This window comes from Quercus lobata, chromosome 9 (assembly GCF_001633185.2).
Source record: "Quercus lobata isolate SW786 chromosome 9, ValleyOak3.0 Primary Assembly, whole genome shotgun sequence".
NCBI lineage: Eukaryota > Viridiplantae > Streptophyta > Magnoliopsida > Fagales > Fagaceae > Quercus > Quercus lobata.
Window position 1 is genome coordinate 14,733,069 of NC_044912.1, and position 69,913 is coordinate 14,802,981.

Genomic DNA, 69,913 nt, shown 5'->3' on the forward strand with positions numbered 1-69,913 from the left:
AATTTTGAGTTAGGCTGAACTACTATTCCACTTGATTGCCATTCAAGCCCACCTAATACTGTCATGCTCAATTTCTCTTTTTATTTCAACTTCTCTTTTCCTTTCATAGAATCATGATTTTTTTTTTAAAAAAAATTTTAGAAAAAAAATCATGGAGTTTAGTACAAGTGAAGGCTCAAATTCTTTACTTATCTTAGTTTAGATTCTTTTGTATTATATTATGACCGACTTGCATGCAAAAAAAAAAGTAATTAAAATGTTATATGTGATAACCTTATTTACGGTTCAAGTGAATATAACTATAGGAAAATTTGAATTATAAATGTCTTAGCTATAAATACCATGATGTGCTAATTAGTTGAGCTACATGGCTCCTATAGCAACTCTAGAATTAGTCTAAATTTTAGTTTATTATTATACTTTTTAATTAATTTATTGTACGACATTGATTTTAATAGTAAAAATGTAGTCGTTAAGAGCTTTCCATTAAAAATATAGGTCTCTAAGATTGAACCTCTCTCACTCCCAATTCTAAAATAAATTATAGGGAAATTTACGTTTAAATAGTATAATAAATTAAAACTTGTAGTTTAAAAAAAAATTTTATCCAATGAAGTTTCGAAAAGAAACAAATTTAACACTATTGTATTAAAAGTAACAAATTAAATTCTAATTTTAAAAACAACAAATTAAATTATCAATTTATATTAAATCTCAAACATAATTTTGTTCCACTTAAATTGATTGAAATTTAATTTGTTATATTTTGAAACCTCTGGATTTAATTACTTTTTTTTAAAACCTTATGATTTTATTTGTCACTTTTAAAATTGTATGATTTAGTTACACTCCTAATATAGAGGATTTAGACTTTTTTTTTTTTCTTGACGAACTTTAAGGCCAAAACACAAGACAATTTTGTATGACACACAACAACGCTATGTATACTAATGTAAACTACATTAGTAGTTACACAAGAAATTTCATGTAAATAGTAAAATAAAAGCACTCAATTTGCTTAGGTTGATATATGCCTTACTAGGGATGGCAATAGGGCAAGACGGGGTCGAAAGATGTGCTCTTTACCTCCCCCATATGATTTTGTCTTACCACATCCCTATCCCACCTTGCATGATGGGACATATTGCGTACCTTATCCCTGCGCTGCCCTTGCTCCATCCTCAATCTTCTTACCAAAACTCTACGTTTTAATTTGTCACACCCTACCCCACACCTATTACATTTTTATTTTTATAAAAAGTGTTTCATTAATATAAATATACCATTAAATTTATTACATCAAACCAAACCGAATAATATTATCCAAAGAGTTTGACAAGATAATATCATAATAAAATAAAAGGTCTTAATGTTCATGTTCTTAAATACTTAGTAAAAACTAAGTTTACAACACTAATAGTGAGGGTGAGGCAGGACTAAAAAACCTAACCCATCCTTACCTCGGCCTAAGGTGCAAGGAAAAAATTGTCATCCCTATGCCTTATATGAAGTTCTATGTCCTTATTGACATGGAAGTCTAGACTCTAGAGTAGAGCCAAGTTTTGATTCAGGGTGGGAGACAAAATTTATATATGCACATGCACTCAAACACACATGCACATGATGTACTTCTATAAAAGTCATTTATGAGCAGTGTATTGATGTAAAAAAACTTACAAAGATATAGTATTTATCATATTTTATTTATTTATTAATGATTATTTTTTCCCTATAAGTTAACCTTTTGAAGATTAAAAAAATAAAATAAAACTTCACTTATAATTAAAAGGATTTTAATAGTTAGATAAACACTAAGTACAAGTAATTCTGTATAATTATGTAACTATCCCCAAAATTTTATTGCTTATACACAATTTTTATGAAGAAGAATACATTATTTCATAAAGAATTTAAGTTCCTATAAGTTTCTTCCCCCCACTTTTCAATGGTTTCAATAATGTTTTTCCCCTAACTTCTTTGGTGCCCTTTTTTTTTCTCTATCTTTGTTTTCCTTTAATAGATCTTGAAGTTTAAAAGAAATTGATAAAATAAGAAAGTTTTTTTTTTCCCCAAATGAATTTGATATATAAACGAGATGATAATGTATTGATTATAAATTTATAATTATGATATAAAGAAGTATATCATCAAAAACACATAAAATAAATTCAACAAAAAGAAAAGAAAGAACAAAACTAATCAAATTACATTTAAGTGGAGTTAGGGAGAGGGGGCAAAGTTGAAACTCTCAAACATAACATTTATGTATAAGAGCATCAAAAGAGTGTATGGGGGTAATAACCTGACTTGTAGAAAGATTTGGCTAAAAGAAAATTGAGGATTAAGAGCCTTAAGATTGCAAAGGACAATATTAAATTGCTCAATAAATTTCTGACTAATTCTTATGGTCCATTTGAATTGAGGGGGAGTGAGGGAGAATAGAGTAGAGTAGAGTAAATTTGGGTCAAAATTTATTTATTTATTTTAGTTAATTTTACTTTACTCCCTTCCACTCCCCCTCTTTCTCCTTCAATCCATATGGGCCCTCAAGACAGAGAGGTGTAGCATTTCTTTTCCCTGTATAGTAAGTGTGTACTAAAAAGAAGAAGAAGCAGAAGAAGAAGAAGAAAACTCTATGCTTTATGAGTAGTCATTTGTCAACAATACAAAAGGAGAAGCATCAGCTAAATTAATAGACTAAAGGTAGGGAATAAAGCTAAATGTAGAATCAGCAGTGACTTTGATGAGACCAGTTTATGACTTTGAGAACGTGTATAAAACTGTTCTACAAATAAGCCTTATTCAGCTATTATTACAATGAACGATGGAACAAACAGAATCAAGTCTGGGTTTTCATTTTATGTGATTTGTGGAGCATATGCTGATGTTTTAATGCATTAGAAAGGCATCAAGAAAGAGCAACTCTGATGCTTTGTTATCGTAATTGTGTGATTCAATATAGTAAGCAATAAATATATAGAAAGTACTTTTACAAGCTACTGGTTTAGGACAAACCCAATGTAAAACTGTACCAGGAATTTCTAAGAGAAATCGGAAAGCATTGTATTCTTTGAGAATAGAATTGACATCCTCATTGTGGAACAAGTTTGTTCCTGAAAAAGAACTCCATTAATTAATAGCATAATATCACTTTGCATATGTTGTCACCAACTTTTTGACAATTATTAAATGAGCCAGCTCCACTCGATTGATCTTGCAATTTTATTATAACCAAATCTAAGAATCAAAGCATATACTAGTAATGATTTTTTATCTTCAATTTTACTAATTAATCTTGTGCCAAAAACCAAATCAAAGTGTTTTAACTTTTAACCATGACCACTTTATCATATGATGCTTTGTTTTATACCGCAACAAGTATTTATTTGAGAGAGAGAGAGAGAGAGATTTGTCCCCTCTTCAATCTGGAAAAAACTTGCATGAAAAGAAAATTAATGGCACGTTTGGAATGAGTGGGAGGGATGGGGAGCAGAACATTCTTGGCAAACTCTATTTTACTCCCATTCCTTCCCCCTTAATCCAAACGGATCATAAATAATATAGATGAGAGCTAAAAAAGAAGAACAATTGTAAAAGCATTCACATCAGGCAAAAAATTCCGTCTATTTTAAGAACCTATTTTTTCTATTTTACATACTCACTTTTTAAAACATTACATATCAGATTATTTATTTTATACTACATTATATTAAAAATATCAATTTTATTTTTTATTTTTTTTAGTTGTTTTTCTTTCTTCACACACAATAACCATTATCTATTCTCTTCTTTTAATCTCAAGATAAGTAAATAAAGAATAAAAATTTATATGCAAAGCGAATAAGTTAGTGTAAATTTACATCGTTACTATCTTACTGCAGCAATTTTGCAAATTTACAAATTTTAAACTTGATTAATGTGAGTAATTTTGAGGATTGCATGTTTAAAATTGATAATTTTTTCTATTTTGCATTAATTGATGCAAATGCTTGAGCACCAAGATTGAAAAAAAAAAATTTTGAAGATAATAATAGTATATTTATTAAAATAAATAAATTATAAATATATATATATACACACACACACAGAACATCTTTCCATTCTATCTTCTCATGGGAAAACTTGTGGGGGATGGTGCAGGACAGGTGAGGATATCCTGGCCATTTCATTCCTATAAAAGGTTTGGGTAGCATTTTGGATTAGTGTTAAACCCTCCTGATTAAAAGCAAATCACTCAGTTCTACTTTCTTAAAATGACCCTATTCCCACGAATCAAAAAGGCAGTGTCAGTTAAAATGACCGCGAAACCGAAACTTCCAGTTAGCTTCACAAAAATAGCGAAGCTTCGAGTACAGAAAGCACCAATCCACTGTCCCCACTTCACCACACCCCTAAACCAACTAAACCAATAAACACCCACCACATCAATAAAATCACACAAACCCAACTCATTTCCCCTCTTGTCTCCAACGTGGCAAGCCACGATTGGCTGGTTTCTGAAAGTTGTAGCAGTAGTTTCCTATTCTCAACACACCAAATGTTACACACACTTCCCTTTCTAAACAATTGCAGTTAGAAACCTGAAATTCCTCGCCCACTCTCTCTCTCTCTCTGACACAAACACGCACACTCCATTAAACCCTTCACCAACTCCATTTACCATAATCTTCCTCTCGAACACACATTCTCTTCTAAGAATTCTAGAGAGAGAGAGAGAAAATGCGTGGTGAAGATCTTGAAAACAGAGGAGGAGGAACAGGGGAAGTGAAAAGCAGAGCAAACAATGGGAGCTACTCGCACTCTTCTTCTTCCTATATGATTGATGATTCTGAGACCCGTTGGACTTCTTGGTTGGTTCCCGTGTTCGTGGTGGCCAACGTAGCTATGTTCCTTGTTTCCATGTACTTCAACAACTGTCCCAAGCACAATCCTGGGAACTGTGTAGCGAGGTTTCTTGGTCGGTTCTCCTTTGAGCCTCTCAAGCTCAATCCTTTGTTTGGTCCTTCTTCTTCAACGTGAGCAACTCGTTTCTAATTCTAAAGACACCCCATATCTTGGGTTTTATTATTATTATTATTATTATTATTTTCTGTTTTTTGGGTAACTGTTATAATTGGTGTGTGTATGCGTGTGTGATTGTTTGAATTTCTTTTGTCACCCACCTCTCAATTTCTGGTTCTTGTTTCCTTTCTTCTTCTTTTTAAATTTAGAATTTGCTATTTTGGTTCGAATTTGGGACTGTGATCAAATAGGGGCGCTTTGATTGTATTATTGTTTTGAGGTTACAGTTCTATGACATGGTGTCTCCTGCTTATTCCTTTAACTGATGATAGATTTCACAGATGAATGAAATTAGTATTGTTGGTGTAGGTTAATTTTTACTATTTTATTTTTGACTGATAAAATGATTTGAGGTGAAATATGGGTGGATCTTGAGAACTGGGTCTGTTCTTTGAGGCAGCTTTTAAGTTTTAATAGATGTTTGCTCCTTCAGATTTTTTTTAGCTGAAAAGTGTTATTGAGTGGCATGATTTCGATTACTTGGACTTTGGAGTGCTTTTTTTAATGGTTTTTGACTGGTTCGACTTTTGGGGCTGAAAGTGTGGAACTTTGTTGGATTGGTTAAACATGATTTACTTTTGGTAATTAGATTGCGATCCAAATTCTCATCTTTTGCAAATCATTGCTGTATTTGCTGTTTTTCAATAAATTTCCAGAATTTGGATTGGCTTGTGATGAATAAGTGATTTATAGCCCTTTACCTGCGTGGAATTGTAGTTCTGGGAGTTTGGTGACTACTGCAATGCCTCTCCTTCACTCTGTTGTGGAATCAAATTTAACTATGCCATTTCTTAGTTCCTGCCTCACAAAATTTTCTTGGAAATTTGTTAAATTAATTCTGGATTGTGGAGTGTGATTAGCTGTTGCATTGGTAAAATTTGTTAGATCTTGTTAAATGGTTCTTTTATTAACATATTCGATTCAGTAGTATGCTTTGGTTGTTATTGATCTGGCATGTCATGGGATCTGGGTGTGTGATTTAAGATGGAATTGGGTTCACTTGGATTTAATTTGAAGTTCTTATCAAGGACAACACTATCTAAAAGTCCAGCTTGGTTGTCCATGGCAAAGATTTTATAAATAGTAAAACGAGTCCTTTTGTGGGCTTGCAGGAAGTTTTGGTTTATATTGAATAGAATTTCTGATCAAAATAATTTTTTTGGTAAGAAACCTTTTTGATGATTGATCACTGGGTTTTTCTGTATTTTCAAGTGGCAAATCATATTCTTGTGGGTGATGAGATGGATAGTTTCCTTCTTGAAAGGAGATCCACGAATGAATTTTGGTTTATACAGTAGATAGAATGTCTGATCAAAGTACAAGCATTTCAATTATTTGGGTGTCTTTTTCTGTCATTTGTGAAGTAAATGATTCAATTAAAAGCATTTGTGGTAATTCTTGAAGATTGGAGAGGTTGGGAGCGCTTGAGTGGACTAAAGTTGTTCAGAAGCATCAAGGATGGAGACTTGTCACTTGCATTTGGTTGCATGCTGGTGTTATTCATCTGGTTGCAAACATGCTGAGCCTGGTCTTCATTGGCATACGCCTTGAGCAGCAATTTGGGTTTGGTATGTTGCTCATTCTTTTAAATTTTTTAATATAAATAATGTAATGCTGACTAATGAATATAAATCAGATTTGGTAAACATTGTGTAATTGTTTATAGCTTTTCACCAAATCCTTGAAAAACCATGCGTGAGAACCCATGCTAAAGTTGCCCATCTTTTCCTGTTATAATCTTCATAAATAACTTGTAGTAAAGTTTAAAAAAAAAAAAAAATAAAAGCATTTGAACTTGACTCATATATATATTAATGATAAAGAGCTAATCCAACCTTTTAAGTATTTATTGTCTTCTAATTTGATTATGATGTTGTGAGCTGATATATTTCTTGGAATTTGGCAGTTCGGATTGGAGTCATTTACTTGTTGTCAGGATTTGGTGGGAGTGTACTTTCCTCTTTATTTATTAGAAACAACATCTCCGTTGGTGCCTCTGGCGCTCTTTTTGGGCTTCTTGGAGCAATGCTTTCAGAACTTATCACAAACTGGACTATTTATACTAACAAGGTTAGTCATGCTATCTGATTGCTACTGCGTCTTACAGAGCTTGTTACAAAACATTTTATGTTAGTCATGATTATAATTTCAATTTTGTTTCCATACCATTGTGTGTTTGCTATCTGTTACTGCATGTACTTTTAGACTTCACTTCAAAAAACGTAATGGTTGCAAATCTTTGTTCATGTTATTATGTTGATTCTTTTTCTTTCTAATTCTCTCTCCTCAATTTCTTCCATAGGGTGCAGCTATGATCACACTCCTGGTCATCATTGTCATCAACCTTGGACTTGGAATTTTGCCACATGTTAATAATTATGCCCACATCGGTGGATTTTTGACGGGTTTCCTCCTTGGCTTTGTTTTGCTTCCCCGTCCTCAATTTGGGTGGTTAGACCAGCGGAATCTCCCTGCAGGCATTCCTGTCAAAACCAAATACAAGGCTTACCAATACGTGTTATGGTTTATTTCCATTGTTCTGCTGATTGTTGGGTAAGTTACTCTTCCAATAATTAAAACTAAAATTTTTTTTGTCAATTGATTAGATTTTATTACATATTGTTGAGATTTAGTTCATGTGTTTTAGGAATTATCAAACACTAAATTGTTTTTTCTGTGCTTAAAATGATGCAGGTTTATAGTTGCATTGGTGATGCTTTTCCGAGGAGAGAATGGGAATGATCATTGCCCCTGGTGTCACTATGTGACCTGTGTACCCACTTCCAGATGGAACTGTGATAAAAATTAAGCCTCCTAGAAGGGTCTTCTACTCTAGTGTCTTTTTCCCTCGTATGTAAATGCACATAGTTGTTTTTGAAATTGATCTTTGCTCTATTGTGTTGTATATGCTTTTACTCTTTTAAGATTGGTGCCATAGTTTCTAAAATTTTCATATGTATGCGTAAATTGTAGTCATTCTTCCATTGTATCTGCTTGTTTGGTGCATTATTGTGTCAAGAATCAATACGATCTAATGTTGATCAACTTTAAGGTAAGGTAATAAAGGGGAAAAAAAAAAAAGTGGCGTCACCCGGGTTCGAACCGGAGACCTTCAGTGTGTTAGACTGACGTGATAACCAACTACACCACGACACCTTGGTGTTTGCAAAAACGGAATTTTTTAATTGGGAGTAACACGTGCAAGATTTGTGTAGAATTGTGGATACACATGCACGCTTTGCATGCATAAAACTCACACAAACTTGATGAAGGACACACGATCCTCATTTTACACCAACCCAACATTTTAATTTCCAACCATAAATTTTTTTCTTCTATATTATACTTGAATCCTTAGCAACTAGTGTTATAATAGTAGAAGAAGGAAATGGGAACCAATCAAATGGTTAGCGAAAATGTACCAAAGATTATTGGGCTGTTGATGTTACTATCAATTGCCTCATTAGTATCTGCTGCTGATGAGTGCTCAGCTGTGACAACACTAGTCTCAACTTGCTCTACATTTATCACGTATGGTTCACCAGATCCTTTTCCAGGATCACCATGTTGTGATGCCATGATGAGCTTGGACCTTATTTCTAACTCTATCGACAGTCGAAGATATGTTTGTAGATGCCTGATGAATGTCATTACCACCTATAATCCCAATGGCACAGCTATTGCTACCTTGCCGGGCTTTTGTGGAGTCTCTTTCGGCTTCACCGTTGATCCAAATACCGATTGCAACTTGTAATTATCTCTCTCTCTCTCTCTCTCTCTCTCTCTCTCTCATAGAACACACATGCACTCCTGAATTATTGTCCAGTGTTAATAATTACCTCATGTATTAAATATATGGACATTTTATTTCAAAACATGAGGATATATTCACAGCCCGTCTATCATCAATAATTCCTTTATATATATATAGTATGAGATATATAGATTTTCTTTCCCACAATATATAGGCCTTAAATACTAGTATGCAACAATTGTTGCATAATGATGTAGGAGCAAAAAGAAAGCAACATGTAGCAAAACATTTTCCTATATATATATAAAAAAGAGAAGATATATCTAATGCAAAATATATTTTCTTGTCCAACATTGATGGTTTATTAAGAGTCTTATCCAACTCTTTAGGCCCATATTTCTAGACCAAATGACCAATGAGTAGGCTAACCTTAGAGCATTTAAAGTTTTCCGTCTTTTTTTCCATAACAACCTACGTTTTCTATTTTGCATAGTTATTTTTATAGAATACCCACATCAGTTTATCTATTATACGCTCTCTTTTATTTAAATAATAATTTTTATATCTTTTTTATTATTGTTTTATTAAAATATCGCTCAAACTCACACATTCCTTCTCTCATTCTCTCATCCCAAACTAGTAAAACCCTTCTCTCAAACTCTCCGCCTCACTCTCATTGCAATCTTTTCAACCTCTCTCTCTCTCTCTCTCTCTCTCTCTCTCTCTCTCTCAAATTTTCCCTTTTCTTAGATTTCTTTCACGGCAATGGCTATGGAGGCTAGTCCATATTTGTCAGCGACAGCAAACACGAGACTGTGATGATTTGGGTTTGGGTTGATAGTTTTCCGTTGATGGTTTATTTTGGGTTTTTCGTTTGATATGTTGGGGTTGATTTTCCATTAATTTTAGGTTTGATTTCCATTGATTTTTGTTGATTTTGGGTTTGATTTTCCGTTGATTTTGGTTTTGATTTTCTATTGAAATTGTGGTTGGATTTTTATGTGTTTTAAAATGGTGGTGGTGGGTTGCGATGGTTGGGTGGTGGTGGGTTGTGGTGGTTGAGTGGTGGTGGCTGGATGGTTGATCAGCTGTGCAAATGGAGAGAGAGAGAGAGAGAGAGAGAGAGAGAGAATAAAATAAAAAATATAATGATTTACACAGCTACAATAACCGTGTAAATATATAAGGTTATTGTAGCAAGTTTGGATATTTACACAATAATACATTGTCATGCATGTGAGTTATAAGCTATATTGTGTAAAATTTTGCACTTTTCCCCTAATGTGAGTATTCTTAGAAGTTTCTGTAATAGGCTAATCCATATTTGGCCCCATTCTAACCGTAAAGCACCACAATGAAAATGATTTTTGAATATGGGCCAGCTTTAGGAGTGGAAAGTTTTGACATAAGAGTGCCTGGTCCAGATAAAGTACAAACTTTCCTAGCCCATTTATGTTATTCTCATCTCAGGGTTTCTAACACTTACTAATCTCACATGAATCTTGCAGCATAGTTTGACTTGGGGTGATAAGAATGAAGATCGATCAAAGATATGGAAGGAAGACCAAATAAGAAGCCTGTCTTCAGCTAGAGGGGGTTTCAGGTGATCTTCAATGATGCAAATAAGTGATGCTTTTAGCATTAAGTACCTATGTCAATCTTGTATAAATGGGGAACTTTATCTTGTTATATATATGCATTGCTTGCTTACTAAACACAGATCCATCAGGATCTTAAAAAGTTAAAATGTGTAGATGCATGCATGCACCCAAGATACATACCTTTGTGCTGCAAGTGTCTCACTGGATGCCCATAAATTTGATCGACTAAGTTGCGAAATCACTAATTCACACAGCAATTGCATTTGCAAATTCATTATCACAAATTGGGACTTCGAAAAAATCCTAAACAAGCTTGTTTTAGATTTTGTGAAACGAAATCCATTATAAATTGTAATGAAGTATGCACATCTAATCTATCTTTATAATATATAAAAGTTGAATCGTAACTGTAGGGACTCAATTCGTGACGACCCCAAGATGATATTGGACTCGTACGTAAAGAGGGCCCAAACAATATCATTTGTAGAGCATGGGTTTGAAGGGCTAGGCCTTGGTCACTGGTCGGTGGATAACCATGGTGTTCATACAAAAGTAAGCCATGTTCGCTTCGAGGAGTCTTTCTCCTCGATACGGTCTGGGAGGCTTTGGTTTTTGGCCTTTTTTCCCAGCCCTCTTTTTGGCGCATCAACCTTCACATTATATAGCCCTTCTTGGTTGATCCTAGCCCTCCACTTGTTGATCAGGCAGGTGTCTACTTAAGTACCTGTCCCATCGGCTACCTCCCCTTGCTTTTTGTTAGTTGCGATAACCGAAGTCACCCTATTCAGGCGTCTTTTCTCATTAATATAGTTAGGATGTTTGCGGGCGCATTTAATGCGGAGGGGACGTATTTACCTTGAACCAGCTCCACACCGTACCTCCACGTGGGTCCCATTCTACTCGCCTCTTCTTCAGGGGGCTTTTTGGGGGCAGCCTTCAACGAGATGTTGCTCTTCCCTTTGAAGTCTTGGAATGCCGAGGACAGGGTCATCCTCGGCTGTGCCCCTAGGCTATTCGGCCTTTCCTTATTCGTCCTCGGTAAAAACCCTCCTCGGCACGGGCCCTGGGCCCTAGTAGAGCGTGGGCCGGATCATAAGTTATCTGGCCCCATAGTAACATCTAATGTTACCACCCTCCTATTGAGCCACATCATCGACATCGACCATATCACAATTTTTTTTATTGATTTATTTCTCTAATTTTTTTATAATATAAATAATAAATATATTAAACTATCCAATATATTATTAGAAAAAAAAATTGAGATGAATGTGTAAATTCAATTGGTTAATATATTTAATATGATCAAAGAATTAGAAGAACAAATCAAAATAAATGGTGATGTGGCCAATGATTTGGTCTAGTTTGGTCCAATTTGGTTCGATTCGGTCCATTTCAGTCAAATTGGTTCTTTCGGTGTACATCAGTCCATTCGGTCACTTCTATCCGCTTCGATCTAATTCGGTCCAATACAGTCCATTTTGGTCCAGTTTTGTCCAATTCGGTCCACTTTGGTTGATTCTACACATTTCAATTCACTTACTTAAAAATGGAAAAATACAAGTTTGGGTCGAGAGCACCTATTCTAAAATTGAATTTATTAGCGGGTTCTAATTAACTCAACTGATAAAATCTCTAATGGTTGAATAAGAGATTTTGAGTTCAATCCCCGCCGATACTAAAAATCGATTAATGATTAGGTCTGATGATAAAGAGCTACCATCAGAAGCGAATGTCATATGTTAAAACTCTCTAAAAAAATGAATTTATTAAAAATATAGATGACAAAAGGCAATATTATTATTCTTAATTTTTATTTAATTTAATGATTTTTGGTATTATCTTTCTTTATGTTCTTCTCACCCCCTAACCAATATTAGTATTTTAATTTTGAGTGAATTACACAATTTTATTGTTTTGATATGAAATAATTTGAATTGAAAGACTAATTTTTAAGTCAGATAAAAATTAGGAGATTGCTATAGCTACTGTTTTCTTAAGCTTTTAAATAATTAACCTGAGTACATGAAGCCTTTTTATGTTGACATTTGAAGCTCATCTTGCAATGTATAAGTTATTTAACATACCATGGTAGAAATTTCTTTATATAAATAAATTTATTGTCCTCTCCATTCTTTGACAAGAATGATCATATATATTTTCATACAAGCACACAAAATATTTAATATGACAAAATAGAGCCATTCTCTAACAAGAATGATCATATATATTTTCATACAAACACACGAAATATTTAATATGACAAAACAAGGCCGCATGAAGCAAGTTCTTTATGTTGATGATTCTATTGTGTGGTTGGAAGAAGCATCAAATTTTTTACTAAAAGAAAAAGAGAGACAAAAATTGTAATTATTCCACACATAATTTTTATTTTTGGTTATGTAGCGTGAACGATTGTTTTATTTTTTATAAAGATATTGAGTTGTCCCTTTACTTTTTACAAAGATCCACCATACTTCTAACATAACTGTCGAGATTCACTGCACTGAATCAAATTTGTTTAAGATTTAAACCTTGTTTTGATCCATTGACCGATACAACCAATTGCCTCCTGATGTTCTAATTCAAACAATCAATCATAAAAGATTTTGAGTAATTAAGGGTTTGTTTGGTACATGCACTTAAACAACAGTTTTCAGTTTTTAAATAGTATTACACGTATTTTCATACACTTTTTCACCCACACTTATTTCTAAAAAATACAAGCAATATTACTATAATAATATTACCAAACCGACCCTAACTATACTAACATGCTTCTGTAGCCGTTCAAGTCCATTGGTGCATGCCCCAGTCACTCACACTGCACAACATATTGGTCTTATTTTATTTCTGCGAACCAAACCAATTCAAATACTGCTTTGCAAGAAATGATGGAAAACAGTTCACAAGTCCAGTAATTCCATTCATTATGATTGTTAAGTGAAATGATTTGGGACATATTACTAGCTATCATGCTAAATCACATTTCAGTTTGCCAAAAAGATTTTGCTTTCACGTGATGCAACCACTAATAAAAAGGTTTTTGTGTGTGCCCTCTTTTATAATTACTAGGGGCCAAAATTGGAGTCAGAAAGGTCCAAAAAGAGAATATAATGCACAATCAAACAACTTTTTTTTTTCCGGTTATGTGCTTCTCCCACATTACTCTTTCAACATCACTTTCATAATAAGTCAATAAACCAGTGTCATATCATACCCTCAATATTTACTGTATGGCTTGTGATGGGTATCCAAGGTTGCATTTGTTTCCTTGTGGGTACTAGAAATATTGCTAGTTTGCTCTATTTAATGCAAGGAACAAATGAGATTTCTTGTCACTATTATTTAGTTGATTAGGACAAACTAGTTATGGGACAAATGCCCATGTGTAGGCCACCGAAAGTTAATGAGTGAGGAATCTGTGAAATCCAACTCAAATGGGCGAGTACAATGTAACATTGGATTAAAATTTTAAACTTTCTTTGTATATAAAAGCAAAAATCAGTGACTCCAATCCAAGGCACGAAGACTGGTATTGTGTACTAAACTCTACTATCTTTTGGTTATAAAATGAGATATATTTATACTATCGAATGAAAAGACCTGGTATCCAGCCTAACCAGTAAGAAAAAGATTGGCATGCGTCAAAATTTTATTCCAACGCACACTTAACTAAGAAATCATGTAATGAAGCCTGAAGGGGATTCTTATTTGTACAAATAGTAGTTCAAACTTGGAAAGGGCATAAAGAAATCAACGATACTTATCAAAGCAACCGTGGCCAAATGCCAAGATCAACATGGCATCAAGTTCTGTATTCATGAAGCAAGAAGGCATGCATCTGAAGAAACTCATAAGTCATAAGAGATTTATGATTTCATTTTTGTGCAACACACAAATTGCAAACTAAACCGAAGTGGAACTTTTACCTATCAATAATACACGTGAACAATCACATTGCACATTTGTCCTATGGAACAATTGGCTTTGACAACACTTGTTTCAGATTTGGGTTTGAACTGATAACCAATACCTTGGGGAGTCTTAAAGTAAGGTTTAACATATCATGTGTGGGATACTATCTTAAGCTTAAAACATAAGCCAATGAATTTGGCAATAATGTCTTCTCAACCATTCCTTTTTGTGACCACTGTCTGATGTGGAACTCAACCATATTCACAGATGAATAGTCCCATACCAGTGCATGTGAATTTCCAAAAAAATTGGTTTTGGCAGCTCTATGGTACATTTCCCCAAATAATCTACATGGAGTGCGTGGGGTTGGAGGAAGGATTGCACTAGTGAAACACGTCACATTGTGCAAGGGGGTCTATAAAAAGGACACTGATAGCAATATACTCAATTATGCTTTTTCTATTTGGACTTAAAAGGAAAAGAAAACTGCCAAGTGAACTTTAGCTTGGAGCTAAAAGTAATGATGATATCACAACCATTTGTAGGAAGGTGGTAGACAGATCCATGAGCAATGAACCAATCAACATTAGATTTTAGTTAGAACCATCATGAGATATATATATATATATATATATATATATATAAGCACAACTATGATTATGTTTGAACATACAGTTTAAAACAGTAAGTTTCTGGCAACTTTTGATTGTGCATGGACAGGTACAAAAATCATGATCACATAATTACAACTCTAGCATTGCTGCCATACATAGAAAAAAAAATTACAACAAGTGGAATCACCTTAAATTAGCACTCCCAACTCTATTCAATTGGCCAGAGGCTGAATAAGCTTTGTACCTGTACTCAGCTTGGTCAGCAAACCTCTTATCTGAATCGATCCCTGCATCCCACAACCCCTGAACAGATCTCCTTGTTGAACCGAATTTCTCAAACTCTAGCCTTTGCCTTGGGGCACTCTGTGACCTAACCTTAGCCCGAAAGGACTCCGTGTTAGCCATGTAGTTTGGGTGACCTGAGTACCCACCAAAATAGCCCCACGCATACTCACTTCTTGTGGGTGTGAATGGACCTCTTCTGGCACTACTTCCAGGCCTGGATGACAAAGAATGCACTTGTGGGCTGTTGTCAGCAGTCCTTAAAGCTGTTTCATCTCTTCCTAGTTTGAAGGAGCCAAGAGATAAAACTCCCCCAGAAGATGGTGTAGCCTGACTAGGAATTGGATTTGGAGCTTTTGTTGAGTGTTTTGATGGAGAGTTGTATGTCATAAAGCTCTCCTTATTATAATCAGAAGCAAAAACATTCGGTGATGTCTGAAAGGTTCTCTTACTTTCTTGGGAGTTCAAATGCGGTTTCCAAGTGTCTACTTCGAGAATCTTGTCGCACTTCTCATCATCAGCATGTCCATTTCTGAATGAAATGTCACGGCGGTTGTTCCATAAACTTTCTTCCATCCAATGGTCTAACCACTTTGAACTACCATGTCCTTTGTCTAGGTTGATGATGTCCCTGAAGTTTGAATTTGAACCACATCTCTGTGTGTGTGTGTGCGAACACAGAGTGCAGTGAAAATGATTAGTGCAATGAAGATTTATGAGGCATTTGGATTATCATTCAAAAGCCAAATGAAGTTGGAGATTAAAATTCAAAACATTAAAAAAATGGTAAATTGTTAAAAAGTTTAGAAGAGAAGTAATTCCTTGAGAAATTCAACATATTTTCTTCACCTTCCTTCACCACTTCCGAGATACAATCATATGAAGTCCAAAAAAGGGTCATGGCTGGAATATTGGAACATAAGCATTTTGTTGAAACTACATTAGCCTTTTTATCTTCAGTTTAAAAGATCCCAATTTACAGAAATTAAATAATTCAAAAAAAGGAGACTAGAGGTCATTCTGACTTGAAATCGCTTTTAAATTGCTAAACCACAATTCTAAGGAGAGCATCAAATATGTCCTTAGAAGATCCTACAAAACCAATCAAGTAAATACCTTCAAAATTGAGGGGCCCTCAAATTTGGAACTATAAGCTCGAAGTTGGCAATCATTTATGTCAGGAGTTGCAGGGACCTGCAAGAAGATGTAATAGAAAATGTACATCACCTAAATGCACAAACACATGACATTTTCTAGTAAGTCAATCAGTCATTTTAGGCGACAGAATTATAGGATTGTATCATTACTTTGAATCTTTTTCGTTCTAGCAATAGCGAGGATTTAATATGCTCAATTTTGGCTTGAGCAAGCTGCCAGAAACTGATTTTCCCCCAAGAAAAATTTCTTTTTTTAATCAATCCCAACCTATCTCAAGACATTTCATATTGCATGAGCATTAGTATTGCTCAATTTGACTTCCCCTTGTTCCCTTTCTTCTCCTTTGGGCCACTCGCTTATTTTTATCATATTAAAAAAACACCGCATATAAATCAAATTTCTCCACGTATAGGCTAACCAACAACTGAACTAAAAGAAGAAAAGAAACTTTACTTACAGGGTGATGTGACAGAGAGGACTTGCTGCTAGAATGGAAGGATTCTGACAATTGTGCGCGATTTGCACGTGCCCGTGCCTGCAATCGGACTAATGTTTGCATTCGCCTCAGCATGTTGGCAGTTTGCTTTCTCACCATGTGCCCTCTCACCAATGCTTGAAGTTTCACCAATGCTTTTAGTGCCTTTAGCGCCCTCCTTGCCTTTCAAATTCCCCAAAGTCAAAAAAGGTTAGGTTAATCCCTTCCCAAGTTAATAAAATAAAATAAAATATTTTAAAAAAAGCCTTAGATGCACAGTACTAAAAGTTAGGTTAAAAGTGCTACATTTTAATATTAATTAGAAAACTTCAAAGTTAAAAGCAAAGATGGGTTGGGCGAGCAGAAACTTACAAAATACTTGAACCAGACTAGCATGATATTTAAAAGGGTATAGGGTTGTGGATGAAATCATTATCTTTCTCTCTCTCTCTCTCTCCCACTTGCACACATACCCTCAATAAAAATAAGCATTTATTACAAATTAGCTCTGTTTGATATGTGACATAAACAGCAAGAAAAAGTTAACTAAAGTGAAGAATCTAGTGGAAATAGTAGCTGAAATTGTGGTGCAAACCATGAAAATAGCACCCAAAAAATTCAGGTACATGGGTCATTTCTTTGATCTGCTAATGTCATTCGAGTACAGCTAGTACCTACCAAGACTCTTGATTCAACTGGACAAATTATGGCAAGAAATAAAAAAGTATGGTGGCCATTTACAACATATGCAAAGCCATGATTAATTACTTCTATTAATAGATACATAGGATTTTAAAACTAATGATGTTTGCTCTATAATAATCACTCTTTAGAATCTGAACTTAGTTTCTTTATTCGAGAACAATAAATTTTACTAGATCAGGCAATTGGTTTTCTAATGAAAGCTAAGCATAAAATCTCAATTACACACTTTATTAGTGGCTTTGTGCCAACCTTTTGTTATAAAATGATTCACATGCCCTCCCACAATCATAATCCAACATGCATGGAACCATGGATCATTTTTTTATTATTAAATATTAAATAAAGGACATCTTAATTATGAATTTTTACAGACAAAATGGCGCGTGTGATTCACACACACACGATTTAGTCTAAAACCACATAAAAAACACTCCGACCGAGAATTTGAAAATTTAGCAGCGACCAGTCCACACACCAAAGTACACGAAACAAACATTACAGTGAAACACCTTGTACAACAGGGAATCTATACTCGAATAAACAAAAGAAGTCTGATAATGAAATGACTCTCAGCCATTCCTGTCGGTGCAATAGAATTAGAGAGTACCAACCCAATGACCACCTTTTAATTTCATTTTTTTTCAATTTATATTTTTCCACGAATGCCCATGAAATTTTCAGAACTACTTTTTGACCCATGTTTTCCGTTTGGTTTACCTTGACTAAGACTTAAATGACCATCCAAATTTACCAGCACCTTACATCTCAGACTAATGAGTCCATTACTTCGGAATTTACGTCATTACCTGATGTGTCAGGCCAATGAGTCCACCGCCTCGGTACACTCGATGCGGTAAATTTGACAAAAGTAATTTTATTTACTCACGTAATTCTAGGAACATTTGAAGGGTAGTTCTGGAAAAAAAAAAAAACAGAAAAAAAGAAACTGAATTCCAACTAACAAAACAACGGAATACGAAAGATACTAACCAGATAACCACGAAAAGCAGACTGTATCTTAACGGCAGCTAACTCCGCCGTCAAAAGCCGGTGCGCCACGTTGGTATTTCTCCCGACGTTACTGGTAAGTCTGACGACCTCAGCCGCCGCATGAGCCGCCGCGAGAGCAGCCTCCGCCACAGCAGCGGTGGCAGCAGCAACCGCTATGGCGTGCTTGTTGGGGTCATCCACTTGGTGCCGAGACGGCGTCCCTTTGTGGGAGTTGCTGTTTAGCGAAGCGATGAAGCTCCTCCGCTTCTGCTTCTCCTTTTGCGGCTGCGGATTCTTGGGCTTCTTAGACCCGAATCCGAAGAGCCGGCTGAGAAAGCCCATGAGCAGCTTAATGGGTCCGAGGTTTAAGTAAAGGAAACATGGTTTTTTGGTTTTGGAAATAGACACAGAGTTTCGGAACTTTTTAGGAACTTTGGAACTATGAAAGAAGCTGAACTGAGCACAGAACTGGTTTGTTTTTTTAGTTTTGGAGTGGGGATTATATGTAGAGAGATATGTGCGGGGGGATTGAGTAGTCGGTAAACGCGCTATTGAGGAGGTTTGGTTACACGCGCGCCCTTTGTAGTAAAGAATGGGGTATTTAAAATTTCGAAATGCCTCACTCTCTCTAGTCACTACTATTTATATCACAAAGTTCAACACTGTGATTTCTTTCTGTCTCTTCACTGGCAATCAGTCTCACGTGTTGCGTTCGTCACTCGCTCTCAATGCTCGTTAAAAATTGTTTTAGTACAAATGTACTATGTCAAATTTCACTATTTATTTGGTGGAATTATTGTTGACATCAGGTGTTTTTTTTTTTTAGTTGGAGAATAGAAACATTTTGGAAATACAAAAGAAAGTGTTATTAAAGTTGAATGATACGTGTAGGGTAAAGTTGAATGATACGTGTAGGGATAAGGGCCAGATTATATATTGGGTCTTGAGATTTGTCCGAGGATGTTGAATGGTTCAAGGATAAACAAATAATTATTAGGAGTTTTAATTTAAAATCTCATGAGTAAGGAACGAATGAAATGTGGTCCAAGGAGGAACTCCTCGGATATAATGAATGCAGTTCAAGTATCTATTCCAGCAATTAGAATGACCATCTAGGAAGCTCCAATGATAGGGACGTACCTCATGAACATACAAGAAGGAAGGAAACCCAAAAATATCTAAGGAAAAGCTGCTACCATCGCATTAAATGCACTGCAGCTACTTTTCTGGCCGCATTTATGTGAATAAAACCTTGCTGCCTCGGCTACCACAACTCACAGAAAGCCAAAGAGGGTGTCTGATGGGACAAGTACTCAAGTAAGGGCTCAGATGATCAATAAGTGTAGGATCAAGATGATTCAAATGGAGCTATATAACGTGAGAGACCCTCCATGATAAATGGGTCGGAAAAATAGAGAGAGAACACTGTAGCAATCTAAATTGTCTTTGTATCCAATTGTGATTAATTTATACAAGTGTGACCTCCTCAGACTGAAAGTCCATTGATATCAGAACCTCTTGTTTATGTTTGATTATCATTTAATTCAGTACTAGCTGTTGTCCAACTCATTAGGATCTAGTTCTTTGACTCACTCTTTACAAATTTATTATACTGGGCTCATTGGGCCAAGATCTCATACATCTTGGGTTTGAGCTGTAAACCGTGTCCTTACAATACGACTCTTGATGAAATTAGTTTTTATTAAAAACTAATCACAATCTTTATGAAAAAGAAATTGTAAAATCTGTTGTATAGTAAAAAATGGTTTCAATTTGATTAAAAATATATATTTTACTTTTTTTTTTCTCTTAATTGTTAGTTAGTTTGGAATGTTATGTTAATGTTGTTAAGTTTGGATGATCATGGCTTGTATTATGAAAGACAAGTAATTATAATAATTCTAATTAGCTCTGAATGAGTTTTCTTATTAGAGCATTAGCACAACCCTAAATTGTTATTTTAGAACCTAAAAACACTAAAATTCATCTTTACTCGGGTGTCTAAACTTAAAATATTTTACAAATGTGCTAAAATGATTTGTTACATATAGGAATTATTGTTCACTGAGGCTAAACTTAAACACTGGTAGTGGTGCACAACGGTGAAGCTACCATTGGTGGTTTCCGATCTTTCTCCTCTCCCTCTCTATCTCTAATTCCTTTTCTTCTTCTTCTTCCTTTTTTTTTTTTTTTTTTTTTTTTTTTTTTTTTTTTTTATTTTTTGTGGGTTTGGGGATTGGGTTTCTTTAAAAATGGGTATATGGGTTTCGAGTTGTGGAAATTTGGAGGCTTTGGTTGCTTTCAATTTTGGTGGTTATGGCTTTGGGGATTCAATGGTTGCTTTCATTTATGGTGGTTGTGGCTTGTGTTTGAATCGGTGGTGTTGGCTTGGTTTTGGTGGTGTTGGAGAGAGAAAATGATGGGGAGGCAGAGAGAGAAGAGAGAGATTGGTGTTGATTTATAATATTTTATTGGATAATTTATATTATTGTAATGAGTTGTATTGAAAAATAAGAAATGGGATGTAGTGTGTGTGTTGTAAATTGGTTTGCTAAAGTAGATAGAGTAACTTTATGTGTGTTAAAATAGGTATATTTTTAGAAACCTAGATGCTAATGCTCTTAGTGAAAAAAGAATGTAATTAACCTAATGATATGTGTAAACACTAAATTTCAAGTTTACAAATCAAACAATCGAAATAGCTTCACAAATGTATATTTGTATTAATGAATTAGTAGGTACAATTCTTTGCAATTAAATTCTATAACAATAGAATACTCCTTTGATTTGATCTCCTTGAAAAATCTTTGATTCAAATGCAACCTTGATTCTAACATCAAATGCTCCTCAATTTGATTGGGAAATGGATTGAGAGATCTTTGAAGTTAAATTATGATGAATCTCTCACTATGTGTTTGTTAGAAATCCTTTGTTATTCGTGTTCTTTGTGTGTTTATCACATTTTTTGTGCGTTCGAAGATTGTAGTGGAAGTTTTTCAAGGCTTTGAAGGGTCGAATCCGTTGATCTTCACCAACTTATAATTTCTTGAAGTTTTTGAAAGTTTCTAAACTTGATTTCAGTGAACTTTGGGATTTAAGAGGATGACTTAAAAGATTTCGCTTTGAATGTTCCTCGTCTTTGAAGGTTGAAGTTTTTTAAAGGGTTTGGGGCTTGATTTCAGCAGAGTTTCAAGACATCTGAATGTTTCTGAATTTGTCATCCTCCAAGACTAATGAGAGTTTTTATTTATAGGAATCTTAGGGAGGGTAATTGACTATCATTGATGATATGCATCATATTTTAAATAGAGAGATTTTATTTGATTAGCTAATATATTTTAATTTAAAATAACACATGATAGCTTTTAATTAGACTACTTATATCATTTTAAATTAAATATCAACATATATCAATAGGCATTGACCTTTAAGTATTTTTTATAATTTTTATTTAAAAATACTTGAATATTTTCATAAGTTCCGAGACACTGACAATAAAACCTACTAAACAGCACGGGGCGTTATGTAATAAATGGTTTCAAAATTTCTACCTCTACACTGTATGAGTATGGTAGGGGTATAATTCTTTGTGTCAGACTGATGATGGTCTGCGTGACGGTAGTGTGAGGCTGTAAAGACTATACTACTGTGTTGGAGTTTCTTAGTTGGGGCAGTACATCAGAGTAGAGCCCACGCATTTGAATGCGAAACCTACATTTGGTGCTTGACGCAACCGAACGAATACGGAGTTGACGTGTAGTTCTATTTCAAGTAGATGCAGAGTTCAGTGATGGACTCATGGTTGACTCCTGTGTAAAGTAATACGGATCAACGCGTTTAAGAGCATTCACACCCGCCCTGAAAAGATTCCAATTCTTTTATCTTAATTAATATATTTTATTATTTTTTTGAGAAACTATGGATAGTTTGGTATTTGTCTTTAAATAATAGTTTTCAGTTTTTTTAAAATATGTATGGACGAAAAGGTATGTGAAAATATGTATAATATTATTTAAAAACTGAAAATATGTGTTTAAACTCATGTACCAAACGAACCTTATATATTTTATTTTTTGGATATATTATTTAGTCTCAATATTCTATTTTTTATTCGATTTAAACTTAGGAAGTACGAACACTTCATTTAGAATGTTATATTGATATCGTATTTTGTATTGGAATGATATCCTATCTGTCGTATCATGTTATAATTTTTCAAAAATTGCTCATGTCGTCGTGTTATACCTATATCCATGTCACTGCATCCTAAATTTAGACCCAACAAGAATGGGAGTTCAAAGACCCCATAATAGAAGGCAAAAGAGAGGAACATAATTACGAGTGTGAATAAAAGGCAGAAGAGATTTAAAATTCTTCGACAAACAATACTAGAGGAGGGACACAACATATTTCACTACTTATTAAACTAGTAAGTTGTGATTGGTGAGCATATAGACCAATCACTATCCTAAATTTTTTACTCACAAATCATAATTTGGCACCTTAACAAGTGAAGTTATGAAGAGTGTATAAAATATGTTGTATGCATAGATTTATTATCCTTCAGCCCCATCTTAGGCAAGCAGAAGTGAACAGTTACATAAAAATACCTAACCTCAAGGATTGAGCCGATCACTTGCAGCCTGCTCTAGTTCTAAGTTTTCAACTCAAGCTCAAGCTGAATTGGTCAGGACTTGTTTGCTCAAGTTGGACTAGAGGGCTATTAATTATTTACAAAATTATGCCTTGGACCATGGCACGTTGTTGCAAAATCTCCCCAACATCCTGCAGCCATTCTAGAGCAGGATCTGAGGCCACTTGAGAAACAGCACTCCCTAACATGGTACAAAAGGCTCACTGCAACCAAGAACTTGAAAGTATATCAGGATCCAGTATTCTAAAAATTGAATAGCAATGAAGGAACAGGACGACCAATGGATCCCGCTGGCCTTTGCAGATCAATTCGATATGTTGTGTCATTAAGCAAATCATCCAAACAATTTGTTTTGCAAGACTGCAAGACAGCAAGAGTCCCCTTAATTCCCCAGTCTTTCCAATGTCATGGCAAGTGCAGCTGCAGTGGAAACTAAAAGAGGGGTTGTCTTCTTGACAAGTGGGATTTTACGATGTGACTGAAGAAAAGGGGAAAAAAAAGCAGCAACATAAAATGATGGGAGAGATCAATGAATAAAATTTTGTATTGATTAAGCAGTTACCTTCATAGGAAGTAAGAAAGTAAATAAAACTGACAAAAGGAAGAAATGAAGGAAGAAAAAGGAGCGAAATGGCATTGGTGGATTTACATCATCTTTTGGTATATGAAGTTAGACTGCCCTTCTATCATTTAAAGTAGGCTAAGTGGTATGCTGAAATACAATGTTTAGATTAAAAATGCAAGCATTTGGACGGTACAGCACACAGCAGAAAAGGATGAAAGTGAATAGTAACTTTCCATATTCTTCACTTAGGCCCAAGATATGTGTTGGAAGCTCTGTATCTATCATCGTAAAGCAAGAATGAAGGTGAATGTGGATGTTGGACATCAAGTTCCATTGCCTACAGTCAATAAAATGAAGCAAATTAATAAAGTTTGCAAAGAGTGGTTTTCTTCAAAAGGAAAAATCTGTTTGCTGACTCATTGGCATTATTTGACCTCTCCATTTACTTACGTGCCTCAGTTGACTGGTGCTTGAGTCAGATTCTTGGTATGGGTTATGGATTAGGGGTTCCTGCATGGCAATTCATACACAGGTCACAAACAAGAATACTTCAAAACAAAATCAAGGTGGAAGTGTGGATAAAAAATTACCTGTAATAGTTGAGTTTGGACAGGTGAATCATGTTGGTGAGAAAAGAAATTTGGTGAGTGATAGATGTTAGGATTGGGTTGCTGATCCATGACCAGATTAGATTGTGGGTACATGCATTGAACCACTTGGCTTGTATCAAAATTGTACATACCCTGCGTAATGCAATTTGGAAGGATAAACATCAAATAAACTCTACACACTGAACAAGTAGAAGGCATGGACAATAGACATTACCATTGTGAACTGTAATTGCATAAAAGATAAGCAAATTTCACCTGCATAATGGGATTTGGTGTTGTGGCTTGCGATGAAATAAAAGCCCTGGGGGAACTTGAAATGCAGTTTACAATATTCGGTGGGGATGCTTCTATATTCTGAACTCCTTTTGTATGAGAAACTTTTCCATTCACATTGGATAGTTGACCTCTATTAGGGATAGCCCTCTCCTTTTCTTTTGCTCCTTTTACTCCATTCTCATCCTGATCATCAATTGTATTTCCATCCAGGAAAATATCTGCATGTTCACTTTCAGAAACATTTGCACCTGTGCTACTTGAGGTAACAGCTTGAGCCTCCTCAGGTTTTAATGTCAAGATTTTCTCCACCCCTTCCATCACTTCATCAAGTTGACTGGCAGCAAATTGAAATGCTTCCTCAGACTCAGAAGCCCTGGCAGATAACTTAAGCATTTTGTGGCACAAATTTTTGTAACGGCTTGCAACAACCAACTTGGGATTATCTTGTATGGTAAATTCGTAACTATCTCTCACACTTCCAGACCTTCCATCTTTTGTCCATCTCTTCAATATATATCGGGATGGGACAATCTTTATATTCCTGTGATCAAGCACTTTCAGTGCATGGCTACATAGAAACCCAACATACTCAAACTTCAGACAACTGCAAGTAACTGTATTATCAGAAGAATCAAATTTAACTGTGTGTTCTCGAGCTTGCCCAAATGTTTTAGCCTTGTACTCCAACAATGATCCATTCTGATTGCATTTGTTAACAACAACATTTAAGCACTTCTCATATCCCCGCTGAAATACTTCAAATGCCCTTGGGGTGTAAACATCACTTGCATGCTTTAACAAAACCACGTTCCCCATTAGTCTTGGCAAACATCTGTTCATGTCATTGTTAGCTTCAGTTTCTTTGTAACATTGCTCTTCTACTACCCTTTCAAAATACTTAAAGAAATGAAGAATGTCAAGGTCAGAATTTAAGTAATTTTTCAAATCATTAAATAAACACTCACCCAGATGCAAGCCATTCATGTCAATGAAAAAAGTATTCCTGCCATATACCACAGCCCATTTCTCTCTCTCCCTAAACATCCATCTTAACCACTCATTCTGCTGAAGACCATATTTTTCCAGCATAGCCTCCCAGGCACATATGAAATCCTCCTCGTCCTTGTGGTAAAAGATACATCCCTTTAGATCTTTAGCAAAAGAATCAGTCTCTTTGACTACATGGCTTAGGTGTTTGAGAGCATTCTGATATGTTTGCCATACACATATACGATGGCTTGTTTCTGGTAAGACTGAATTGATTGCTTCAACAATTGCTGCATCCTGATCTGTGAGAATGGCCTTTGGCTTCTTCCCAGACATTGCTTCTATGAAAGTTCGAAATAGCCACTTAAAAGATTCTACAGTGTCATCGTATAAAAGTGCAGCCGCAAAAATCAAAACTTGTTTGTGATGGTTCACTCCTATAAACTGTACAAATGGCCGAAAGTGTTTGTTTGTTCTGGAAGTCGTGTCCAAACAGACCACATCGCTGAAATGGTCATAGTCCACTACCATATTATCATTGGTCCAAAACATGTTACTTACCTTGTCATCAATATCTAGCTGTATAGCGTAAAAGAATGATGGGTTTTCAAAGTGCTTCCTTTGAAAATAATGCAATAGACGCCCTGCCTCTCCCTCCTTCATATCTCTTACCCTTTCAGACTGAAGATAAATGTCATAATCAATGGCAAGATCATCAAGGGATTCCTGGATTTCAAATCGTCTATTCATCAATTCAAATGCTGATTTAGAGTGCGACCCCGAATTATCTTCTGAGCTAGCTTCAGCATCTTGAGAACAGCTTAATTCTCTTTGCAATGGTAATGTTTGAGCATTAGTTGGGCTTACATTGTCATGATTGTGTTGTGCTTCAAAATGTGTAACCCGGTATTTACCATCAGGCTGACGAGTAATGATCATATGTGCCAAGCAACCAGTTCTAGTTTCCTTTCGGTGTTTCTTCACATTAACATCTCTTTTGTCTTTCCTTCGGTATCCCTCTTTAGAGCACGTGAACTTCCTAGATACCACCTGACCATGCACCTTACTCCTATTTACCCAGTCTTTACGAACACTAAAACCTACCAATCTCGCATATCTGTTGTAGAATTTGTATGCATGTTCATCTGATTCAAACTCTGTACCAATTTTTAGTACTGCATCTTTGCTGGCTTCATCATTTACGCAAGGATTGGAATGGGTTCCATTACCATGGACAACTTTTGGGCTGCGGCAGTCCTGCTCCACATTCAAGTCCAAGTTATTTGATGCTTGAAGTCTCATATCCATATTCTCTTCAGGAGGACTACTTGAGCTGCCATCATCTCCTTCCATTGACCTTCATTAAATAGGACACATGAGTAGAACATTAAATAACCAAAAGAGAAAAGTATTATCTATAACTTCCTGAACAATAGAAACTGGCAAAAAAAGAAATGATCACAAATCTCCATCCACATTGGCCTTTTAGTTTTGAGATAGAAATCCTGTAAAATTATTGGTGTGACAAGAAAGTTTCATCATATAGGGGAAAAGAATACAGAATAAGAAGCCTAATATTTGAGTTCCAGCCAAAATTATTATACTCAACACAACATGCATGAATGCATGAACAAATACACACACACCACAGGTGAAATTTTGAAATTTTATTTTAAATTATTGGTGGGACAAGAAAATTTCATCATATAGGGGAAAAAAATACAGAATAAGAAGCCTAATGTTTGAGTTCCAGCCACAATTATTATACACAACACAACATGCATAAATGCAGGTAAAAATAAACACACAGAGAGGAGAGATTTTGAAATTTAATTGTAAATATTCTCTTTATAATTAACCTAGAATTAATAATGATTTTTTAATCAAACCCTTTAGTGAAATTTAAATAACTTCATGATCAGAGTTCAGAAATTTTTTCATATCATGTCATGCTTTACTGACCCGAAGTTTAGATTGCAATTGATGAATTAATAATAGAATCAAGCTAAAAATGTCTTGCAAACACATAAGCAATCATAAAGGAATTCAAACCATCAATTACACATATGAAATTTTACATTTACAAATTCTGCACCTATTAGCATCCTCTACTATTCACCAATATCAGAATTGATTTAACAATTGATCACATCATCTCAGTCTACCACACAGAGAGAAGAGAACAGAAAGAAAAAAAATACACAAACCCAAAAAAAGAAGTAAAGTCACAATAAATCTGGATAGCTTCCATTAAACAAGAGTTTGCACATCTATATTACCTTGTCCCTTTTGTTCAAACAGTGAGCATATCCCCATGTACATATTAAGAACTTAAAAAGAAGAGTGTAAAAGCTAATGATTCTTTTGAGCCTTATCCTCTGTTTTTGTCTAACATGATCAGATTCATTACATATATATTTTTCCCTTAACCTAATTATATGCCCTAAGAAACTTCTTTCTGCCGACAGAATGACATTCTATAAATCACATTGATATACTTGTTATGAAGAAGCAAAGAGCTTTATGCAAGCCAAAGTCCAAAATGGGTAAGGTCCAATTAGACAAACTTATAAAAAACAAAAGTATGGAACCTTTCTAAAGAAGAGCCCTTTCGAATTGCCTCTAGCATATAAAACCTACGGGCAACTGACCCCACCCACTAGAATTAGTTGCTAGGTAATCCATGAGCATTCACCCCTAACAAGCTAAGCAGTTTATACTCATGCCAAATGTTGAGTTGTTTCTATGAGGAATGGTACCTTTTCCACAGTCCTAGTAGAGGTGCACCCTCAACAAAAACAAGAAAATATTTTACTAGAATATTCTATGTAATTAACAAATATTGCTATCACTTATTTCAACCAAACTAGGGCCTTTGAAATGCAATACAAAACGTATTGGGACCTACCAACACCTCAACTTCAAACACAACCTGCTTAGTTCTCAACAGGAATAACTTATTTTCATTGGTTTATTTGGCTTAAAAAATAACATGGGCATTAGTCAATTAAGCTGAAAAAAACTGTTTTTTGTCTATGTGTGTGGGCAACCAAGTTAATTCCCCCGGATACACATTTTTTGCGTATTTAACAAAACAACAAACTAGTATGGCTAATTCTCTAAAATCACTTATATTGTAGCTATTTTCACCCTTTCAAGATTTGGGTGTTCGTAATTATCTTTCTAAGAATCCATTTTGGGGCCCCTCAATTTGGCATCTAAATTACACACAACATATAGGAATGCACTACCTTTCAACTTTCAGAACTTTTTTTTTTTTTCCTCTGGGTCCTATCCTATGTTTACTGATTCAGCTAAACAAAAGTGCAAGTTTGTAACTTTGTGTGCTTAATTAACAAATAACAAAATAAAATTCAGGGGTATGCAAATTAAATCAGTTCAGTTTGGCACACAAATTTCCGAAACCAAAAAAAAAAAAGCTTTAAGCTTTAAGCTTCACACTGAACCATGCCGCATTAAAATCCACATAGCTCAATATGGGCATAGTTTTCATATCTAACATGCAACAAATGATTACATAAAACAGAACCCAAAAGAGAGAGAGAGAGAGAGAACCTGAGGCTTTGATTCTTGGAAGAAGGGTCTGAGCTGAGGGGTTTTGTGTTCTTCTCTGGAAACAGAGATGGGGGTGTCTGGGTGGGTTCGTTTGGGTCCAAATCCAAATGAGCAGGAATTCGAATTCCAGGGGTTTTGTTTGCGGGAAATAGAATTCTCAAATTCCAGTGTTTAGTGCGATAATCTAATTTTTTAAAAGATGCAGGAGTTTCCTAAAATTATCTGAAATTATGTGCATGTCATTATAATTTTTTTAGAGTAAATTACCATTTTAAACCATTTAATTGGTTCTAAATCAAACATTGGATTTTTAAAATCATATTCATTAAATCTTGAATGTTTTAAGACCATTGATATTTATGTTTATTAATTTGACTAAGAATCTTTTCTATTGATATCGAAGGAGACGTAACTCAAATAGTAAAGATTTTAGATGTCATCTCCAATATTATTCTCTCTTTTTCTTTCTTTTCTTTTTTTTTTTTTTTGTGATCACTAAAATTGAATAATATATAGATAAATTTTAAAATTTTCTTTTAGGCATTGACAATTTTATATTGAAAACGATAAATAAAAATTTTGCAATATGCCTTGTGAATATTATAAATTCGTTTTATTTTAAGTGGCTAAGCAATTAAGCATATAATCTATGGCTCCCACAAATAATAATAATAATAATGTCATGGCTTTTTTATGATTAATTTAGTTGAATTATTTCAAACGTGAGATGTGTGTCATTCTTAGAACTAACTGCCTTGTTTTTTTTTTTTTAGAAGAACTGCCTTTTTTTGGTTGCCTATTTTTTCTAACATGATAGTTACACTAACTTTTGGACTATGCCTTTATTATTATTTTTAATGCAAATTAATTTTCAAATGCCTAAACTAGTTGAAATGGAAGTGCATTATTTTCACCTTACTTCTCAATAATCTCATTTTCTTTTTTGGGTTTTTTTTAATATATATATATATATATATATATGGAGTTTAATTCGATCTATACTCCCATTGGTCTTTATTAATTCATTGCTAAATATTTATAAACAATTTTCTTTTATAGGATTATTTGTTGACACTGAAAGGAATGTGACTCAAATGTTAGATTATTTATATGGCTTATTAAAGGAATGATGTTCAATACCTTGTATTTAGATTTTTATTATCTTTTTGTGTTATTGCTCGATACCTTACATCTCGATTATTACTCTTTTTGTGTATTTTTTCTTTTCAAATCTTTTGCTTTGTTGTCGCGGTTCTTAAAATTGAATAGTATATAAATAAATCTTAGATTTTTCCTGTAGCCACTTAAAATTTTATATTGCTTATATGAAAGAAAATACTGTGCAATACCTTGTGAATATTATAGATGAGTTTTATTTTTATTTTATGTGGCTAAGCATACTAATTATGTCTAAGGCTTTTATATGGTTAGTTTTGTTGAATTATTTCAAACTTGATTATGAATTATGATGTATGTTATATTCTCAGGATCAAGTGGATTGATTTTTTTTTTCTTCCCCTTTTTCGATTGTCTAATTTTTCAAAGATTGATATTTGCCCCTGATTTTGGACTATGGCTTATTTTATACAAATATAGGAGCGCATTTGCATTGGTTAAAAAGCCGTGAGGGCATCGCTTTAATCACTTTTATTTATTTCTTCTTTTTTTTGCGTGTATTTTTTTCATAAGCAAATTATGGACGGAGGTATGATTTAATTGTTCTCTACTTACAGTTGATTTTTACTAATTCGACCTATTGCTAAATATTTTGAATTTATTTTAATCAATATGTAGCCATTATTGAATATATGGAGATTAATTTAACAACTTTTAGATTGCATTTATTTTTTATTTTATTTTTCTATTCCATGAAGTAGTTAGTGTCTCAAATTTTTGCTTTAACTATTTCACTCCATGCCAATAAGACACCCAGAAAACCTCTAGAGTTGGACAAATAATGTGGTGGATTGCTCGTGAGACTTTTGGGTTTATGTCATATCTCAGATCAAAAAACTTATCACCAGTGTACTCCTATGAGGGAGTAATGCATTTAAAAAAAAAAAAAAACCAATTAAAATTTTATTTTGAGTGTAATGAATAATGATGGAAGATATTGTAATATATAGAGTGTGAATCTTATATTTGGCCGTGCAATAATGGCAAATGATCAATTTATACAAGCTAATATTGCGGCTTGGAGGTTGGACCATCTTCAGTTTAACACTTGAAGATGTCAATTGTCAGCAATGGTGAAAAACGTTACTGAAAATTTTATATCATTGGATTTATTAATCTGATAAAGCATGCCAGGTAAATTTACTCGAAGCCAAATTTTATTTCCTTCTTCTTTATTCAATTATTATAACACCAAGTTCTCTCTGATCCCTCATAACAGTGTTGGTCAGGGATTGCAGACCAGAAGACATTCAAAGGTGACCCCCATAATTTAAAAAAAAAAGGCAAAATGATAAAACTTGAACAATATTCGACGACCAGTCCTGCAGTCACTTCAATCTTTAATTTGAATCTGTTTATGGAAAAAAGCAATCAAAAACAAAAAAGAAAATGTTAGGATGTAGAGTCAAATATTATAAGAATAGAAACAATAATTTCATGCATTTGCACATTTGTGCCTAGTGCCTACGTTAAATCAATACTGCAATCATGAAGAAACACAACAATTATTCACAATGTTGTGCATTGTTTGAAAGCATAGCTATAAATATAACTCTTAAAACTAGCTTAGAATAGTGTGGCAAACTGCGATTAATAGAGCATAGGGTGGAACATATATATAGTGACAATTTTTTTCTAAGAAAAGTACATAAAATCTTACTACAAGTGAGGGGAGGGAGATTGCATTTAGCCGGAATGCTTTGGGCGATCCTGAGAGCGTTGCAGACGCAATCAGGCTGCACTCCTCGAAGTGCATTACAGCAGGCAGTATTTGGGTTGGCAGCACCGGGGAGTAAAAAGGCCTGGCATGAGGAGAGGTTGTCGAGCCCAGGGCAGCTCTGTGCCTCAGCTGTTTTGGTCTGCATAGCAAGTGCTATAAGCAAAAAGAGCAGTGCAGCTTGAGAGCTGAGAGAGACAAGGGATTTGAGGGCTGCCATGATGACTTTGTTTTCTTTCAAACACTTAATGGTTTTTTGAAGTTATGTTTTAATATTTTAGGCTATTGGGTTTATTTATAGTTAAGAGTTGAGTGATAAGAGGTGAGTGGTTGCATGAGTCACCTAACTTGCATATTAGGTTCATCACGTTTATGGGGAGGCTTAGATTGTGTTTAGAAGCGACCTGTTTGCTGGGAAGAACTGGTATGAGTGGAAAAATCTTCAAAGAAATGAAAAGATTGCCTATCCTGTCCACCAATTATATGGAATATTATTCGAAAAACTGATTAGCATAATTATATATATAATTTTGACATGAATCAAATAAATGGAATGAAATTTAGATGTTGATATGGATCTGATCTGATTAACAAAATCAACCCCTATCATGCAAACATGAGCTCTTATAACCAGTTCTCCAATTTGGCTAATTCATAATGAAAAAAAGAAAAAACATATATAATACCAAAACAACTTGAAGACCACTAAAATAATACATGATGAGACCATAATATTAGGAGTACTGTTAGGTGAGGTTGAATTGGACTAATGGCACCTGCTTTGCTGTTTATTGGGTTGCATTTGAATGAAACTATATTAGGAACTAAAATTCTCCAATGCCATTTCCTTTGCACCTTTCTGATTTAGAAAAGAAATCTTGACTTTGTCGTGGAAAATTCCAAAGAAAACAAATTGCAACAATTATTAGAGTTTCCCTCATCACTTGAGTCCCATCCCCATTTTCTTTTTTCTTGTTTGACAGGTCCTTCCTCTGATTGATGATATATATTTGGATGTCACAGATAAAAAAACATAAGAAAGACTTTTAATTTCTTGATGTTCAAGGAAAACTTTAATCTTCTTAGTCTTTCCGAGCCAAGAATAACTAAATAAACCTATTTGTCCTTAATGGTGATTGTCAGTGAAAGGCAACATTTAACTTCCAAAGTAGGCAAGTAAATAGAATTGCATAATTATAGGATGAAATAGCAAAGCTGGACAAGAGAGATGATTGGCACTTGAGCCCTGTTGTGACTTTAAATACATATTTTTTTAATCACCGGATATTTTATTTTTTGGGTTTTTTATTTTATTTTATTTTATTTTTTGGGGCGGTAGACAGGTAGAGTAAGCAGATATTTCATTACAGTAGAGTGATTGAAGTAACTTGTAATTTTCAAATAAAAGAGACTATGTTTATATTGGAAAATCACAACTCTAAAAATTAAACAATCAGGGGGTGAAAAGAATCAGTAAATCCAAAAATGAAACATACACATAAGAAAAAAAAAAAAGAGAGAAGTAAGAATAAAACTGGGCAGAGCTCTAGGTGGTATTTTTGTATTCTTCTTGGTCAGGACTTAGTAGCAGCAGGGGCTGTCCAATATTTCTTCACTGCAAATAAAAGCTTCTCCCTTTGATGAGGCCCATCTTCATGGTCAACAATTTGACTGTCCCAGTCCAATCTATCAATGATATTCTTGATCTTTATCACATTATCTACATCATCCCTAAAGATTACACTTCCTTCTGGTCTCAAAACTCTATCCATTTCCAATAGGATGTCTTCCATTTCACATCTATTAACACAAAAATATGTGTCAACACATTATACAATTTTCTTGGAAAAGAAACATGATAACTAAAAATAACTAGTGTTTTTTGTTTCAGTTCCATTAGACTGTCAGAATGTCCATGATTCAAAATTGCCTTTTGAAAATCATTGGTAAGATAAATTAAGCTGGTCATTCGGCTTATCTAGTTTATATATAACTCTTTCTACTTTTGCCTCAGTAATTTTTAAGCCAAGTAAGCTAACTTATATTTACCTGTCCTTGTAGAGACTAAATACTGAATCAGCATGAATGAGGTCATAAGTTCTTGGATAAGTAGACATTGCTTCACACCTGCAATCAAAAAATTTATGAGCCACACATGTAGCTTGAAAAAACTAATCAAACAAACAAAAAATAAAACAAAATTTTAAGTTTTACCAATTCTGATATGTTCCAATCAATCCCCGTTCGTATATAACTCCAAGCGTGTTAACCTTTGCCTCAGCAGGAACCACATTCATCACCCAAAGTGGATATTCAATTAGAGAAGCGGCAAAACCACCCAAGTAAGCATTCATGTCTAAAACGTTGCGGTACCTCCCAGCTTGTCCTAATTGACTATTCACATTCTTATAGTATGACACCCTCTTACTCCATAGTTCTGCATCTTTTTGGAAAATTTCAGCTGTAACACCTTTCACAGTTCCCCTACTAATCCTAGGCGGTATTGCATATAGCCTCTCAGGCCATTTTTCTAGCTCACCACCTGCTATTTCTTGATTGTTAGAGACTTCAGGTAGAGGAGTTAAACAAGTCTCCATTTCTGTATACCTGAAAATGGTCAAAATGAACAAACATAATCGATTAGCTTCATTGCTTTATTTTATATACAGAGAATTACACATGCATGCATATGCAGACGGTAAATCTAGTGACAAACTATTTTCACAACTATTAACGCGACCTGTTTTGATTGGTACATGTTGAAAGTAGTGTTTGTGGTAGTCTCAATTTGACAACTGGATAATATATATTTTAAAATATTTGTTTATTATGTTGTTGAAGTAGCATAAATCACATTCATTGTTACAATAGTTTGTAAACGTTATATAGTAAAATTGATAGCAACTTCTGCATTTTCCTGTGAAAAACTTGTCTCAAACATTGCAAAACTTAAAAAATAACTAACCAGGCCTTGTCAGGATCTTGAGCAGGGCAGAAAGGTGGGTTTTGGGTGAGTTTACGGTTAACTTTGCAGTTTAAGTGATTGGTGGGTTTTTGCCAAATAGCAATATCATCCTTCTCAACCACCCTATTCCAGCAAAGGCTTTTAGCAACATTCTCAATGTTTGTCTGTTCAGCATTCAAATCCTCCTGTGTTCTCTCCCACCCTTTATAATATTTCTTCCAGTGAATTGGTGGGCCAGACAATATCCAGTACCCACCTGGGCGTAGGACACGATCAACTTCAATTAAGTATAGCCCATCTATAAAAACAAACAAGCAAAAAGATTGAACATAAGTACACTTGAAAATGAAGTCAAAAGAAATGTAAGTACAAATGCACAATGAAAATGAAGTCAGCTTTATACAATACTCTTGCGTTAAAAGTCCTAAACTAACAAAAAGAAAGGAAAAACTAAAAAAGCAAATGCTACAAACTCAATAATTTTCATAATAAAATGTGATTTTTGCATACCAGTATGTACTATGTACTTGCACACAAGTGCACAAACAACTAAAATTGTGAGTTGAGCACTCGATTTCAAGTAGGAAATTGTGTTTTCATCTCACGCGCACCAATGTGTCCGCAAGTGTGCAATAAGTATTTACCTTTTACAATAATTGAATTTGCAAGCTTTTATTAGTTTTCATTTGAACCCACTATTGACATCATTTTTTTATCAATAAAAAATAACTCAATAATTGTGAAATTTTTTTGGGTCTCTAGCTTATTGAAACAAAAACGTGAAGCATGATGATTTGTAGTAATATTTATAAAATGTGATGAGATTATTACTATATTGGCCCCATGGAATGAGACAACGAGAGCAATGGGCCATGTCAAAAGCTCTTGATGGGTAAGGAATCCTCTTGGATGCAATAATTCCAATCAATGCAGGAACACCTCTCTCAAGAGCAAATTGCACTTGTGCTTCGTGGGTATCTCTTGGTGCAAACGACATTGTCATGATGTTACGTGATAGAAGATAAGCACCCCAACTCGCAACCTGCACCATTAGATTAGCTATATAGTAAATAATTTGGCAATTTGATTGTACTATTATATCATCTTCATTATCAAGTTGGTAGGTAAAAGACATGGACAATTCTAGTCATTGGAGAATTAAAAAAAGTTTTTTTTCGAGCCAATTGAATGGAGAAAGGAACTAGGAAAGGGCACATTTGACAAACTGAATTATTAAATAGGATAATAATTTTTTATTAACCGTCTTATTAGGATCTAAATCAAATAATATAATAAGAAATGAAAGTTATTCAATACTTCGGGAACAATGTTTCTTCATCTCACATGAATACTGCATCTTAATATCTCACTATATACTTAAGTAAGACCAATTGAATTGAGAAAGGAACTAAGAAAATGTACATTTGACAAATGAAATAATTAAATAGGATAATAATTTTTTATTAACAGACTTATTAGGATCTAAATCAAATAGATTCTCAAAAAAGGATCTAAATCAAATAATATAATAAGAAACGAAAGTTATTCAATACTTTGGGAACAATTTTTCTTCATCTCACAGAATACTGCATCTTAGTATCTCACTATATACTTAAGTAAGACCAATTGAATCAAGAAAGAAACTAAGAAAAGGTACATTTGACAAATGAAATAATAAATTGGATAATAATTTTTTATTAACAAACTAATTAGGATCTAAATCAAATAGATTCTCAAAAAAGGATCTAAATCAAATAATATAATAAGAAACGAAAGTTATTCAATACTTCGGAAACAACACTTTCTTATCTTACATGAAAATTGCATCTTACTATTAAGTGAGATCAAAAAAGATTACTCTCAGTCTACTGAATTATTATTGTAACAGTAATCAAGATCTACCGTATGCATCAAGTGTAATAAATTAGTAGAATTATCCAACAAAATCAAGGTAAAACATGTGATTTGAACATTTTAAACTCTTAATGTTGTCCAAGTTGACTCTAAGGAGTATAATATAAGTAAGGTTAAGTAGAAAGCAAACCTAAATATAACTGTTTACTCTTTTTTAATTTTATGAAATTCAGCATAGGAGGAAAAATATTGAGTTTTTTTATTTTTTGTGAATTGAGAGATAAAAAAGCACTAAATGAAATTGGCTTTTCAGGAAACATAATTATACGCTAATTGACCAATACATCTAATAAATGCTGCATTTGTACGTAGTCCAATTGGGATAAGGGTAACAGTTGGCCCATTAATTAAGCTATAGAGGATAGCGACTTATGACCAAAGCAAATGGAGTCAATAGCACATATAATATTTAGCAAATTGGGCAATTATAGAAAGGTTCTTGGTTTCAGTCAAAAAAGAGAAAGGTTCTTGGTACACTAATGAAGTTAGTTTCCCAAGAGCCAAATCTTATATTTTTCTCAAAAAAAGAAAAAGAAAAAAAAAGTTTCCCGAGAGCCATAATTATCTCGTACGAATAATATCTCAGTCAGATACTGATGAGGATTCCATTAAATGTAATTTTTTAATTAATTCATAACCCCATAAATTTAGCAGACCACTTAAATATTCTTATGAACTTTCCTGACAAATCTGACCAATCATCTTAAATTTATATAATGATTTACTCAAAATAATTGAGCAAGACAAATGATATATGGATTAGTATTTTACTCATGTGTGATTTCAGAGTACATATTAATTTTCATTTTTAGAAATTTTTTTTTCAATAATTAAAAAAATAATAACAATTTTTTCAATTCTTAAAAAAATATTTTCAAAAATAAAAAGCTGCACACATTAACCAGATCCATAATATATATATATATATATATATGACTTCACATAGATTTAAGAGTTAATTTTTGGAAGAAAATAATTTATTTGTTTTTTGCAGGCCATCTTGGTAGACTAATAATAATAGTCCAAAATTTTGTAAAAAAAAATTGCAGGACAAATGATTTTGTCTTTGTCAAAAAAAAAAAAAAAAATCAAAATGTAAACGTTATGCATTCTGAACTCTGTGTGCCGAATGCACGTATATGGACAAGAGAAAACGAGTCAAATCCCCTTTAATTTTGTACCAATAACATAACATCTAAATTTAAAATAAAAAAATCATTAAAATATTATATTTCTAGTCAATTGGACTAACTTTTTTTCTTTGTAAATTAAAATAAAAACAAGTGGTCATTTTTTAATCAAACCCTTTGGCCTAGATTATAGACTTCAACAAATAAAATACTATATTAAAATAAAATACAAAGAGAAAAGATTAGAAGATCAAGTAAGGGTAAGGATTCAAGAAAATAATAATAATAATATAATAGATAACAAAGAAAGAGATTTAAGAAATTAAAATGAAAGGAAATGGCGTGAGTCCAACACTCCTGCACATCAGACTCGTTAAGATGCATATATCGCACGTTCATTTTATGTCCACATTTTAACAAATATATAGTGCATAAGTTCTTATGCCTTTACGAAAATCGAAAAGCTTACCCCACAGCCGGTATCAATAGCGGTCCTAATTGAACCATCGTTGAGATTAATTAACTTGGCAATATCATCAATATACGCATCAGCACCATTAGGGAACATGGTACCTCCTCCTGGGAATCTAAACTTTTCCCCTTCGTATCTGATCCAATTCTGCACAGCTTTCTCCACAGTCAACTCCTTGTGTGGCACGTTTGCATACCACGCTAGATCCCTACTCGTTGGCCAAGCAAAAGGGTTCTTGTACCCAAATGGGGCTGGGATGCGACACTTCAACGTTTCACTCTTTTCTGGACAGTGTCTCTCTCTGTATATCAACCTGTCTCTGTTAAACCTAAGTGATCTCTTGGCATCCTCACATGGTGTGTACTCACTGTACCTCACGTTGCATGGTGGGAAGCTTTTGTGGGTGTTGGAGAGTGAAGGGCTTAGGCTTGAATCGTTTAAGTTGTGGTGAGGGTTGAAGTCAAGGGGTGTGTTGTTGTTGTTGATGTTGAGGCAATCTTTTGAGGCTAATTGGTTCTTAGCAGTGGGGATTGTGGGCATGCCATGTTTCCAAGAGCCTAAAAGGTACGAGATGATGCAAAGGAAGACAACTAGAGAGTATAGATTGGTGGATTTCCATGAGAAGAAGGAAGAGATGGTGTTGGATTTTGAGGGTTTGGAAGTGGGATGGTATGAAGGTGTGTTAGGATTAGCCATGGGGAATGGCATATGGCTTGTGACTGGTTTTTGTTTTTGTGTGAAAATTGTTTGTTTGTCTCTCTCTCTCTATGGGGGTTTTATGTATTCATGGTTGAGATGTTTAGGCCATTTGGGGGAGGTGAAATGAGATGGGGTTGAAGAGATATAGGTTTTGAATCTAGTCAGTCATGTGGGTGTGACAAGTTTTTGTATTTTTAAATCAACATTAAAATATCTATTTATAGTTTTTATGATTCTCTCAAAAACTACAATTTTTTAATATGGTTGTGGTAGTATGGTATGGTTGTATTCTAAATCGGTAAAGGTTAGGAAAGAGCCAAAGAGGTGTGCTTAAGTGAGAGAGAGAGATTTGGCCATTTGGGTTTGAAAATGGAAGGAAGAGAGATTATAGCTGGATCATGAAGAGGAAGAGGCAATGACAGGAATATGTACCCCCAAAAGAATATGGAAATTTTTGGAATATAATAATATGTTGATTTTGTTTACTAAATTATAATAGATTTGTTTAATTGAGTTAGAAGTGTGGGCCTGGGCCTGCAGATGGGTCCTGTCCAGTAGAACTTGTCCCTAGTTAATGCATTTTTTTGTGTGCAGAGAAACCAACCTCAAGTATTAGTTTTACATTTTTTTTTATTTAACCAAAAAAAAAAAAAAAAGGTTTTACATTTTTAATGTTGACTAACGCACTAGGATAGCGTGGGTACTTTCGAAATCGAAGAAGCTGTACCCAGTCAGTACTGTGAGCCTGACTCTAGTCATTATTAATTAGACTAATTAAAAAACGAGAAGGTCTCTGTTAATATATAAAAATGTCTTTGATGGTTAAATAAGAGATTTGATATTCAATTTTTACTTACACAAAAAATTGATTGATGCTTTGATTTGATGATAAACAGCTATTATCAAGAGCGAATATCATAAATTAAAATACTCTCTAAAAAAATTATTATAAAAATATTATAAACATAATATTTCACTAAAATAAAACCTCTAGAACCAGCCCGGGTATTCATTTGCTGAAACTGCAGATCCTAGAGTCAATTCAATATGAAAAATACTCTAGTAAGAAATATAATAGTGTTTTGTTATTGTTCTTTCAAAGAATTATTATGGGGTCATAGGACGTAGATACGGAGTTACGGTGATGTTTATGGTGGCATGTCGTGGAGTCGCTGGCTGGAGAAATAACTATCTGGAAGTCTTCATGTATTTAATAGTGTTGAAGAATATATAGACTATAGTCCTAATTTCAAAAAGAAAAAAACAAAAAAGAATACATAGTTCTATACTACCTTGGCACTTGGACCGAAAAACAATCGATTCCCTGTTAGTTTTGTGTCAACGTAGGTGCAAACCCCATTAATTGCTTGAATTTTGAATAATAATCATAATGATGAGGGGTTTTTATAATGCCATCTTTGAATTTTCATGTGATAGTCAAATTAATCCTCTTACTTCTACTTTAACTAATCCCTTGTAGATTACGTTCTCTTTTAATTTGGCCTTTGTTTATTATTATTATTGTAGGAAGTAAATTTAAAAAAAAAAAAAAAAAGAGTTTTTGTTGTAGAGCTTTTGAGATAAAATGCACTAAATGAAAAGAATTTTAGGGCATGTTTGGTAAATTGTAATAGGCATTGTAATGTAATAGTTATTCCTATAATTTAGTTATTCTTTAGTTTGGTTATATTTTTATTACAAAGAATAATCATTCTTTATGAATAACTATTCTTCAAAATGAGGAATAACTATTCATCTTTAAAAAGTTTTATTAGCTATTCATTAGTAAGTGCAATAATTTCAAAACTTAATATATTTCCAAGTAAACAAACTTTCCATATACATCTAATAATTATAAAAATAAAAAATCATAAAAAATAACACATATCTCTCTTAAATTTAAAATTAACAATTTTTAAGGAAATATAATTGTATGAGTAAGAAATTTCCTAAAATAAATGTTAAGTTTCATTTTAATGTTATAACTTACAACCAAATTAATGAATAGGTTTAGTTATTACATTACAACACATTTATTTCCTAGTAATAAATATTACAATTCTTGTCGTAATCCCCATTCAGTGTACCAAACGTACCCTTAGTGTTTTAGAGCATTTGGCAAGATACAATCCTCAAGTGCAATACATTTATTACAAGTGTATGGTAATCAAATTGATAAAGGGTTCAATCAACACTTTTTGATATTTTTAATTAAGAAGTTTAGAGTTTAAATTTTTATTTTTTTCTAACTATCAAATTATCAAAAAATTAAATGATAAAAAGCTTTTAATGTGAGAAATGATAATATAGAATACGATAAAAGTGCTTTGTATAAATTAACTTGTTTGATAAAAAGAAAAAGGGTGTTACTAAAGTGGGAGTGTCCAACAGATTGCATTACTCGACCTAAAGTGTCAGTAGTGGGTTTTGACTATCAAATACTTTAGAAACTTTCGATTGTTAGGTGAGTGTCATGTGAGAGAAAAACTCACCTGTAAAACTTAATGTTGGAACATTTTAATATTAAATAATTAAAATGAGTAAATGTTATAACATAAATGTAAAGATGTGGGAGTGAATATGGAAGATGAAGAGTTGTGAAAATGTTTAATCCCACATTAAAAAGGAGAGAGACTATTTTATTCTTTTTAATTGTGGTGATTAATGAGCTAACATGAATTGTCTCAGATATTGGGTTAGATACGTGTGCAAGGGGGAGGTGAAGAGTGGAGATATCAAAAATGGAAATGAATCAGTCCCTTGGATCCTCCTACTTGACAGCCCATTCTTCAAAAACTCCTTATCTCACCATTAATTGTGTAACTCCAGCCCATCAGATTAATATCCAACAATTAATCTTGTAACACCCACTACATTAGAATAATTGGACCTAATTAATCAGAATAAATTGGGTAGTAATTTCGTAAGGCCCATTGAGCCTATAAATAGACTCATTCAAACCCAATCCATGTAACTGCAATTTACAATACACACTAAAAAAATAGAGAGATTATCGGCAAGGAAGGGTGTTCTTTCTGGTGGAGCTTTAGGCTTGAACACTTTGTGCAGAGGTTGTTCTAGTTATACGACACTTGTTGGGCTGTTGTATCCTGGGGAGACAAGTCAGAAAAGGTCTGCACCGGTTACAAGAATTAGCCAACCAAGGGCTTGAATCTCCTTAAAGAGAGCGAGTGCCGCGCCTCAGTCCAAATAGTGTTGTGTATTTCCTTTCTTTACATCAATAATATTCAAAAGTATTATTCAGTTTCTCTTTGTGTGTTATTTCCATTATTATTGTATTTACACTAACACTTAACTTGATTGTACATAAATATACATATGGGATTGTGTGTGTGTGCGCGCGCATACATATAACACTTTTTAATTGATTTCCTCAACCTTATATACCCCCCCCCCCCTCATTTTTTTCATTTTCACAATTCCATATTATTTGTGCCTTCCTTTCATTATAAATAAAAAAACACTTAAAAATAAAAGTTATATAATACATAAATTATTGAATTTGAATAGTTCGAGGTTCATTAATCTTACTATTATCATAAAAGAATGAAAAGAAAAAAAAAAGAAAAAAGAAGAAGATGTCATGGACCACGTTATGTTATCAATTTTCTTTTCTTTCTTTTTTTTGAGTAGAAGTTATCAATTTTCTTAAGTGCACTTATCATTTGAAAAATATGAAACAATGTTAAATTACCTACAAAGATAGGTAAATAAAACATTAACATGTTAGGTAAATGAAAATAAGTATATAATTAATGTGAATTGTACCTCAATCTACTCAATGTTAATTAATAGTAGATTTAGTTGTTGAAATATTCATACTTGAGAATTGCACCTAATTGATGAGTAATTTCATTGATATTTTAAGCTACAATATAGATTTTTAATATAAAATGAAAATATATGGGTAGATAAATAATTAAAATTTTACAACTATGACTATTAATTGATTTTTCAAAAAACTAAAATAGCCGCGTCAAAGGGTTTTTTTTTTTTTTTTTTAATATTTTATTTTAAGAATAGGGCATCAAGATAGTTTCAAGGATAAAGCTCAAATTTTGGGCTTTTAGCCACGCTAACACTTGTACTATTGCCCTGGTATAGGAGGATTATGATCTCTTTCCTGTAAGGCATTTTTAGAAAAATTACAAGACACCGACGTATTTTTCTTAAAGAGTTTTATGAGGTTTAAAGATCTTTACTGGTATAACATGATCTCTCCTTTTCAAATCATCTATAATTTTTTGGCATTTCATGATTTAAAATTTTAATTTATGAATTTAAAATAAGCTTCAATTGGTCCTTGTGCTTTTATTTTCTTTATTTTTTTGTTGCTTTAACTTTGAAAATCTAAAATGTGTAACTACGAATGTAAGCCAAAATGGGCATTTGCCCATTTCGCCTAAAACAAATAGTAAAATACCCATGTTCTGAAACTATCTAGCAAAATACCCTTATTTTGAAACTCAATTTTTTTTAAAATTGAGTTTTAATGAAAAATTTGATTTAATGAAAATCGAGTTAATTGCAAAATGTTATATGGAACTCTAGTTCCTTGAATGGAACTCGAGTTCATGGAACTTGAGTTCCATATAATTTTAAAAAAAAAAAAAAAAGTTTTTTGCTTATAACTCGATTTTCTAAAAATCGAATTTTTCATTGAAACCTGATTTTTAGAAAATCAAGTTTAAAATAAGGGCATATGGCTAAATAGTTTCAGAATAAGGGTAGCTACTTGTTTTGGGCGAAAGGGGCAAATGCTCATTTTGGCCCTACAAATGTAAGACTATAGAGTTAAAAACAACAACAAAAAAGAAAAGAGAGAGAGAGAGAGAGAGAGAGAGAGAGATGGATAGAAGGTTTATTATTACAAAAAAAAAAAAAAACACTTTTTAAATAAAATTTTGAGTAAACTACGTGTTTGTTCCCTATCTTATACACTATATTTCAATTTGGTCCTTAACCTATCAACTGTGTCAATTCAGTCACTTCTGTTATTTTTTGGATGAAAATTAATGATGTAAAAAATTAGCTTTCGTTGATGTGACAGTACACTAAAATTTTATTTTGATGGTTTGTCATGTTATTAATTTTCATCCAAGATATAATGATAGAGACTAAATTGACACGACATTGAAAGGTTAGGGACCAAATTGATACAATTGAAAGGTTAAGGACTAAATTGAAATATGATATAAAGAATAAGAATGAAATATGTAGTTTATCCTAAAATTTTTGTTACAAAAGTAAGCAATTTAAATACTTTTGTGTTTTCTTCCTCCCTAAAACCCAATATATGTATATTTATTTATGGGATAATTACACTCCCCTTTTTTAAGGTTTGAGGGAATGACATTCAACTCCAAATCCTAAATGAAAAAAAAACACTTCCATTCCTTAAGGTTAAAAATAAATTAATACCCCCCTTTTTGTTTATATTATTAACAAAATATTCTAAATTTCTATAAGAATTTTTTTACAAAAGTTTAACCTTGGTTAATAAAAAAATGACTGATAAATTTAGAATAAAAATGCAAAATTTATCAAACACCAAAACACTTACAATGGCAAATCTCTTCATAATCCGTTGAAAAAAAAAATTTATACTTAATATTTTAAAATATACTTCAATTAAAAATTTAATACAATGAATTTTAATTTTAAAACGAGGATAATTCTTGAAATTTGGTCTTAAACAAATGACAAGTTAGTACATAATATTTTTAATATTAATTTAACAAAATTTGGCCAATCAAATGTCAAGAGGAGAAAATGTTTTTTTCCTTGAAATTTGAGAATCAATAATCACAAAAGGTTTGAATTTGAATAAAGAGTTATCATCAGGAACAAACGGCATAGGTTGAAACTCTCTTAAATTTTTTTTTTTTTTTTATAAATGAAAAAAAAAAAATTATATACACAATATATAGCTAGCGTATCTTATCATTTGTTGGTGTATTTGTAACGTGATAACCACGCTCTTCCCCTAACTGGGATCCGCTAACCACGTTCCTACAATCGATCACGTAGGAGGCATATGGGCGTATTATAAGCTATCTCTCACTTAAAAAAAAAAAAAAAAAAATTTAAGCTAATTAAGTTATGGACGTATTATGCTATAAGCCATGCCTCCCAAATATAAAAGCCAAAATAGATATAAAAGGTACATTTATTAATGTGCTATTAAAAAAAGAATAACCAAACGTCAACGGAACGATGATTTAAGATCCATCATAACGGTGGAATTTTAAATTCTGCTATTTCCAAGTTGTTCACTCTGTGATTTCGGTTTAATTGGCGACACTATTTGTAATTTTTTTATTGTTAGATTCGATTAAAGGACTAGAGGTTGCAGACATGGTGTTTAGTATACACTTTACAAATAGAATATAGAAGTTAAAAATGTATTACTGTCATGAGCATACTCATATAACTCAATTAGCACCGCCTAATACATATAGACCATATATAATTTTAACATTAATTATTGTGGTTTTGTAATATCGCAGACGGTCGTGATTTTTTTTTTTGAAATCGTGAGTGTTAACATACTAAATTTAATGTTGTGTAAGTTTGTCTCAATGTATGATCCAATTTATAGAAAGATGGATTATCAAAAAATTTATAGAAGGATGTAACTATTTTGTCATTTTGGGTTTTTTTTTTTTTTTTGGGTGATTTAAGCCATCAGGCTAAACCTAGTGAACCCTCTTGCTTTTACTTTAACATCATCTTATTTTCTTATTATTATTTTTAACATATTATCAAACCTAGGGTCTTGAAGCATTCTATTTCTCCCTATCATTCTCCTGTTTTATTTTAAAATTTTTGAATTTTGTTATAATTTTTTATGGCATTGCTTCCTAGTTCCTAGGAGTGCCTTTGTCCATTGGGATTCGTATAGCCGTTCAAGTGTATATATATATATATATATATATATATATATTTTTTTTTTTTTTTCTCTCGGAATTCAGTATTTCGAGCATCTTTTTGAGTTTTGGAGCACACTACTCAAAAAAAATTGAAGTCAATTTGCAAAATGCTTTAAAAATTGGCCTAAGATTGTCACACACCCTAATGTGTTGTCAAAGTTTCCGCAAGTTAGATTTGTGTGCCTATGCAGCACCAGACTACGAAGCTTCCATGGGCTGGTGTTGCTCTCCTTAATTTGGCCATTGGTGTCGCATCCTTCGGCCACCATTAATTTGTGCTGAAAGTCATTACCATTGACTTCTATATCTCATTTATGATTTATGCCATCTTCAACAATTGTTATTTGTTAATCTTCCTTAGCCACCAGTAGTGCAGCCATTCTCCGATAATAATAGTCACTTTAGTCATTGGTTTAATTGTTCTCTAGTCCTAATAGCAGCCTTTTAGTCTACATCTATCATGGAACGTCATTTTTGTATGTTTCATTCTACATCGTGCCTAGTCCATTCTGCATTTGATATGGTCATTCATAATCATACTTTCCTTCACGAGTTTACATTCTAAACTCGATTACTCGAGTCACCTTCAAACCTCCACTTTAAATTAGAGATTTTGTTAGTGAGATTTGTTAGGTTACACATGTGAGTGAAGTCTCACATTAAATAATAATGAGAAGAATGAATTGTTTATTTATTTTTTATACAAGATAGAACTTTTACTTTAACCTAATATCTAAGTGTATATATGTGTGAAGCTCCCTCTTGGAGACTTGAACTCTGATCCTTACCCTTACATACCTCACAAGCACTTATACTTATGGAATGACCATTGCACTAAGGAAATGTTGTGGTAGAAGAATGAATAGTTAATATAATATAATTGAGCACATACCCATTGGGTTTAGGCATTTTAGGTTAAAGTGTGTCTCTATATGTTGTATTAATTATTCAAAGAAACTCCCCAAGTTATTTATCTTCCCAACAAGTGGTATTAGAGCCCATGGTGGTGTGGGGCAAAGGTGGCAAGGTTATCAAGATTCCTTTTGTAGTTGGAGCGAGAATGGGGTATGTGTACTTGAAGCCCTTTTGCAAATGGAGTAGGGTGTGTCCTTTTCGCAGTTGGAGCAGGGATGATATATTGCACCAAGCAAGCCTATAAAGCCCACACAAACAATCTTGAAAAAGGCCCAACAAAGGAGTTGTACGGGGAGTTACCCCCCACCCCTTTAAAGGCCCATTATCCATGAAATCCGCCACAATGACGCCACGTGTGCAAGGCCCTGGACTTGTTGGGCCCCAGGCCTTAGGACATTGTGCATGGTTGTATGTTCTATTAGGCCTAAGAAATTGGCCCAGGCAAGCATCGATACCCATCCAAAACCCGGGGACCATGATGGAGTCATTGTGGCATACCTGACAAAGGTAAGACTTTGCCAGTCAACTCTGACTTGGCTGGGGAATGCAATTTCCTGAGGAAGTGAGACCTTGGGTGCCCGGTATTGCCTTGGAAAACATCGCCACTGGGCAAATCTTCTAATGTGGGAATCGGTTTTGATGCCACTCTTACCACCCCCTACTCCTAACTAAACACCCACTTAGTGTTGATAACATTGGACCTCCTTTACCACTCACCACAAGGGTAATCATGACTCCTCTACTAATTTTGGGCTATAAATATGAGAAGTTAAGGAAGAAATGGTTGTTAAAAGGTTTTGAAGGAAACTAAAAGTAGGAATGAGAAAGTATCAGCCTAGTGTAGTAACAGTAGAGGGAGAGAGTAAAATAATTCAGAGGGACAGGCAGCTCCGTTGGGTCTTTGTACAAGGAACTACCCAAAGTAGGAAATTCAAGCCTATATTACAAATAAATTGTGAGCCCAAGTGAGGCTCGGCCCATCCGCCTCACTCTTGGCACGCACAAGAGTATTATTACCAATGGTGCTAGATAATAATGAGGTGCGAGGTTCTCATAGAGCATAAAAGACGTGTAGGGTTGACACATGCAGTCCCATGGATGATGCACTAGTAAAGGGAAAGGCCCATTAGGCAAGAGAGAGCGTGTTGGGCTTGTTTATGGCCCCACGAAGAGGTCTTGAAGCCCATAAAGAGGTAAAGACTCACACGTGAGGGAGAGATTATTAGGTTACATGTGTGAGTGAAGTCTCACATTGAATAATGATGAGAAGAATGAATAGTTAATATAACATAATTGAGCACATACACATTAGGCTTGAGCTTAGGCTTTTTATGTTAAAGTGTGTCTCTATATGTTATATTAATTAGTCGTAGATCTCACGCGTTACGCGTAATAATATTTTTAGGGTGGTCTCATTAAATTTATTTTTGCAGATTAGACTAATTTAATAATTTTAAAAAAAATATTTTTAACCTATGGCGTCTCCTTATGATAATAGCTCTTTATTATCAGATTAAGACACTAATCGGTTTTTAGTGTAGGCGAGAATTGAATCTCAAATTTCTTATTTGACCATCAAAGACTTTACTAGTTGAGCAAATTGGAACCCATAACTAATTTAATAAATATTATTGTTGTAGGGTCACGTTTTTCAAGCCGGGCCCAAAATGAATGGGACCTTAGACTTGCGAGCCCAGTACAATGAATTTGTAGAGAATGGGCCAAAGAGCTAAGTTTTAGCATATGAACAACGGTCATCATGGTGCTCTTTACGATCAGATTGAGACAGACCGGATTCATCAGAGAGGATGGGTCCTCGCCACGGTCTGGGGAGCCTTTTTTTATGGCTCTGGTATGTTGGGGGGTCTCTGCCCCGCCCTTTCTGCCTCTCTTTCCTCCCTTTTTATAGTAATTTCCTTCCTCCTGAATGGGGTCCCTAGGGTAGGTACTTGTTCCATCAGCCATTCCCTCCAGTTGTTAGAGTGGTTGTAAGGACAGAAAAGTATGGTCGTGTCAGGTGCAAGGCACTGAATGCGATAATGGCAGCCTTTCCTTTAAGCACTTTCGTTGTCCTTTCCTACTTTAGTACTCTTCCCGCTTTGTGGGATGATAGAGAATGTCACTGTCGGTGGCGGGTTACTTCTTCCATCTTCGGCTACAATGTGCCGAGGAGGGCTCTCCTTGTGACCGAGGAAGGGCTTTTCCTTCCCGTGACCAAGGAATGATTTTTCCCTTGGATTGGGCCTTTGGCCCAATATAGATATCGACATGGGCCTACTGGTCTTTTACTCCCCCACAATAGCCCCTCAAAATCCTGTTGTCCGGCTCCTTGAGCGAAGATGAGGGTTTTGGTGATATCGGGCCTCTGTCTCGACCTGCCACGTCAGTCCCTCCATTAAAGGCCAGAGCCTCTTCGTTTGCCCAAGGCTCGTTCCCGGCTGTGGGATATTCTTTTAATCTATCCAAGCTGCGTTCCTGTCATTTCGGTATACGAGGCGTGCTTTAATGAGGGTCCCTTCACGAGATGACATAAATTCACCGGTTGAAGATCACTTTGGAAATTGAGCGAGATTTATTTCGCTTGTAATTCCTTTTTGGAGATTTAGGTGAATTGACTGCCACCAGGTTTGCCTCCTATATAAGAAGCACATTGGGGGGCTATTTCCTTTATTTGCAGACCCTTTGAGCTTTTCAAATTCCTAATCCTCTAGTTGTTCCCAAAGTCCCCATTACCAGTGTGATTGAGCTTTAGGAGGTGAAATAGTCAAGGCTAGGGTGAGGGTGAAGGAACCACACCCTCTTTAGAAGCCTTGGGTATCTTCGAGATTCAGAATGGCCCGGTCAGGGCAAGGGAGACAAAGGCTCAAGGCATTTTTTCTCCTCGATAAGGCAAGAAAGGAGCCTCTTCTTCCTTCAGCCACAATCCGAAGCGAGTGGAGGTTGCATCAGATTTTTAGTGTGAAAGCACTGGGACCTCCATTCGGTGCTGTGTGCCATGCATGTGAGGGCTTGGATTTCCCATCACCGGTACCATCCGTGCTTGCTCGATTGCTGCTAGAACGATACTTGCTTGGTTATTGCTAGAGCAGGTATGGGGATTTGGCGTCCCCGCTTCTTCCTCTCTTTTATCATTGGTGCCATCCAGACTTGCCTAGTCATTGCTAGAGCAAGGTTGTGGACCAGGTGCCTCTGCTTCTTCTTCTCTTCCATCACTGGGGCCATCCAGACTTGCTTAGTCGCTGCTAGAGCAAAATTGAAGGATCCATCGTCCCCGTGTATTCCCCTTTTTTTCTTTTTTATAGTTAGCTTATGATATAGGCTTGTCTAAGCCCTTTTATGTATATTGCACTATCTCGTTATCTAATAAAAGATGATTTTATCGCATTTTATATATCCTTTCTTTTCTGCAATAATTATTTTGTGAATGAATGTGCTAGTGTCTTTTCTTTCGATCCTTACTTAGAACCGATGCCCTTGTTGGTAAAGAGTTATTACTTTGAACTTATCGAACCCCACGGGCACAACAATGCCGACTTTAAATAAGTTAACTATATAAGACCAACCGAGATAACAGCCGCACGTTCTGTATTGTGAACAGGGTGACTGCCTGAGGACGTATAATCTAAAATAAACTGTCCGAGGGGGTCGTTGGGTACTAGGGTTCTTTTCCGCTTTTCTGATGATATTCGTAGCTTTAACTTACTTTAGGTGTCTGGTCCGAGGACTGAGGCATGACTGTACCTGGTCTAAACACTCAGAAAGGCACCCTTGTGTGTTAACTCCCATAAGGCCGGGGGGCCGAGGACCATACGAGACCTCCATTCCGCCTAAGACTTAGACCTTTCTTGAAGTTGCTAGTTTCCCCATAGGTTTGAGTCTGAGGACCATACAAGACCTTGGTTCTGTCTAGCACTTAAGCTCTTAGAGTGTCTAGTTTCCCCATAGGTTTGAGTCCGAGAACCATGCAAGACTTTGGTTCTGTTTAGCACTTAGGCCCTTTGGAGTGTTTAGTTTCCCCATACGTTTGAGTCCAAGGACCATGCAAGACCTTGGTTCTATCTAGCACTTTGGCCCTTTGGAGTGTCTAGTTTTCCCATAGGTTTGAGTCCGAGGACCATGCAAGACCTTGGTCCTGTCTAGCACTTAGCGAGATTTTGGTTTAGCCTTCGGCTCCTCTATTCGTAGAGGATTCGGCGGACCGGAATATTAGGGGTCTCAAGAGTTAGCCCCTTGACAGGCGCATGGGGGCGTACATCTGACATCCAAAGCCCCTTGAACTGCACTGTCTAGCGATCCTCCCCTCGTAATGAACATTTCGAAGAGTGACCCAAAATGGAGGCTGAGCTATGATAATGGCGGTGTGTTCTTGGAAATGATGGGGGGGTTTTCGCGCAACTTGCACCACTGCCAAAATGGTCCTCCCGAGGGACTCTTGTTGATAGGAGCTTGACCGTGACTAATCATCATATTCGCCAACGCACAAACTCTTCCCACAAACGGCGCCAATTGTAGGGTCATGTTTTTCAAGCCGGGCCCAAAATGAATGGGATCTTAGACCTGCGAGCCCGATACAATGAATTTGTAGAGAATGGGCTAAAGAGTTAAGCTTTAGCATATGAACAACGATCATCATGGTGCTCTTTACGATCAGATTAAGACGGACCGGATTCATCAGAGAGGATTAGTCCTCGCTACGGTCTAGGGAGCCTTTTTTGATGGCTTTGGTATGTTGGGGGGTCTCCGTCCCGCCCTCTCTACCTCTCTTTACTCCCTTTTTATAGTAGTTTCCTTCCTCTGAATGGGGCCCCTAGGGTAGGTACTTGTCCCATCAGCCCTTCTCTCCAGTTGTTGGGAGTGGTTGTAAGGACAGAAAAGTATGGTCGTGTCAGGCGCAAGGCACTGAATGCGATAATGGTAGTCTCTCCTTTAAGCACTTTCGTTGTCCTTTCCTGCTTTAGTACTCTTTCCACTTCGTGGGATGATAGAGAGTGTCACCGCCGATGGCGGGTTACTTCTTCCATCCTCGGCTACAATGTGTCGAGGAGGGCTCTCCCTGTGACCGAGGAAGGGCTTTTCCTTCCTACGACCGAGGAGGGATTTTTCCCTTGGACTGGGCCTTTGGCCCAATATAGACATCGACATGGGCCTACTGGTCTTTTACCCCCCCTACAATTGTATTTCATAATCATATTTTTATTTGTTATAGTGACAATCACAGATGTAATATATAATTTTTGTTATACCAAAATGAAAACAATACAATTTTTTTTCTAGGAATTCAAAAGGTTGAAAAAAAATATTAATTTAAAAAAAATTATTTATAACTATGGGGCCAAAGAAATTGTGGCCCTGGCCCAGTTTACCTTAGGGCTCAAGGCCCGAGCCGAGGTGGGGTATAGTCGAGGACATACAATAAAAGTCCAAGTAGCCTTGAGACATAGTCGAGGATGACTCTGTCCTCGGCATCCTCAAAGCCCTTCTAAAAGAAAGGGCAAGAGCGGCATAGGAACAGTTTTGAGAATGATCGAACACATCCGCGTTGATGAAAAAACCCCTGAATAATATGGCGACAAAGGACAAAGGAAAAGCTGCCATTGAATACTCTGCGTCAGACAAAGCAATGCTTTTCAGCTTTTACAACCACCCCCAACCACTTTGAGTATGGGCTGATGGGACAAGTATCAGTCCTGGAAAGTCGAACCTACACGTGGACGCTGGATAAGGGGTGCAGGCTAATATAAAAGGGGAAGTAAGCAGTCCAGAAAATGGGCTAAGAAAAAAGGCGAAGAACCAGAGCCTCCCTGACCGTATCGAGGAGATAGACTTCTCGAGCGAACATAGTTTATTTTCCGTATGAACACCACGACGAACCATCGTCCGGTGACCAAGGCCTAGCCTTTCAAACCCATGCTCTATAAATTATATTGTTTGGGCCCTCAACGTGTGAACCCAATACTATTTTGGGGCCGTCATGAATTGAGTTCTTACAATAACATTTTTTGTATCATTAAAAAGTAACTAAAATTTGGAAATTGATTTTTAGTTTTAAAAAAACTTTTTCAAACCTAATTTTTTCTACTATACAATCAAAAATTTATAACAAAACTACAGTTCAAATTAAAAAGAAAGGGAAAAAAATAAAACTCACATCAAAGTCAAACTCATTCTCTCGAATATGTAAAACATTTCAAATATGATGTGATCAAGCCAATATTCAATGCATACTCAAATTCTAAAATTTTACCCTATTATATATAATGATTGTAATCAAGCCAAATATTGTGTTAATATTGTCATAATCTAATCTAACATCTAATCCAACATGCGAAAAATAAATAGATAAATAAATAATTTTAAACTCGAAATTGAATTTGTTTTCTTAAAAATCTCAAAAAACACACTAATGAGATAAGGAAGATGAGCAATACAAAATATTCGTAAATGTTTCAAAACAATCACTCGCATATATAAAAACATCATATAATAAAGATATAACAATTTGGTGCTAATTTGTTAAACAATATATTTACAAACAGTGAAAGGAAACTGCACAAAGACCAACTTCTTCAACTGCACTAACTGTTCTTCATCATATTGTCTAAACTATCCTGCTATTTTTCAAATAAATTAAAATATGACAATAACAGAAAATATGGATATATTATAATATAATTTTCCCCCAAATTTGGTCAACAACATTAAAAGTATTCAGTGTTGCAAATAAAATGAAAAAAAAAAAAAAATACAGGCATCAAGGAACACATATGAGTTAGTCAATAATAAGACGACAATGGGTGTACAAACTTCATAAAAAATCAACAAAAAACGAAGAGAGAGAGAGAGAGAAAACTTTTTTGTGTGGGAAAATAAAATATGCATAAAATGAGAGAGAGTGACAAATTTATAGTAAGATGATGAGAATCAGAAGAAAAAAAATAAAGGAAGATAAATGGGCAAAATTATATGTAAAGTTAAAATTGTCTAAGAGTAATATGAATAGACAATACTTAGTTATAACATTAAAATTAAAGTAGATAAATATGTAAAGTTAAAACCGCCTAAGATGAATTTGTAAAGGCAATGTATTTATATATTTAATAATGTCAAAAAAAAAATTAAAAGTAAAAAAAAGTAAAATAAATAATGATGTGGCAATGACATGGAGGATGAGGTGGCTTAATAGGAGTGTAGCAACAATATTAAAAACTCTAATCGAATGACCTTGGGTACACCGATTTCTCATCCTGTAATCACAAAGGAAAGCTGCTACAATATTCAAAACTCCAATTGAATTACCTTCGGTATCAATCTACAATGACACAGATATTTGATACAGTTTTTTTTTTTTTTAATTGGAATACATACATAGATTTTTCATCCCACTATCACAAATGAGATCTGCTACAATATTGAAAACTCTAATCGAATGACCTTGGGTATCAATCTACGCTAACACAAATATTTGGCATTGTAATAAATACACAAAAAATTGCTTCAGCTACAACAATATAGATTTATTTTGCACAGACTACACGAATTAATCTAAGTCACATCATAGCACTCAAAAGGTAGTAGGCAATAACAAAACGTAAGAAGGGGAAAAAAAATCAAGCAATCAAGCAAAAGAATAGAGCACAAAACAAACTGGGATTTAGAGATACCTCAATTGAAGCATCCAACTTCTGTCAGTATTTATATATTGTGAGGAGAGAAGTAAGGAAGACAGAAAGGCTACAGTTAGAAGGTGGGGAAGTGGAAGGAACACGTTTTGTGTAGGAAGTCTGACGTTAGAATGTGAGGAAGGGGAAGGAACACGTTTTGCGTGAGAAACAAAAGGGAAAGAAATCCAAGAAGTTTAACTGTGACTTTCAAAGGGTTTTCGGTTGAGAAGGCTTGGGTTTGGGCTTTACATTAGAATTAAATTTAGAAGAAGCGAGTTGGTGGAATTAAATTTAAAAGAAGTGGGCTTTATGGTGGAGATAGACTAGAAATAATTTTAGTTTATAGGTTGGAAATAATTTTAGTTTTATTAGTATTTTAAAATTGATAAAAACTATTTTAAAATTGTAGGATAAATTTAGGAAAGAGGATGGGAATGACATAGCTGCTGACGTGGGGAGAGGAGTAACGAAGATAGAGAGGTCGCCGTTAGAAGGTGGGGAAGGGCAAGGAACATGTTTTGTGTAAGAAGTTTGCCATTAGAATGTGGGGAAGGGGAAGTAACATAGTTTGCATGAGAAATTTGCTGTTAGAAGGTGGGGAAGGGGAAGAAACACGTTTTGAGTGAGAAACAAAAGGGAAGGAAATCCAGGAAGTTGTAACTGTGATTTTCAAAGGGTTTTCGGTCAAGAAGGCTTAGGTTTGTGCTTTACGTTAGAATTAAATTTAGAAGTGGGTTGGTGGAATTAAATTTAAAAGAAGTGGGTTTATGGTGGAGATAGACTATAAATAATTTTAGTCTATAGGCTGGAAATAATTTTAGTTTTATTAGTATTTAAAAATTGATAAAAACTATTTTAAAATTGTAGGATAAATTTAGGAAAGAGGATGGGAATGACATGGCTACTGATATGAGGAGAGGAGTAAGGAAGACAGAGAGGTTGTTGTTAGAAGGTGGGGAAGCGGAAGGAACACGTTTTGCATAAGAAGTCTGCTGTTAGAATGTGGGGAAGGGGAAGTAACATGGTTTGCATGAGAAATCTGCCGTTAAAAGGTGGGAAAGGGGAAGGAACATGTTTTACGTGAGAAACAAAAAGGAAGGAAATCCAGGAAGTTGTAATCGTGACTTTCAAAGGGTTTTCGGTTGAGAATGCTTGGGTTTGAGCTTTACATTAGAATTAAATTTAGAAGAAGTGGGCTTTATAGTGGAGATAGGCTAGAAATAATTTTAGTTTTATTAGTATTTTAAAATTGATAAAAAAATATTATAAAATTGTAGGATAAATTTAGGAAAGAGGATGAGAATGACATGATTGCTGATGTGGCTCAGAGTGTAGCAACATTAAATGTTACGCTTCAACTTTTAGTAATATATAGATATAGATTTTAAAATTGTAGGATGAATTTAGGAAAGAAGATGAGAATGACATGGCTGTTAATGTGGCTCAATGTGAGCATAGCAACATTAAATGTTACGCTTCAGTTTTTAATAATATATAGATATAAATTATAACTTGGCTTGGATTTAGAGCGCTGCCTCTCTCTGCCATTGTGCCGCTGCCACGTACACTAAAGGAGAATCTCTCTATTATGTGGTGAACTTATCGCCTCAGCTTTTACCTCTCATCCCTGCACTTAATTAGGACACAAGCTCTCTCTTTAAAAAAAGGACAAAGCATTGAAACAATGATATACGAGTAAGATTAAGTCTATTGTTACAAGATAAATCTGTAAAGTTATAACCTGGGATGCACGAATGCGGCAAAATGGTCACCGCACCGGCGTTCAACATGGTGACGCGTGAGCGATGCCACTGCATGCGCGTTGATATCGCGTCCATTTTTTTTTCCGTTTCTCGATAAGCGCCGACTCGGGCCAAATCAGTTCATATCGGGCGAAACCGCCGAAACATATCGATTTAGGCTTTACCAGTGCCAAACCGGCCGATTTAGGCCGAAATTCCCCTAAAAAAAAAAGGTGCAAAATGCACCATTTGAACTTAATAACAAAACCCTAAACTATCTCAGTTCTCAAAATGCACCATTCTCAATCTTTAGCTCTCTCTCACTCTCTGTGCTTTGTATCCCCCCGCTCGGCTCTCTGCTTTCCATCTCCCCTCTCTCACAGATGCACTCAGTCACTCCCTAAGACACATTCTTACTCTCCTATTCTTTGCATGACTCTCGGTCTCAAGCTTGCCTTAAGTCTCAAGTCTCAAGCTCACCTCACCTCACCGACCCACTCTCAACTCAAGTATCAAACTAATTAAAATTTTCAATCTCAAGCTCATTATACTCTCACATGCTTTGACTATTACTCATTGTGAATCTGTGATCTGATTTTTTTTTAATTTTTTTTATATAAGCTATAATGTTGTGACTTGGGTTTGATTTATTATTTAGTTAATAGTTATTATTTGTAGGTTAAATTGAATTTATTGAATTTGTAATGGATGAAGTTACTGGCACAAAAACTTCACATTCATCTAATGAAGAAGTGCCAAATGATGAAGCTCCTCTTTGGCAGTATGTGACTAAAGTAGAAAAACCACCTAGTTCTACTATTAAATCAGGTGGAAACACACACTTTAAGTGCAACTATTGTGGTGGAGTTTTTTTGGGATCCTATTCTACGGTTAAGGCTCATTTATTAAAAAATCCTAATAAAGGTATTAGAGCATGCCCTAAGGTGACACCGAACCATAGGCTGGAGATGCAGCGAATGCATGATCAGATTGAGAATGATAAGTTAGAAAGAGAATGGAGAAGTCAAATTCTCTTACCTCCACCTCCCCCAGGCTGTGGGCCTATACCTATTCCCTCATTTTGGAAACAGGAAGGGAGTGATGGTACAAATCCGGTTGATGGTAAGAGGATGAAGGTGACTGTGAATTCTCCTTTGGAGAGAGTATTCTATTCATATGCTAGGATGTTTTACACTGGTGGACTTTCGTTTAACTTTGTAAGGAACCCATATTATTGTAGTTCCTATTCATATGCTGCTACCTATAGCATTTAGGTTTATGTTCCTCCTAGATACAATACCTTGAAAACAACACTTTTGCAAAGAGAAAGAGCTTATGTTGAAAGATTTTTGAAACCAATTAAGGACTTTTGGCTTGAAAATGGTGTAAATATAGTTTCTAATGAATGGTTAGATCCAAAGGAGGCCTCTTATTAATATTATGGTTGTATCAGATGGGGGTCCAGTGTTTATAAAGGCAATTGATGGGTCAGGTGAGTTCAAAGACAAACATTATATTGCTGGGGTGTTGAAGGATGCTATAAAAGAGATTGGACATGAAAAAGTTGTCCAAGTCATCACTAATAATGCTAGTGTGATGAAGTCTACTGGAGCTCTTATTGAAGGTGAGTATCCTAAAATATTTTGGATACCCTGTGTTGTCCACACTCTCAATCTAGTTTTGAAGAATATTTGTGCAGCAAAAAACATTGAAAAAAATGAAGTTTCATATGAGGAATGTAGTTGGATTACATGTATTGCTGATGATGCATCCTTCATACGTATTTTTATCATGAACCATTCAATGAGGTTGGCAATGTTTAATGAATTTTATCCACTAAAACTGCTCCAAGTTGCTGATACTAGATTTGCTTCGGTTGTTGTAATGTTGAAAAGGTTGAAATTGATAAAAAAGATGTCTTCAAGCCATGGCTATTCGTGACCAATGGGCTTCTTATAGGAAAGATGATGTTGGAAAAGTTCAAAAGGTGAAAGATATGATTCTAAGTGATCATCGGTGGGATACTGTTGATTATATCCTTGAATTCACAACACCTATTTATGATATGCTACGAATAGCCAACACAGATAAGCCTTGTCTTCATCTTGTGTATGAGATGTAGGATTCAATGATAGAGAAGGTGAATGCAGCAATATATCGGCAAGAAGGCTTGGAAGATGATGAGTATAACTCATTTTGGGGTGTGGTGTATGATATACTCATTGATCAGTGGACTAAAAATTGTACACCACTACATTGCTTGGCTCATTCCTTAAATCCTAAGTAAGTACATTTATTTCCTATTTTCCTTAGTTCCCCATTTTAGTAAAACACATGTTTCATCTATATATATTTGTTTTTTAATCTTTAACTAGGTATTACTCCATTGAATGGCTTTTGGAGAATCCAAAACGTATCTCTCCACATCGGGATCATAAAATTTTTATGAAAAGGAGCAAGTGTTTTGATTGTTACTTTGAAGATGAGAATGACTTAAGGGTGGTGAAAGTTGAGTTTGCTGCATTTTCAAGAGAAAGATTTCCTTCACCAGATGCCTTGACAGATAGGTAGGTCTTACAACCTTTGGTTTGGTGGCAATACCATGACTCCTCATTTCCAACTCTTCAAACTCTTGGACAACCTTGTTCATCCTCATGTGCTAAGAGGAATTGGAGCACATACAAATTCATTCATTCTTTAAAAAGAAACAAAATGGCTCTTGCACGCGTTGAGGATTTGGTATATGTGCATTCTAATCTTTGACTCTTATCAAGGTGTAATGAGGAGTACGTAAATATAGCAACAAAGATGTGGGATATTGTAGAAGATTCTTGGAATGAGAGCGACATACATGGAGGAGCTGGAATTCTTGAGAATGCTGCCTTTACACTTGATGAGCCAGAGTTGGAGGCCATGGTTATTGGGAATGTTAGCACTAGTGTTACTACTAGTGAAAGTGAAGTTCGAAGTGAAACTATTAATCTTGAAGATGATGATGGTTGTATTTGATTGTCTTGTTGATTATCTTTTATTTTGTTTTAGTTTCAAACTTGTGAGTTGTATTCTAATTTCTGAACATCATGAAATGTTTTAGTTTCAAACTTGTGGGTTGTATTTAATTTATGAACATCATGTTTTAGTTATCATTTACTATTGCTCTTAAATTTGGTATATGTTTATATAATGTGAAAAAATCATGCTTAGCAATATATTAAAAATATAAATAAAAATATTTTTAGAAAATTTTTAATCGTCACACCCCGCCGCACCCGCACCCACACCCTACTTTTTCAAAAATTGTCGAGTCCCGAACCCGCACCCGCACCTGCGCCCAAATCTGGAAACACACCCGTGCTTCATAGGTTATAACATTATGTCTATAGTTCTAAAACCATATCAAAATACTTATAGGAAGTAAAACCTCTTGCAAGTTCATGAGCACAAATACTAATTTATTTGCAGAAACTTCTTTTAAATGATATAGTTTGCAAAATATCTTTCACCTAGTATAGATGCTGATGAAGTTGTAAAAATATATATAATATGTGGATACTAATTGTTATAAGCAAAAAAGTAGATTTAGAACATAGTTAGTAATATACAAGATAGGATAAATATGATTTAGGTACAGATATGTTATATCTATAAAATATTCAAGTGAACATTTCGGAAACTAAAAAATATATTCTATAAAATATGTTATTTCTTTTATTTTATTTCAATTTATAGTAGCATAGCTTGTATTATTTTTGAATACTTTCAGAGATATCATAAAAACCAACTAATTAAGTATTCAATATATTTAGCATTATTTTTCCCCAATAATTTTCGCTATGTTTTCAAGCAAAATAACAAGAAATGAATAAGGAGAAGATGTCTATTATACATATTCCTTCATTCACATAGAGAGAGAGAGAGACGGAAATACCAACTGGACCCTTTAATTTGTCTTTATCTTCCTCTCTTTCTTTTAATTTGTCTTTATTATTATTTGGTTTGTTTGTACAAACACCATGGACTATATGGTTTGTATACACTAAAGATTTAGGGTTTTTTTTTTTAATAGAGAAGATATGAGTTATATAGTATTTGTTCTATAATGATTGCTTTACCATAAGAATGAATTAATACAGAAAGGGCAGTATCATATATGGTTATGGATCATGTTAGTCATTAAACTAGATTTAGTTCATTTTACATCTTTTTTTTTTTTTTGAGAGGTCAGCCCACAAATGAGGGCAGAGGCTATTCATTAATAAAACCAAGATCTTGGTTGTAAACATCAACAATATCTAGGGGAAGTTCCTCCATCCAAACTAGCAGAGGATTACAAAAAGATCTACGGGCTAAGGAATGAGCTACCCGGTTACCCAAACGCTTAACATGAAGGAAATAAATACAACTAAAAGAATGAGATAGAGCATGGATATCTTTAAGAAGGTGACCCCAGCCAGAAGAGAGGAGAGATTTTTCCTTGATAGCTTTTATGACCACTTCCGAGTCTCCTTCAACCACAACTCTCTCAAAACCAAGCTCTTTGGCAAACAAGAGAGCTCTTCTCGCTGCCATCACTTCCACTGCCTCCACCGAAGTAGGCAGGGGAATATTTTGTGACAGGGCAGCCAATACCAGTCCAGCCTGGTCACGGATTATCACGCCAAGACCAGCTGAAGAATGGGTTGAGAAAATAGCACCGTTGAAATTTACTTTCACCAAACCAGGGGTGGCGGCTTCCAGCGAACCACACGGGTAGTTCTTGGGATTTTTGCATGGGTTGGCCGAATATGCTGGAATTCTTGCACCAAGGCACGGGCCTGATCTGGAATTTTTTCAAGGGGCAAACAATCACTACTGAAGAATGCTCTGTTTCTACTCATCCAAATCAGGGAGATAGTATTTGCGAACTCTTCCACACAAATAGGATCCTGAAGTGCTAAGTACATAAGGTTTGAGAAGCAGGAGAGAGAAGAAGAAACTTCTTTAAGTTTTGCAAACTTTGGAAGCCACACGATGTCAAGTTTCTTACAGGACCAAAGGGCATGAACTACTGTCTCGAGTTCCAGGTTGCAGTTGGGGCAGGTGTCGACTTGCAGCATCTTTCTACGGGTCAAATTAACCTTTGTGGGGAGCGAATCATTGGAGGCACGCCAGAGGAGGGTACAGATTCTGTTTGGAACGTGGAGGTTCCAAATTTTTTTCCAAGTGTTATTGCAAACGGTTTGGGCAGGGGCACTCGGAGCATTTAGAGACTCCCACTCTCGAGCAAGATTGTACCCCGTTTTTACCGAGTAAACTCCGCTACGATTCCAAGGCCAGTACAACCAGTCCGGAGAGTCCAGAAAACTCAACGGGATAGCTTTGATAACTCTGGCCTCAGCTGGGGAGAATATAGCATCAACCCGATCAGATTTCCAACAGTGCAAATCATGGTCAATTAAGGAAGCCACTCTCAATTCAGGGTCATGGATTCCGGGAGGAGAGGTTACTCTACCCGAGCCTCCACTAGGCAGCCATTTGTCATCGAAAATCTTAATATTCCAACCATTACCAACCCCCCACTTAGCACCCCTACTGATGATGTCCCGACCTCTTAGAATGCTTTTCCAAGCAAAAGAGCCCAAGTTATTTTTTGCCTAAAAAATGGAACCATGGGGGAAGTATTTTGACTTGAAAAATCTATAGAACAAAATGTCATGGTTAGTGAGTAGCCTCCACACTTGCTTGGCTAGAAGAGCATCATTGAACTTCTAAAACTCTCTAAAACCCATTCCCCCATTTTGTTTAGGGAGACACAAAGTATGCCACTTCACCCAATGCACTTTCCTTCGGCTACCACGCTGCCCCCACTAGCATTTACGAACATGACCTCAATTTCGTGGCATAGCGTCGAGGGTAATTTGAAATAGCTCATGGCAAAGGATGGGAGCGCTTGGATTACTGCTTTTATGAGAACTTCTCTCCCAGCCTGAGAGAGAAGCTTTTCCTTCCAACCCATCAACTTCGACCAGACTCTTTCCTTTATGAAAGCAAAACTAGCCCTCTTGCCTCTCCCCACAAAAGAAGGGAGACCAAGATATTTCTCGTATTGCTTAACCTCCGAAACCCCTAGTAAGTTGATAATGTTTTCCTGAGTACTCGAGGAGGTTGCTTTGCTGAAGAAGAGGGTAGTTTTCTCTCTATTTAGCTTTTGCCCCGAGGCAGCCTCGTACTCTGAGAGGATGGACTGGATGTGGATGCATTCCTGAATTGAAGCCTTGCAGAATATAAGGCTATCGTCTGCAAAAAACAGATGTGTTAATCGCGGACCATTTCTACATATAGATATGCCACGGATAAGACCCGTCTGGGCTGCATTCTCAATCAAGGCATGTAGGCCCTCAGAGCAAAGAAGGAACAAATAAGGGGAGATTGGGTCTCCCTGCCTGATACCCCTGGACGGAGTGATTTTTTCAGAAGGTTCCCCATTGATCAAAAGAGAGTAGGAGACCGTTGTGATGCACATCATCATCAAGTTTACCCACTTCACATGAAAGCCCATTTTTAACATTAATGTTTTAAGAAAAGACTATTCTACCCTATCGTATGCTTTGCTCATGTCCAGTTTAAGAGCCAAAAAACCAGATTTTCCTGTTTGATGCTTCATATAATGGAGAGTTTCATATGCCATCAAAATATTATCAGAAATGATTTTCCCTGCTTGGAACGCACTTTGATTTTCTGAGATTATATCAGGAAGTAACCCCTGGAGCCTATTAGCTAACACCTTCGAGACCAGTTTATAAACCACATTACACAGGCTAATATGTCTAAATTCAGAGATTCGTTTAGGGCACTTAACTTTAGGGATGAAGGTTATAAATGTGTGATTGATTTCAGCAGGCATAGAGCAATTATTAAAACAGCAGAGGAGACATCATCACCAACTACAGACCAGTAAGTTTGGAAGAAAATAGGAGGCATACCATCTGGGCCAGGGGCCGAGAGCGGTTCCATATCTTTTAGAGCTGCTTCCACCTCCTCTCTTGTGAAGTCCCTGACAAGATCTCTGTTCATGTCCACCGAGATCACTGACTGGATTGAATCAAAAATTGGATGGTTTTCCTTAGGACTGCAAGAAGTGAAGAGATCCCGATAGAAAGCAATAGCAATCTCTTGGAGTTGATGCTCAGCCGTGCACCAAATGTCCTGGTTATTCTTAAGCCCTTGGATGCGGTTTCTCTTGTATCTTTGGGAGGCCTTGCTGTGAAAGAAACGGGTGTTGCTATCCCTCGATTGCAAGTACAAGGTACGAGCTCTCTGTATCCACATCATGCTTTCCTTGTCGAGGAGCTCATTGATTACTAACTTTAAGCTTCGGACCTGGTCATAGGAGCCACCCCTTGCAGCAGCCTCCTCAGCAAGGACAAGCATTTTTGAAGCCTCTGAAAGCTGCCTTTTGACACTCCCAAAGGCAGATCGACTCCATTCCACCAGCTTCACTCCACACTGATTAATTTTTGAAGAAACAAGGTTCATATCGCTCTCAGGAGATGGTAAACCCCATACAACATTTACTGTGTTCCTACACCCATCATCCTTCATCCACATGCTTTCGAAGCGAAAAGCTTTATTTTTGCAATGCACTATCCCTTCAGGCTTGATGACAATAGGGTTATGGTCAGAGGCATTGGAGTGAAAGTGTTGAACCCGAGTGGCTGGGAAAATTTCCATCCATGCAGGGGTGGCGAAGGCACGGTCTAGTCTCTCCAAGATCATTGCCTCACCCCTTTTTCCTCTCCTAGTAAATTTCTTTCCCGTGAAACCAAGGTCAATGAAGCCAAGTTCATCCACCACATCCCGGAACGCTTCCATCTCCACTTCCCTTCTTTGAGAACCGCTGAGTTTCTCATGAGCTTTAAGAATCTCGTTGAAATCCCCTGCACAAACCCAGGGGAGGTGGAACTTATTATTTAGATCACGTAAGAGATGCCATGTTTCCACCTTTCTTCTTGATTCCGGAAAACCATAGATGCCAGTAAACCTCCATGCATCCTCCTGGCCATCATTGACAATTGCATCAATAAAATTAAGGGAAGAACCAACTATTTTAATACTTACAGAATTTTTCCAAAAAAGAGCCAGACCTCCAGCTCTAGAGATTCTGTCCACTATCCATTTCTCATCAAAATTAAGGTCATCACACACTTTTTCTAGCCTTTCTTTATCTGCCCAGGTTTCAGCTAGGAACAGGACAGAATGGTCTTGTGCTCGCACTAGATTAGCAAGCTCACGAATTGTACGGTGGTTCCCAAGCCCTCGCACATTCCAACATAAGCAACTCATTGATCTCGGCGGGGCTAGGAACCAGCCTCCACTGATGGGCTAATGTTTTCTTTCTGGTCTAGCGTAACCATGGCTCTACGTTTAGAAGGTTTTGAGTCGCAGTGAGGGAGGTGAGCAACTCTTTTTCCCAGGGCAACGTTGAGGTCATCAGAATCCTCATTTGAGCCCACTTGTCTCTTGATCCTAGTCCACTTAGGAGAAGAAATGGGCGTTGGCTTAGGCATGGCTGGGCTTAAGTTTGTAATGTTGGCTAGTGGGCTTGTAGGAAAAGGGGGAGGGGTAGAATTTGTTGGGCCGGACTTGGTTGGGCCCAGGGAGGTAAGAATTTCAGAATTTGTAATGGGAGAGTACTCATACCTTTCAATTTCCTTGTCCAAAGCTTCCAACATCTCCTTAAAATTTTTTCCCGCTTCCGTTACATTATCCAGCACTACCGCACTAGCTTGCACGTGACCTGCCTCAGTCATGTCACTTTGAACCACTTCTGGGAGCGCCGGATCTTTCAGCTGAAAAACCGATTCCATCATGACATTTGGGTTTGAAAATTTTTCTTGGTTTTCAGGTCGGATTACCTCCGGTGAGGGCCTGTCAATCCGGAGCACCATTACTGGTATTTTGTTGCTCTACACCGGATTTGGAAGTGGATTGGCTTTCTTACTCAACTCCTTAAAGCCCGGAACTGTAACCAACTTACTTTTTGAGGGCAAAAATGGGGACGCTTTTAACCAAGGTCCAAACTGAGGGCTTTCCTCTCCCTGGTTTCCTTCACTAGCAGACCATAACTCACAACTTCGTTCATCATGCGAAAGACACCCACATCTATAGCAGAGGTTAGGGAGTCGTTCGTACTTGAACGGAATCCATAAATCCTTGCCATCCTCTAGAGTAATCACTCTTCCCCTGCAAAGAGGTTTGGAGATGTTTAGAGTAACCCTTACCCTCACAAATCTGTCACCTACCATGGCCGTTTCCTCTTCTTCACGTTTTACTGTTCCCAAGGCTTCGCAGAGTTTTTCAGCCACCATCCTATTCCTAAACCTGAGTGGGAGATCATGGACTTGAATCCAGAAGGTGGCAAGTTCAAACCCCATGTCTCTCACGTCCTTTGAGCCATCAAACTTTTGCATTACCACCAAATATTTATCAAAACTCCAAGGTTCCCCAGCTAGGACTCTCATCATATCGGGTTGATCCTTGAAAGTAAAGAGGACAATGTGGTCCTCCTCCTTCCTAACTTGGAACCCTTTTGAAGCTCTCCACTGGGGGGAGAAAGTTTTTGCAATAGCATTTAGGTTGAGTACTCGCCTGGTTGGAAACTTGGCTGCCAGTACCCACTCTGTTTCAGCATGTTCTTCTAATAATCTAACATTGGAGCCCTCACAATCTGACAGTTTAAGCTTACTCCAAGTTTTTGTAAGATCTTCCATATCGTGATTTTACTGGAAAGGAACCAAAAAAAAGGAAATAAAGGAGGTTTAGAAGTCAATAAAGAAAGGAAAAAATCAAATAGGAATGGAGAAAAGGGGAAAAAGAAGGAACTGTTTCCCAGTAACCCAAGGAAAAAAACCCACAGGCCTCTCGGTGCACTTGTCACTGAGAGGAACAGAAACCCACCTTTGAAAGGAGGGACAAAAGTTCTACAGTCGCTGGGAAAGATGAAAAGAACACCTGTCCCAAGCGAGAGAGAAACTTCTTTTTCATTTTACATCTAAAACATGCTAAAGTGGCTTTTTGTATAAGAGATTATTATTATTATTATTATTATTATTTTAAGATTTAGCAGACACAATTTTCAAATGAACAGACATCAGATTGAGAGATATTGCTAGGAAATATTACTTTTTAAAGAAATTATATGTTGATACATAATTTTCAACTGGGAAAAAAATTGTCTATATTAACACCTTGACTTTTTAAGTTAATACGTAAGTTTGTTGTTGTTTTCATGTTTTGTCACTGAGATAAACTCAAAGAATTTATAATAATGCCTGAATATGATTGTGTGAAACTTTTTTTTATTTTTATTTTGTGACAATTACATCATAAGATGGAGGATTTAAATTTTGAATTTTTTTTTTTAAAACATTAGAAAATGTTAACCAGTTAAATTATAAAACTCTTGGACTGTAAAACATTTTATTAACAATTTAAAAAAAAAAATCAACTATATTATATAAAATATCTTTTTTAGTTACATCATGATTTTGTATTAATTCGTGCATCGGACAGATATATTATTAATTTAAATAGAAAAGAACTCCCTTCGTTGACGGTGACCATTCTGGTTAGAGTCTTGTGTTTTGCTTTTGGATAATTGCGGTCTTGAGTTAGTATTAGACTAATAGTTATTTTATTTTTAGAGAGTAACCAAGTGGATGATCTTATTAACTTGAAATGTGGGCTAACTTGAAAGGAAAAAGGGGCCTGCATTTGATTGGTTTTATTTTTTTAAAATTTTTTTTATGGGTTTTCCACCAGGTTATTAATTAACACACATATCCCGGCCCAATGTAATGATTTGGTAGCTAATTACAAACCCAGCCCAACCGTGTTCTAGCCTGACAAATTGTTATGGCTGAGTCATTAACATGGCCGAGGAGAAACCCAATGTTTGAAAATGGGAAGGGCTTTAATAAGAAGGGAGCTTGTTTGAGAATTCATTAATGCTGTGTTATGTCCCAGTTCTGAACTTGTTCAAACAAGTTCCCTTTCATATAGGACGCATATGTATGTCTACATACTGGAAATTGAAAATTAGTGAAATGAAATGGAAGAAGTCATGTAATACTTGATTTAACTAAAAGATAGTTTCCAAAATAGAGTAATTAAAAAGAGATGTATCAAAGCATTCACAATCCAAAACAACTATTCAGCAATTCAATAATCCAAAATGATTAATGTAAATTTCTACAAATCACCATTTAATTTCACCTATTTTCCTTCTTGAATAAAAGAAAGATACTGTAACTTTTCATCATCTCACTCTTGACTTTGTTATCAATCCTAACAAACGTAGGATAGAAAATTAATATCTTCTTTGTTCTCTTATTTTTCTATCATTCCTAATTATTTCCATCATCCATACCAAACAAACCCTTAGCTAGCCTCATAACAATAATTGACTATCCCATTGTAAGAAAAAATAATTGTTGGTCTGGTGCTGTCACACTCCAATATGTAACAATTAATACAACACAAGAAATGACGCACAACTTCTTAATTAAAAGGTAATAGCAAAAATACAATATCACACAAGAAATGGTGCGCAAAAACCATCTTAATAACTAATATTACACATGAAATGGTACACAACTATTTTCTTCTTTTAGGAATAAGCTGCAGAGGCTGCTTCTTCTTCAGTGTTATGGCAAAATGATCATTCATGTCTAGCTCAGTTGATTTCATACTGCCTGGAAGAAACCAGTCGAATGAGTGGACCAATGATGCCAACATAAGTGGGACTTGCCTAGTAGCCAAAGGTTGTCCAGGGCAACCTCTCCTTCCTGCTCCAAAAGGCGTATAGTCAAAATTAGTTCCCTTAAAATCCAAAGATGAATCAAGAAACCGCTCGGGTTTGAAGCTCAATGGATCATTAAAAACCATAGGATCTCGACCTATTGCCCAAATGTTAACTGAAATAAAGGAGTCTTTAGGAATTGTATAGCCCATTACTTGGCATGTTTGTAAGGCACGATGAAGAATGAGTAGTGGTCCTGGAGGGTATAATCTCAATGTCTCTTTGACACAAGCTTCTAGGTAAGGAAGGTGACTTAAATGGGATTCTTTCACAATATTTGTGCCAATTTCACTTTCAATTTCTTCACGAAGTTTATGCATGACATCTTGGTTTCTCATCAATTCTGCCATTGCCCATTCAGTTACCATGCTACTAGAATCAGTGCCAGCAATAAGTAAGTCTTACACATGGAGAGAAACAATAATTTTTATCACATAAAAGCTATGGAAATATATATGTGGTACTTTCTAAATCATATACAAAGCAAACTTGGTATTCTGTGTGTGTGTGTAGAAAGAGAGAGAGAGAGTACCAAAATTAGTTGACTGATTTGATCATTTGTAAAGCCGTCTTTAATCATGGCATCTAAGAAATCTCTTTAACTTAAAATTGTACTCTCTTGTTTTCGTCTTTCTATGATAATATCCTCTCAAATAGAAATAAAATTTTGAACTATTTTGTCACATTTCTTTTGTATACCTTAAATATCAAATGCTTTTATTATAGGATAGAAAGACGATAAATCTGAGATCATTCCCAACTCTACTACCTCAACTATAAGTTCCCTTAGCTCTTGACCAATACCTTTACCCTCAAAGTCCATGAAGTCCACTGAAAATATTGCATTAGTCAAGATATTAGTATAAGTAACACAGATCGCCTCTCCAAGATTCACTACCTCACCTTCCTTAGAACCCAAGAAATCTACCAACTCCCTCACCTTCTTCTCTCTTATATGATTTTGTGATTCCAATACTTTGGCTGAAAAAAGGTCAGCTTTACAAATAGCCCTTAGGGACCTCCAATAATCGTTGCACTCAGGGGCTGCTGCAAGTGAGAAGTTGTTGGGTTTTGGGTTTATGAGTGGAATAGCGTTTGCTATGAACCTGCCTGACAATTCTCTGTCATGGGTCCTAAGAACTTCTCTTGCTGCTTCTGGCGATGATGCAATGATGCTAATTTGGGTGCCAAGCCTTAGACACATGAGAGGACCATGGACTTTAGCTAAGTTGGCTAGTATGGAATGGAGCTGCCTTCCCATTTGGAAAAAGTTCCCTACAATAGGCCACGCAAATGGACCTGGTGGGAGTGGAGGATTTTTAGATAATATGTGCTTGAAGTAAAGATAGAAGAGTGGTATTAGAAGCAGGAGACTGAAGAAGATCAGGTCAGTCTCACTCACTATTGCCTTTAGATCCATAGTTTTGTTGAGACCTGCACTAAAGCTGTATTGTACTTGTGAACTTGGGTTTGTGAACTTGTGTTATAACCCAAATTTATAGA

General features: G+C 35.3%; 9 protein-coding genes and 1 non-coding gene across 12 annotated transcripts; 2 read left to right on the plus strand and 8 right to left on the minus strand.

Annotated features, from left to right (window-relative positions):
- The first annotated feature begins 4,583 nt into the window (after positions 1–4,583).
- Positions 4,584–8,086, plus strand: LOC115958848 (RHOMBOID-like protein 3). The gene is made up of 5 exons (XM_031077100.1): positions 4,584–5,015; positions 6,466–6,629; positions 6,968–7,131; positions 7,364–7,614; positions 7,756–8,086. The coding sequence occupies exons 1-5, from the start codon at positions 4,720–4,722 to the stop codon at positions 7,868–7,870; spliced, it is 990 nt and encodes a 329-aa protein (XP_030932960.1). The 5' UTR covers positions 4,584–4,719; the 3' UTR covers positions 7,871–8,086.
- Positions 8,087–8,143: 57 nt separating this feature from the next.
- TRNAV-AAC lies at positions 8,144–8,217 on the minus strand. Its single transcript has one exon. It is a non-coding gene; the product is annotated as a tRNA-Val (tRNA).
- Positions 8,218–8,424: 207 nt separating this feature from the next.
- Positions 8,425–10,555, plus strand: LOC115960794 (putative non-specific lipid-transfer protein 14). The gene is made up of 2 exons (XM_031079785.1): positions 8,425–8,811; positions 10,324–10,555. Exons 1-2 carry the CDS (start codon positions 8,450–8,452, stop codon positions 10,331–10,333), a joined length of 372 nt encoding a protein of 123 aa, XP_030935645.1. The 5' UTR covers positions 8,425–8,449; the 3' UTR covers positions 10,334–10,555.
- Positions 10,556–14,970: 4,415 nt separating this feature from the next.
- Positions 14,971–19,127, minus strand: LOC115960392 (protein IQ-DOMAIN 14-like). Of its 2 annotated transcripts, XM_031079275.1 has the most exons (4): positions 18,559–19,125; positions 16,846–17,046; positions 16,347–16,424; positions 14,971–15,887 (listed from the first exon to the last, which is right to left on the minus strand). In XM_031079275.1, exons 1-4 carry the CDS (start codon positions 18,898–18,900, stop codon positions 15,132–15,134), a joined length of 1,377 nt encoding a protein of 458 aa, XP_030935135.1. In that variant the 5' UTR covers positions 18,901–19,125; the 3' UTR covers positions 14,971–15,131. The 2 variants fall into 2 exon arrangements, with proteins under 2 accessions (XP_030935135.1, XP_030935136.1); XM_031079276.1 differs by lacking the exon at positions 16,347–16,424 and having other exon boundaries at positions 18,559–19,127.
- A 4,611-nt stretch (positions 19,128–23,738) lies between these two features.
- LOC115960433 (protein FAR1-RELATED SEQUENCE 5-like) lies at positions 23,739–29,461 on the minus strand. Of its 2 annotated transcripts, none has more exons than XM_031079338.1 (5): positions 29,228–29,461; positions 24,644–27,008; positions 24,368–24,520; positions 24,232–24,287; positions 23,739–24,114 (listed from the first exon to the last, which is right to left on the minus strand). In XM_031079338.1, the coding sequence occupies exons 2-5, from the start codon at positions 27,002–27,004 to the stop codon at positions 23,913–23,915; spliced, it is 2,772 nt and encodes a 923-aa protein (XP_030935198.1). In that variant the 5' UTR covers positions 27,005–27,008; positions 29,228–29,461; the 3' UTR covers positions 23,739–23,912. The 2 variants fall into 2 exon arrangements, with proteins under 2 accessions (XP_030935198.1, XP_030935199.1); XM_031079339.1 differs by having other exon boundaries at positions 24,228–24,287.
- Positions 29,462–31,542: 2,081 nt separating this feature from the next.
- Positions 31,543–32,394, minus strand: LOC115960590 (protein 108-like). Its single transcript, XM_031079532.1, has 2 exons — positions 32,064–32,394; positions 31,543–31,754 (listed from the first exon to the last, which is right to left on the minus strand). Exons 1-2 carry the CDS (start codon positions 32,338–32,340, stop codon positions 31,744–31,746), a joined length of 288 nt encoding a protein of 95 aa, XP_030935392.1. The 5' UTR covers positions 32,341–32,394; the 3' UTR covers positions 31,543–31,743.
- A 1,148-nt stretch (positions 32,395–33,542) lies between these two features.
- On the minus strand, positions 33,543–39,523 carry LOC115959472 (probable methyltransferase PMT16). Its single transcript, XM_031077889.1, has 6 exons — positions 38,599–39,523; positions 35,917–36,127; positions 35,086–35,383; positions 34,335–34,727; positions 34,170–34,247; positions 33,543–33,920 (listed from the first exon to the last, which is right to left on the minus strand). Exons 1-6 carry the CDS (start codon positions 39,307–39,309, stop codon positions 33,695–33,697), a joined length of 1,917 nt encoding a protein of 638 aa, XP_030933749.1. The 5' UTR covers positions 39,310–39,523; the 3' UTR covers positions 33,543–33,694.
- A 21,293-nt stretch (positions 39,524–60,816) lies between these two features.
- Positions 60,817–63,109, minus strand: LOC115961274. Its single transcript, XM_031080279.1, has 3 exons — positions 62,405–63,109; positions 61,477–62,204; positions 60,817–61,390 (listed from the first exon to the last, which is right to left on the minus strand). Exons 1-3 carry the CDS (start codon positions 63,107–63,109, stop codon positions 60,817–60,819), a joined length of 2,007 nt encoding a protein of 668 aa, XP_030936139.1.
- A 2,407-nt stretch (positions 63,110–65,516) lies between these two features.
- Positions 65,517–66,320, minus strand: LOC115961275. Its single transcript, XM_031080280.1, has one exon. It carries the CDS (start codon positions 66,318–66,320, stop codon positions 65,517–65,519), a length of 804 nt encoding a protein of 267 aa, XP_030936140.1.
- A 1,885-nt stretch (positions 66,321–68,205) lies between these two features.
- LOC115961276 ((S)-N-methylcoclaurine 3'-hydroxylase isozyme 1-like) lies at positions 68,206–69,830 on the minus strand. The gene is made up of 2 exons (XM_031080281.1): positions 69,215–69,830; positions 68,206–68,810 (listed from the first exon to the last, which is right to left on the minus strand). Exons 1-2 carry the CDS (start codon positions 69,828–69,830, stop codon positions 68,206–68,208), a joined length of 1,221 nt encoding a protein of 406 aa, XP_030936141.1.
- Between the last annotated feature and the right edge of the window lie 83 nt (positions 69,831–69,913).

Bases quoted from the DNA above. Each gene is read 5' to 3' on its own strand.
- LOC115960392 (XM_031079275.1), bottom strand. From the start codon at position 18,900: ATGGGCTTTCTCAGCCGGCTCTTCGGATTCGGGTCTAAGAAGCCCAAG. The intron at 17,047-18,558 runs GTTAGTATCTTT...GGAATTTGAAAG, and splicing joins CTGCTTTTCGTGGTTATCTG to GCAAGGAGGGCGCTAAAGGC. The intron at 16,425-16,845 runs GTAAGTAAAGTT...ATCTTCTTGCAG, and splicing joins CCTCTCTGTCACATCACCCT to GTCCCTGCAACTCCTGACAT.
- LOC115961275 (XM_031080280.1), bottom strand. From the start codon at position 66,320: ATGGAAGATCTTACAAAAACTTGGAGTAAGCTTAAACTGTCAGATTGT.
- LOC115961274 (XM_031080279.1), bottom strand. From the start codon at position 63,109: ATGGGCTTTCATGTGAAGTGGGTAAACTTGATGATGATGTGCATCACA. The intron at 62,205-62,404 runs GTAGCCGAAGGA...TCCATTTTTTAG, and splicing joins ATGCTAGTGGGGGCAGCGTG to GCAAAAAATAACTTGGGCTC. The intron at 61,391-61,476 runs GTTCGCAAATAC...AAAAAATTCCAG, and splicing joins GATCCTATTTGTGTGGAAGA to ATCAGGCCCGTGCCTTGGTG.
- LOC115960590 (XM_031079532.1), bottom strand. From the start codon at position 32,340: ATGGCAGCCCTCAAATCCCTTGTCTCTCTCAGCTCTCAAGCTGCACTG.
- LOC115961276 (XM_031080281.1), bottom strand. From the start codon at position 69,830: ATGGATCTAAAGGCAATAGTGAGTGAGACTGACCTGATCTTCTTCAGT. The intron at 68,811-69,214 runs GTATTGGTCAAG...TCCATGTGTAAG, and splicing joins CATGGACTTTGAGGGTAAAG to ACTTACTTATTGCTGGCACT.
- LOC115958848 (XM_031077100.1), top strand. From the start codon at position 4,720: ATGCGTGGTGAAGATCTTGAAAACAGAGGAGGAGGAACAGGGGAAGTG. The intron at 5,016-6,465 runs GTGAGCAACTCG...TAATTCTTGAAG, and splicing joins TTTGGTCCTTCTTCTTCAAC to ATTGGAGAGGTTGGGAGCGC. The intron at 7,615-7,755 runs GTAAGTTACTCT...AAAATGATGCAG, and splicing joins ATTGTTCTGCTGATTGTTGG to GTTTATAGTTGCATTGGTGA.
- LOC115960794 (XM_031079785.1), top strand. From the start codon at position 8,450: ATGGGAACCAATCAAATGGTTAGCGAAAATGTACCAAAGATTATTGGG.
- LOC115959472 (XM_031077889.1), bottom strand. From the start codon at position 39,309: ATGCCATTCCCCATGGCTAATCCTAACACACCTTCATACCATCCCACT. The intron at 34,728-35,085 runs GTTAGTTATTTT...GACCATTTTCAG, and splicing joins CAAGATCCTGACAAGGCCTG to GTATACAGAAATGGAGACTT. The intron at 34,248-34,334 runs GTAAAACTTAAA...TTTTGATTGCAG, and splicing joins ATTGGAACATATCAGAATTG to GTGTGAAGCAATGTCTACTT.
- LOC115960433 (XM_031079338.1), bottom strand. From the start codon at position 27,004: ATGGAAGGAGATGATGGCAGCTCAAGTAGTCCTCCTGAAGAGAATATG. The intron at 24,288-24,367 runs GTAATTTTTTAT...ATTGCCATGCAG, and splicing joins TCCAAACTCAACTATTACAG to GAACCCCTAATCCATAACCC. The intron at 24,115-24,231 runs GCACGTAAGTAA...TATTGACTGTAG, and splicing joins TCAAGCACCAGTCAACTGAG to GCAATGGAACTTGATGTCCA.